This window comes from Hippopotamus amphibius, chromosome 8 (assembly GCF_030028045.1).
Source record: "Hippopotamus amphibius kiboko isolate mHipAmp2 chromosome 8, mHipAmp2.hap2, whole genome shotgun sequence".
NCBI classification, from domain to species: Eukaryota; Metazoa; Chordata; class Mammalia; order Artiodactyla; family Hippopotamidae; genus Hippopotamus; species Hippopotamus amphibius.
In genome coordinates, this window is record NC_080193.1 from 145,992,306 (window position 1) to 146,062,551 (window position 70,246).

General features: G+C 53.8%; 2 protein-coding genes and 1 pseudogene across 2 annotated transcripts; 1 reads left to right on the plus strand and 2 right to left on the minus strand.

Annotated features, from left to right (window-relative positions):
• Window positions 1-6,920: 6,920 nt before the first annotated feature.
• LOC130859105 (olfactory receptor 12-like) lies at window positions 6,921-7,873 on the plus strand (annotated as a pseudogene).
• A 16,902-nt stretch (window positions 7,874-24,775) lies between these two features.
• COPS9 (COP9 signalosome subunit 9) lies at window positions 24,776-29,369 on the minus strand. The gene is made up of 3 exons (XM_057746232.1): window positions 29,254-29,369; window positions 27,526-27,598; window positions 24,776-25,042 (listed from the first exon to the last, which is right to left on the minus strand). Exons 1-3 carry the CDS (start codon window positions 29,314-29,316, stop codon window positions 25,005-25,007), a joined length of 174 nt encoding a protein of 57 aa, XP_057602215.1. The 5' UTR covers window positions 29,317-29,369; the 3' UTR covers window positions 24,776-25,004.
• A 4,402-nt stretch (window positions 29,370-33,771) lies between these two features.
• OTOS (otospiralin) lies at window positions 33,772-34,669 on the minus strand. The gene is made up of 3 exons (XM_057744102.1): window positions 34,612-34,669; window positions 34,486-34,512; window positions 33,772-33,956 (listed from the first exon to the last, which is right to left on the minus strand). The coding sequence occupies exons 1-3, from the start codon at window positions 34,667-34,669 to the stop codon at window positions 33,772-33,774; spliced, it is 270 nt and encodes an 89-aa protein (XP_057600085.1).
• Between the last annotated feature and the right edge of the window lie 35,577 nt (window positions 34,670-70,246).

Genomic DNA, 70,246 nt, shown 5'->3' on the forward strand with positions numbered 1-70,246 from the left:
TTACCTCTAAGTTACCTGCATTTTAGATTGTAGTGAAGATCACAGTACAATGTTAGAAGTGATTCACTTTGCTTTGTCCATCCCATACAATGCTTTGTGTGCTACTTCCACCTAGTAGGTTTTCGGTCATACACACCTGCTGGATGACTGCAAGTTGAGCTCATTGTTAACTAGTCATTGAACTCCAAAGCATACCTGGCATAGCACTATAGTTAGGTTAACGAGATTATAACAAGTATAAACTCTAAAATTCATGGACGATACTGTTGTTTTGATTCTGAGTCTGTACTATCTTTTTAAAAATTAAAAAACAATAATTGTGGTAAAAATACAGGATGTAAAATTAACCATTATATATAATTTAAAGTGTACAGTTCAGTGGTATTTAGTATATTCACATTGCTGTGTAACAGATCTCCAGAGCTTTTCATCTTGCAAACCTGGAACTCCATACCCTTTAAAAAACAATTCACTCAAAGAAGACATCCAGATGGCCAACAAACACATGAAAAGATGCTCAACATCACTCATCATCAGAGAAATGCAAGTCAAAGCCACAATGAGGTATCACCTCACACCAATCAGAATGGCCATCATCCCAAAATCTGGAAACAACAAATGTTGGAGAGGGTGTGGAGAAAAGGGAACTCTCCTGCACTGTTGGTGGGACTGTAAGTTGGTACAGCCACTATGGGAAGCAATTTGGAGGTTCCTTAAAAAACTACAAATAGAACTACCATATGATCCAGTAATCCCACTCCTGGGCATATACCCAGAGAAAACCATAATCCCAAAAGAAACTTGTACCATAATGTTTATTGCAGCACTCTTTACAATAGCCAGGACATGGAAGCAACAGAAATGCCCATCAACAAATGAATGGATAAAGAAGATGTGGCATATATATACAATGGAATATTACTCAGCTATAAAAAGGGATGAGATGGAGCTATATGTAATGAGGTGGATAGAACTACAATCTGTCATACAGAGTGAAGTAAGTCAGAAAGAGAAAGACAAATATTGTATGCTAACTCACATATACAGAATCTAAAAATGGTACTGATGAACTCAGTGACAAGAACAAGGATGCGGGTGCAGAGAATGGACTGCAGAACTCAAGGTTTGGGAGGGGGCGGGGGGTGAAGGGGAAGCTGAGATGAAGCGAGAGAGTAGCACAGACATATATATACTACCAACTGTAAAATAGATAGTCAGTGGAAAGTTGTATAACAAAGGGAGTCCAACTCGAGGATGGAAGATGCCTTAGAGGACTGGGGCGGGGAGGGTGGGGGGGACTCGAGGGGGAGGGGAGTCAAGGAAGGGAGGGAATATGGGGATATGTGTATAAAAACAGATGATTGAACTTGGTGTACCCTCAAAAAAATTAAAAAAAAAAACAATTCACTCTTTCTCCCTTACCTCCACCACTGCCAACCACCATTCTACCTTCTGTCTCTATGAATGTGACTACTTTGCATACCTCATATTAGTGGAATCACAAGGCATTGGTCTTTTGGTATCTGGCTTATGTCACTAGCGTAATGTCCTAAACGTCACCTGTGTTGCATCTGTGGCAGCATTTCCACCCCTTTTAAAGCTGAACGCTATCCCAACGTGTGTAGGTCATCATTTTATTTCATCCACAGTGAACACTCGGGTTGCTTCCACCTGTTGGGCATCCTCAAGAATGCTGTTCTGTACTTGGGTGTGCAAATCTCTCTTAGAGATATGGCTTTCAATGATTTTGGGTACATACTCAAAAGTGGATCTCACGGCAATTCTTTTTCAATTTTTTGAGGAAACTCCATCCTGTTTCCCGTAATGGTTTCATCATTTTACTCTCTACAAACAGTGTATAAGGGTTTCAGTTAGCCACATCCTTTCCAACACTTGTTGTTTTCTGGGGGGTTTGTGGTGTATTTGGGTTTTGTTTCTAATACTAGCCATTCTAATGGATGTAAGTGTTATCTCCTTGTGATTTCAATTTGCATTTCCCCAGGGATCACTGGAGATGATGAGCATTTTCTCATATGTTTGTTGCCCATTCGTAGATCATCTTTGGAGAAATAAATATTCAAATCCTTTGCTCATTTTAATAGGATTATTTGTTTTGTGGGTTTTTTTCCTATTTTTTTATTTTTTACAATAAACTGCATATATTTAGAGTGTACAATTTGGTATCCCAATCTCCCAATTCATTCCCCCTTCAACCCTCCCCACTTTCCCCACTTGGTGTCCATACGTTTGTTCTCTACATCTGTGTCTCTATTTCTGCCTTGCAAACCGGTTGATTTGTACCTTTTTTCTATAGTCCACATATATGTGTTAATATACGATATTTGTTTTTCTGATTCACTTCACTCTGTATGACAGTCTCTAGGTCCATCCATGTCTCTAAAAATGTCCCAGTTTGATTGCTTTTTACAGCTGAGTAATATTCCATAGGATTTCTATATATATTCTGGATATTACTGATAGGAATATGATGGGAATATGATAAGCTTAAGCAGAAAAAACACCCAGTTAGGAAAATGTATGGGCCCAGTTGTATACATTTCATGTGTCTTGGAATTTACGACCCTTTCTTCTAATTACATAAACAGAACTAGAGTAATGGTCAACAGGTGCAGGGAGGTAGTCACTGAACTTTAAAGCTCTTTGATGATTATCAGAATGTTTGTGAACTTGCAAGGAGAAATTCTGAATCATGTGAGGTAATTAACTCCTAAAAGAAAGGTATATAATCATGGGACTTACTGCCTGTTTCGGGATCTCTCTCCACCCCCTTTCTGGTGTCTGTGCCAGAAGCTGTTTGTACCCTCTTCTTAATAAACTGTTATTCTGCTCCTTTAACCTGAGCGATGGCTTGTTATTGATCCCGAGGAGAAATTCTTTTCCTTTGGAGATCACGAATCTTCTCCATAGACGGATTTTACGGCAACATTTTGGTGGCTCATCTGGGATCTTCGACGAGGTAAGGTCGCTCAGGGTTTTCTGATTTTCTGCCTTTTCTGTTTCGACTAACCCACCCTCTGCAGCGTAAGTGATTGAGAGCGTGAATGATTGAGGGAGTGAGACATCCGATTAAGGACGAAGCGAGTGTGGAGTCCCACTCCCTGGTTCCGTGAGTGTCTCATAAAGCTAAGGGCAGCCCGTAAGGGAACCTGTCAGGGGCTGATACTGACCTGCCAATGCTAAGAGCACTCTACGTCCCCGAGAGGGGAGCAGCTGGAAACAGACAAAGCATTTGGGTCACCTTTCCCCCTCTACATCTCTTTCTTTCCTGGCCTTTTTGAGCACTTCTCTGTGACCTGGGGAAATTATGGGACTAACCTAACAACTAGACTGTGTAAGATGCAAGGTATCTGCTTTCCTTGTTGCTACCATGTTTTCCTGTTGGCCCTTACATCTACAATGGGCTACTTGAGCACTAAGCCCCATCCTCTTAGGGATTCCAAGTTGCATTTAGGATGTTTCTTAACTCATTGTTGGAAGGGCACTTTAAAGAGTTAGGTGGAGTCCTGGCCCCTGGAGCTTCTTTAAGATTAGAAATCACATTGCTGGTGGCCAGCATATGGGCTCTACCAAGGCAGAGGTGCCCCCACTCCAATGTTTAGCTTGGGAAGCATACAGGGAGACCACCTGTTACATCCAGGATGGCACATCAGGCAGAGAGGGAATCCAATAAAGGTACTGGTGGTGAGGAACTGGCAACAGATTTGGGATGATGCTGGAATCACCTCCAGCTCATCTCCGCCCCTACTTGATTGGTAAAAACAAGTGAGGATGAGAGACATGGGATGACACTGGACCTACCTCCAGCTCACCTCTGCCCCTACTTGTTGATGGAATAAATGGGGATGAGGGGCAGGTTTGTGATGAGAAAGCTAGCTTGATCTTCCATGTGCTCCAAGGGGGATTTTTACTCTGCAGTTGCTGAGTGTAGTGTTCTACCTATGTCAAGTAGGTCCATATGGTTGATATTTTAAATTAATTCTAACACACAACTATAACTTATACCTGCTTGTTTTATCAGTTACTGAGAGAGGTATATAAAATGTCAACTATGATTTGGATGTATGTATTTGTTTTTAATTCCATCAGTTTTTACTTTATATATTTAAAATTTCTATTAGTTGTATACATATTTAAAATTTTCACATTATCCAGTTGAATTCAATAGTTTCTTTATGAAATGCCACTCTATAAGTAAACGTTTTTCCCTGAACTCTACTTTGTCTAATAATTACTGAGCCACACCAGACTTCTTTTTCTTAGAATGCTTGTAATACAACCTTTTCAGGTTTTTATTTACATACTCTCTTTTTATATTAAACATATTTGTACTTTGGTTTTTTATTTCTATCCAAGATTAAAATATTTTTTAAACAGATATATTTACTCTATCTGGATTGAGTGTATGACCACTTGAAGCACAGAAAGAGCTCTGCTGCTGCCCCAGGGAAATGTTTCCTGCATGTCACTCTTTCTCCCATCAACCTGCAAGGATGGGGCAGAGGAGGAGGAAGGGCTGTGGGCCAGGAGGCCACACCTGCTGCCTGGGGAGACCTTTCCAAGAAGGGGCCCTGGGTTCCTCTAACTTGTCTGTATTTCTCTCCTGTTTGTCCTCTAGTGCTTCCTGATATACTTTAGGTTTCCTGCCTCCCCTGTTTTGGGTGGAGATGGGTCAGGGGAAGATTCGCCACAGGAATGCAGCTCCCTGGGGCCCAGGGAGTTGGGATTCCCAGTGCACTCAGAAGCCCAAGTCTCACCTAATTGGCCATTTGTGGCCTCAAGTCCCAGCTGGATCAGGCAGAGAGAACCCTCCCCAGCAGAGTGGCCCCAAGGTGCAGGCACCATGACATGCCTAACAGATGGTGGGACAAGATGTGGAGGGACAGGTGAGCTGAGTTCATCGTCTTCTCTGCTTGCACCAAGTCCCAGGAACCTCCTGCAGCCAGAACCTGGGACACCAAGCCAGCCTCTCAGTGAGACCCCAAGTGCTCTCTTTGGCCTCCTCCCATCCTTGCTTCACTGCATAGGAAGCCAGAGGTGGGAGAGGAAGGAGCCCTCAGTGTCCACTGATTTTCATCAGCACAGACCTGGATCAAGAGCTTAGGAGACCCTGGGAGAGCAGATCCTGGCTGCGTGGCTGTGGGTGAGTGATTGCCCTCACCTGGAAAAGGTAAGGTCAAGGCAGCCACCCATCAGGGCTGCACGAGTTGAAGGAGACCATGTGTGTAATGAAGACAGCAGGGCTGTGTATACAGAATACACTCACTGCTTGTTCTCAGTAGCTGGAGTGATATCCACTCTCCTGCCTCACCACCACTGACCTCAGCTTCAAGGCTGTTGAAAGCAATGCCTCTTAAATTTAGCGGGTGAATGAGTCCTCTGGGCAACTCATTTAATAGCAGGTTCTGATTTAGAAGGTGGGTTTGGCTGGAGTCTCTGCATGTCTAACCAGGTCCCAGGTGGCAGTGATGCTCCTGGTCCCTGGACCACACTTTCAGTAAGGAGGGTTAGCCTGAACGTTAGGACAGGCTGTGCTCCACTGCAGAGGAAGTGCCTCCATCCCCTTGAGCACCTTCCTTACATTAAAGGCCTGTACATTTCATTGATGCCCATGGATGACCCTGGGTAACCTCAGCGGGCTGGAGATTCCTGCTTGTTTGTTGTTCGAAAAGGAAACAAAGAACATGGGTTTGGAGGTGGACATTTCTATTTATTTTCAGCTTACCACAAGGAGAACATGTTAAGGGTTTGCCAAGAGAAATGGTCAAGTAATATTGAGCACAAAACCCTAAACTCAGAACCTTTGAGTTCACCATAGAAAAAGCTGCTTCTTGGAATGTGGTAGTGAACAGGTGGACCACACTAGCCACCTGCCGCCACTACCTGTGAATGAGCCCTGGGGGTGGGCAGCAGAGATCCCTCAAGCTACTACCATCAGGATACAGAGCAGATCCCTCCACCCATGCTCCTGTCAGCACAGCAGCTCCATGAATCAAGCTGGTTACCAGCTTATATCTGGTGCACAGCCCTGCTCTGACCGCCTGAATTGTCTGTGCTGTGACAAAGGCAGGGAGCAGAAAGACCTCAGAGAATTCCAGATGGAACAAGACAGAAGCCCAGCTGTCTCCAGTTTCAAATGGGAAAGGACTGTGCTGCCTAAAGGACTCAGCCCTGAAGGGATTTGCAGAGCATGGGGTGTGGGTCAGCAACGACAATGATGGGGAGGAAATGCCCATCTCCTGAAACAGTCACAGCCCCGTCCTACTGCTTCTTAGACCATGGAGCTGGGCTGTTCCCCTCCGATAATTTGGCAAACACCTTCACGTTGGCAGGAAGCCCCATGAAAACCTCAAGGTTACAGATAGAGCTCTGCTGATGGAATGCCACTTGGTCCAGGCTCAGAGACAGTGATGCTGAGATGGGGCTCAGGGTCTGCAGGGGAGACAGACAGAAAACACCCACATGGCTGGTCTTTGCTCTCATTTCAGCCTGGCCTGGAGATGGAACCACCACTGGGTCAAGTTCTGGTGAGCAGGAAGTCCTCAATAAAGATTTCTGAAATTGAGTTTATAAGGCACAGAAAGTGCAGGATTAGAGACCTGAGCAAAGAGTGGAAATAGCAAAATTCAGGTGCATCCTTGAGGGGAGGAGAGCATTTCTTTCAAAGGAGGAGACAGGGGCTGCAACACTATTCTTAGACTGGAGGTTCTCAGCTCTGCAACCCTCCTGGCACGCACCCCACCCCTGTAGTAACAACTCAGAGTCTTCCACAGTCTTCCATGCACATTTATGTGGATCACAGGCAATGTTGCCCTTTCAGATCAGTCTGAGCTCATCTGGAAGAACTGGACAGCTGGTGGTCTCTTGGTCAGTGGGCAGTGAGGCATCAAATGGTCAAGACCATGTCACCCCACAGAAATGGAAACTGCTCAGTGATGTCTTTGCAAGCGTTTGTGCTGGAGGGATTTGCTGGTGGTCTGGAGACCCAGGCCTGGCTCTTTGCTCTGTTCCTGGCCCTGTATGTGGTGGCCGTCCTGGGGAACCTCACCATGATCGTGGTCATCACCCTGGATGCCCGTCTGCACTCCCCAATGTACCTCTTCCTCAAGAACCTCTCCTTCCTGGACTTGTGCTACTCATCTGCCATCTACCCCAAGGCCCTGGCCAACTTCATATCCTCTTCCAAGATCATCACCTTTGCAGGATGTGCCACCCAGTTCTTCTTCTTCTCCATGCTGGCTACCACTGAAACTCTTCTCTTGGCCGTGATGGCCTATGACCACTTCAAGGCCATCTGCAGCCCCCTGCACTACCCCATCACAATGTGCCCCTTGGCCTGTGCCCACCTGGTGCTAGGCTCCTACTGTGCAGGCTGCTTCAACTCCATCGTGCAGACCAGCTTCACATTCAGCCTCCCGTTTTGCAGCTCCAACAACATCGACCACTTCTGTGATGTGCCCCCCCCCCCCCACTCCAGCTTGCCTGTGGTGACACAGACCTCAATGAGCTGCTCTTGTTTGGCATCTGTGGCCTCATCATTGTCACCACCACACTTGTGGTCCTCACCTCCTATGGCTACATCTCAGTGACCATCCTGAGGATGCGCTCAGGAGCAGGGAGACACAAGCTCTTCTCCACCTGTGGCTCCCACGTGACAGCCGTGTCCCTCTTTTATGGGACCCTTTTTGTCATGTATGCCCAGCCGGGAGCAGTGGAGTCCATGCAGCAGGGCAAGGTGGTCTCTGTCTTCTACACCCTGGTCATCCCAATGCTCAACCCCCTCATCTACAGTCTGAGAAACAAGGACGTGAAGGATGCCCTGTGGAGACTGGGCCAGAAGCACATAGCCACGTGAAGGAGGGAGGCCAGAGAGACAGAGTGTCCTGAGGGCTGGATGGAGAGCTCAGAGAGACAGTGGACCATGAGGAGCCCCCCAGCCCTCTTCCACTTCCCAGTGGACTGGGATGTGTTGAGGACTCACTCATCTATTTATTCAATCAACAATGCCTGAAGGCATTTCTGAACCAGACATTCACTAAGTGTGAAATGCAGAGATGAACAAGGATGTTCTGCACCTAGAACTCTGTGTTCAAAGAAGGAGCAGTGACTCAAGTCATGTGAAGACTGAGTGAACAGAGCAGGAGGCAGGGGTGGTTCTTGTAACTCTTATGTATCATGGTTCTCTGGGTCATTTCATGGGTTTTAGTAGCAAAGAAGTCGGGCATATGTGCATTGATCAAACTTGGAAGAGAAAAATGATTACATGCAATGTATCTCCATCCACTGACCCTACCCAGATGCAGGGCTTTGCCATCTCCTGTTGGCCGGACATGATCATCAACCAAGGGCCCCCTGCCTCCACTTTGCCTCTTTTCAGCCCACCTTCAACTCCATCACCAAAGAGATCTGTTTAAAGTGATGATGGCTAAGGCGTTCCCCACAGTGAGTTTGGCGTCAGTGGGAATAGATTTGGCTTGAGTGGCTCAGGCCTGACAAATAGTGCCTCTCAGGGGGGAGCCAGGTCAGTGGTCTGATGTGAATGTGGTGGTTCCACTTGGGACAGCTGTTTCCTTGGGCTCCTGCTGCATCACACCAAGGGCATGGATGACATCATCATTAGAGATGAGGACCCACACCCCCAGGCACAGCATCCACCTTTCTAGGCTCAGGATGGAAGACATGAAGTATAAACACACACACAATTTTTATATATCTACAGAAAAAAATACTCAAATCATATCCATTCAGGGAGCTTATGACCACCCAGGTCAAGAATGAGAAATTCACCCAATTCCCACAATATCTTCTCCCCTCATTCTAGACATTGCCTTAACTTGTATCTTAATTCTAACACACAGACTAGTTTTGTCTGCTGTGAATTTCCAGTGAGTAGACTCATACAGTTTATCTTCTTCTGTGACTTTTTTTTTTTTTTTTTTTTTTTTGGCTAACATTATCTTTGTGAGATTAACCCATGTGTTTGCATATAACAGCAGTTTTAAATTTTCATTACTACATAAGATTCCATTATATGAAGATATTATAATTCATCCATCCTACCATCGATGGATTTTTTCCAGTTATTAGCTTTTAAAATAATGCTCCTATGAAATTTTTTTACATATCTTTTACTGTGTATGAATTCCTGTTGGCATTCTTAGGAGCTGAATGTTTATCGTTTTTGGTTAATTCTAAACAGTTTTACCAAAATGGAATAACAATTTTTGTCCCCACAAACAGTGCATGAGATGTCCCATTGCCACGCACCATCATGGACAAGCCATATCGTCTGTTTTATCAACTGTAGCCATTCTTGTGTGTATGTAGTCATATATCATTCTGACTTCCATTTTTATTTCTTTTTTTTAAATAAATATTTTAGAACTTATTTACAAAACAGAAATAGACTTACAAATGTAGAAAATAAACTTTTGGTTACCAGGGAGGAAAGCAGGGAGGATTAAATTGGGAGCTTGGGATTAACATATACACACTACCATACATAAAATAGATAACTAATAAGGATCTACTGTAGAGCACAGAGAACTCTACTCCATACTCTGTTATGACCTATACAGGAAAAGAATCTAAAAAAGAGTGGCTATATGTATATGTATATGTATAACTGATTCACTGTGCTGTACACCTGAAACTAGCACAATATTGTAAATCAACTATACTCCAATAAAAATTATAAAAATAAAAAATAAAACAAAGATATAAGGCATTTGTGGCCTAAGTATATTTCACATTTACTTCTATATAACGAGAGAAAACAAATTTCCACAATTTTTTTTACAAAATTCAAAGTATAATAACAATTGAATAGTTTTTTGTAATACAAGCCTACCAATGAGAAAAGTTGCAATTCTTTTTAAGGAGTAACATTTCATTTAATTGAGGCACAAAGTTATTTTCCCCCTTCTCTAATGGCTAATGAGCTTAACCATATTTTCGTATATTTAGCAGCAAGTTGAATGTTCTTTTTTGGGGAAGTATATATGTTTTGCCAACTTTTTCTTTTTCACAGTGATCATAGAAATTCTTAATTGTTATTTTTGATATGAGCCCTTTGTCAGCTATATGATTTGCAAATATCTTCTCTCACTTTGTGGCTTCCATATTTACACTTGTACTTACCTTTAAAATTTCTTTCTATTGACAGACGTTCTTAAACTTAATAATGCTAGTTATCAGTAACTTCCTTCATGGCTACTTCATTCTGTGGCATGTTTAAAGAAACATCGCCTATGCTAGATCCAAAATATTTCATTTATGTTATCTTGTAGATTTTTCTGCTTTGTCTTTTATGTTAGAACCTATAGTTCACATGGAACTAATTTTCCATGGCTTTTTTGATGTAGGAATTGCTTCATTTTTCCATATGGGTATCCTACTGACCACTTTTTAAAATGTTTTTCCCCCCACTTCTGTGTAGTGTCTTTATCATAAACCAAGTGTCTCTGTATATGTGCATCTGTTTCTAGAGTCTTATTCTGCCCCATTGGGCTATTTGTCTATTCTTATGCTATTTTAGAATGTATTATTAAATGTTTAAAAAGTAAAATATAAACTCTTCAGTATATATGAATAAATATAATAAATAATGTACAATATTTTTAGAAATGAAGTTTTAAATGTTACTGAAAGACATAAAAGGAGAACTGAATAAATGCAGAGATATACCATGTTCATGGATGGGAAGTTTTAAAATTATAAAAATTCTTATTATGCAACACATCCAACACACTCAGTGCTATCTCAATTCTAACATTTTTTATAGTGCTGGACGAAAGATTCTAAAATTCCTATGTAGAAACCAGTTGTACAAATAACCACAGCAACATGAGAAATTAGAACAAAGAGAAGGAATGTGCCCTTCTTAACTGGAACACTCGGGCACTCAAGAGCACACCAGTATGGGTGATGAATGGACACCAGGCAGAAGCCCTGACATTTCTGGCCTTTGACATCCACTTGGTCTGTTCTGAGCCCCCACTGCCCACAAGGCTTCTCTGCAACTCACCACTGCCCAGCCTCTGACCAAGGAGTTTATCAAAGCCCCTAAAGAAGACTTCTAACTGTGCCTCTGCTTAGGCTCAGGGAGGATAACCCTTATGGTGAGGCTTATAAGATCAAACCAAGAGAAGCCTGGCAATGTTGGCACTCTCTCTGGTCAATCCTGGTCCCTGCCTTGTCCAAGAAAGCCAGTGTTTCTCTTGTAACAAGTCTACAATCCTGCCCAGAGTGAGCCTCCTTCATAGCTTGCCAGCTGCGCCTCCATCATGTTCCCTTCTGCTCTCCTCCAGCACAGACCAGGTGTGAACTCCAGGACAGATCCATGTACTCTTCTTGAATGCCCTTCCTCCACTGTGGATACTTTTATCAATGCATTACCATGTTACAATAATGGCAACTGTGTGTCGTGTGCACAAACGCACGCACCTCAAGGACAGAGATCACATCTCAATTGTCTCTGTAGCCCCGGCTAACGGCATCTAGTGGCTGCTGACTATATATTGATCTTAACAGAGTCACCCAAACTGCCTCAACATCAGCGGGCTAGCTCATCATGAACTTCAGTAAAAAACGGGGCAATCAGGCAGAAATATCTTCCTGTCTCTGTGGCACTCCCATCTTTACCTACTTCCTTCCAGCTTCACAAGATGAACTGTCTCCATCACACTTAAGGCTGAACACGACACTGAGTTTGGAAGCCCACCATGTCCCTTCCTCCAGGCTCCCCCAGAGCTCTCCACAAACAAGCATCCTCTCTGTCATTTAACTTGACCTTTCTCCTTCCTAATTCATTTTCTTTAGCCTTCAAACATATGCAAATATCCCTCATCCTTCCCCTTAGCTCAGACATCTCTTAACCTGTTTATCTCTCACTCATGCCTCATGAAAGTTTATGAAAATCATATTCCACCCTCACTGTCTCTACTTGTGCTTACTTCAGCCCTTTGCAATCAGGTCTCTGCAACTATCACTACAACTAACTGCTCACACTAATGCCACCAAGTCCAGTGGACACTTTCTAGTCCTTGTCAGTGAATTTCAATACTGTTAGCCCTTTCTTGTTTGACAATTCCTCCTCCTCTAATGTCTGGGACTTTCGGCAATCCTTGTTCTTTCCAAACAACTCTGACCATCCTACCCAGACACTTTCAGTGGGCCTCTCCCATTCAGGCTGGTGCCCTCTGGGGGGCTGTTCTTGTCCCTCATCTCTTGTAGTCTATTTGCCTTCCCTTGGTGACCTCCAAGGTCATTATCTCCATATGAGGTCCTCCAATCTCATCCATCCCTATCCATAACACACAAATACGAAGTGTGCAGCTCAATGACTCTCATGAAAATCCCTATGAAACTACCATCCATGTCAAGATTGAAAACATTTTCAGAACCAAAGAAGGCCTGCTTGTGTTCCATTCCAATTAATACCCTGCTCCCAGGGTGACAACTATTCTGATCTCTATAACATACACGGCTTTTGTCTGCTTTTGAACATTATAAAAATGGGATTACATAATGTATACTCTTTTGTCTGGCTTGTCTCAGCACAGCACCCATGAAAGTCATCCATGTTGCATATAGCAGTAGTTCATTCTTTTCCACTGCTGTCTAGTATTCTATTACATAGATACACAAAACTTATTTTTCCTCTCCACTGTTGATAGCCATTTGAGTTGTTTCACTTTGGGGGCTATTATAACTCAAGCTGCTATGAGCAACCTTTTGTATATCTTTTGATGGCTGTAAGTACTGACTTACATTGCAAATGTACCAAGTAAACTAAAATTGCTGAGTCACATGTTTAATTTTAATACATAATGCCAGTTGAGAAGACTTCATGATTGTTTATACAGAAAATTTCAAAGAATCTATAAAAGATCTCTTAAAACAATAAATAAGCTTTGCAAAATTTCAGGATATGAAGTAGGCATACAAAATATTTATATACTAGCAGTAATATTTATACATACTAGCAATAAACAATTGGAATTGAAATTTTAAAAGTACCATTTACAATAGCACCAAAGAAATGAAATGCTTCAGTATGTATCTAACAAAATAAGCACAAGATATATTTGCGCAAAATTATAAACACTAATTTTAAAATTAAAGAAAGCCTAAATAAATGGAGAGATAACTTTTGGTCATGAATTGGAATATTCTATACTGTTAAGATATAAGATATCAATTCACCCAAATTTGAGAGTAGCACATATATATATATATATACTACCAACTGTAAAATAGATAGCCAGTGGGAAGTTGTTGTATAATAAAGGGTGTTCAACTCGAGGATGGAAGATGCCTTAGAGGACTGGGAGGGGGAGGAGGGGGGGGACTCGAGGGAGGGTGGGGGGGGGAGTTGAGGGAGGGAGGGAATACGGGGATATGTGTATAAAAACAGATGATTGAACTTGGTGTACCCCCCCCAAAAAATAATATATTTAAAAAAAAAAGATATAAGATATCAATTCACCCAAATTTGATCTATAGATTCAATCAATGCAAAACCAATCAAAATCCCCACAGGTTTTTTTTGGGTACATATTTATGAGCTAATTCTAAAATTTAAATGGAAAGGCAAAGGAAGTAGAATAGCTCTATTAGTTATCTATTACTGATTAATAAATTACCCAAAAGTTAGAGGCTAAAAAATCTAAAACAAACAAAACAGCAAAACATTTATCATCTTACAGTTTCTGTGGGTAGGAATGTGAAGGTAGCTTATTAGCAGGGTGGCTTTCTCTTGAGGCAGAAATCAAATGTCATTCTGGGCCATGGTCGTCTAAAGGCTCAACTGAGGGAGTATCCACTCCTACGAGCACTCCTGTGTCCAAAGACAGGACTCAAAAGTTCTACTTCCGAGCTCATTTATGCATCTTTTCCACACCACTGACCAATGACATTGCAGTCGACTTCCTCCAGAATAAGCAACAAGAGACAGAGACACAGAGAGACACAGAGAGAAAGACAGAGAGGGGGAGAGAGAGAGAGATGGCGAGAAGAAAACACCAAGATGGAAGCCAGTTGTTTATACTCTAATTTCAGAAATACATCCCATATTTTTTGTATTCTTTTCATTTGATTCATTTCTATCCCACATGAATAATATACTCCTCATTCCATCCCAGGGTTCCCACGAATCTCATCCCATTACTGCATCAGCTCAAAGTCTAGAATCTTATCATCTATATCAGGCCCAAGTGTGGATGAGGCTCCTCAGGGGTAGCTGTTTCATTATGGCTCATTGGGTAGTTTTCCTCCATTTGCAGACTTGCAGAACTAAAGAGACAAGTTACGTGCATCCCCACACACCAAGCATGCAATGGCGGGACAGGTGTGAGATAACGTCTATAGACATTTCTGTTCAGAAAGGAAGGAAATGGGAAGCACAAAGGTGTCCCTGGACCACAGCAAGTTTGAAATCCAGCTGGGAAATTCTGGAAGTTCCTTAACTATGTCTGGATGGCCTGGAATAATTCTCTGTGGCTCCTTGCTCTGCCCTCTGGACTCTTGGTTCTGCTATTTGAGCCATCTCTCCTGTTACATGAAAGGTGTAAAATGTTTTTAGTTAAATAGCTTTCTCACCCTGACTTCTGCCAATATATGTAATTCTGGGGACCAGAAGGCCTCGCCTGACTCTGATTTATCACTGTCCTCCCCACAGCTAGCTGGTGGTGCTTCTGCACATTTAACTCTTTTAAGAACCTGGAAGGTCCCCTGCAAATCTTGGGGCTCCTTGAGGCAATTCCTTCTACACTTTGGCATCCTGCTGAGAGACTATGTCCTTATGCTACACTGAGGTGCTACTGTGTGAGTAAGAGGATCCTCAAGACATAGCCTTATTCTCTTTTGAAACAGTTTTTTGACTGAGGCACCACGTTAGTCTTTCTAAGGTCTTAACAGAGGACTTCAAGGTCACACCCTTGGCTTGATTTCTGTACCCCATTTTCCTAGCAGTGCCTTGGATTTGAGCTTTTCTTAGAGGTCATCTCTTAATTCAAGCCCCACTTGTCATCTGGAGAAGCTGAGAATTTTCAAAACTACAAATTCCTGGCTCCTTTTTGTTTAATAGTATTTAGTTTATCTACATCCTCTTGCATTTTACTATAAGGAGCACAAAGAAAACAGGTGGCATCTCCAACACTTTGCTTGGAAATCTCCTTAGCTAGACTTCTCAATTCATTAATCGTAACTCCTACTTTCCTCATTAATGCAGGCAGTAGCATCAACAGACTTTCTGCCACTACAAAACGAGTGTCCCCTGCTACCCAGTTTCCAATAAAATTCACCTCACTTTCCTGTAAGCCCTTATCAAAGACCATGGGGCTTCTATAAACAGCTTCCTTGAGGTACTCTAGACTTTCACAAATACCTCATGAAGCTCAGTGTCTGGTTCTAAAGCCACTCCCACATTTTAGTGTTTTGTTATGGAAGCAGCCACTTCCAGGTACCAAAATCTGTTCTAGTTATCTATCAATGCATAACAAATTATCCCCAAGTTTAGTAGCTTAAAACAAACACATATGTTATCTCACAAAGTTACTGAGGGTCTGCCATCTGGGAACAGCTTAGCTGCAACACTCTGAATTCAGTCAAAGTGTTTCTGCAGCTGCCATCAGCTGAAAGATCCACGTCCAGGCTCACTCACTGCTTGTGACCACGTCAGCTCCTCAGTGGATAATGCACTTCCTTGCCAAGTGGATCTCTCTGTATGGTGCCTGAGTGTCCTGACAATATGAAAGCTGTCTTACTTCATAGAAGATGATGAGATAGACAGAAGGAAAAAGAGATATAAAGAAAGAGTCCAAATGAGAAACCAGTCTCTACATAACTAACCTGTTCTTGGAGTAATCACATCATCACTTCTGCCATGTTCTACTCATTAGAGTAACAAAGTCCTCAAGGGAAGGGAACTGAAAAACAGCATGAAACCAGGAGGCAGAGACCTCTGGAGGCCATCTTGGAAGTTGCCTACCTACCACACAAACCACAGACTGGAAAAAAAGAAAATTATATTTACATATGTGTATATGTAAATATATATATATACACATAAAGTATATATTGCATATATATTTGCTACCAGTAATTATTTAAAATTGTATGCACAAACATATTAAATATATAAATATATATATATATAAATAGAGAGAGAGAGGCATTACATAATGATAAAGAGGTCAGTTCTCTAAGAAGACACAACAACCTTTCATGTGTATGCACCAAACAACAGAGCACCAAATGCGTGAGCAAATACCGGTAGAGCTGCCTGGAGAAACAGATGAATCCATTATTACAGCTGGAGATGTCAACACTCCCCTTTCAGACATGGATGGATCTAACCAGCAGAAAATTAGTAAGAACATAGCTGAAGACAACGCGGTCGATCAGCAGAATGGACATCTACAGATTACTTCATCCAACAACAGTAGAAGATACTTTATTCTCAAACTTGCTTGGAACGTTCACCAAGACAGATCACCCGCTGGTCTAAGAAACACCTTAGCAAATTGAAAATAAAAGAAATCTTACACTTTCTACCCTCAGCCCACAATGGAATAAACTAGAAATCAGTAACAGAAAGATAGCTGGAAAATCCCAAAATACATGGATATTAAACAACCCACTTCTAAATAACACATGGGTCAAAGAAGAAATCTCAAGGGAAACAAATATATTTTGAACTAAATGAAAATGAAAACACAACTCATCAGAATTTGTGGAGTACAGTGAAAGCATATTTTAGAATACAAGGAAGATCCACCATCAACCAACTGAGGCTCCACCACAGGAAAACAGAAAAAGAAGAGAAAACTAAATACAAAGTAAGCAAGAGGATAGAAATAAATAAAAATTAGAGCATAAATTAATGAATTTAAAAGCAGAGAAATGAGAGAAAAATAATGAAACCAAAAGTTGGCACTTTGGGAGTTCCCTGGTGGCGCAGTGGTTGAGAATCCGTCGGCCAATGCAGGGGACGTGGGTTTGAACCCTGGTCCAGAAGGATCCCATATGCCTTGGAGCAACTAAGCCTGTGTGCCACACTACTGAGCCTGCTCTCTAGAGCCCACGAGCCACAACTACCGAGCCTGCGTGCTACAACTACTGAAGCCCATGCACCTGAAGCCCATTCTCCAAGAGAAGCCATGGCAAAGAGAAGCCCATGCACCACAACAAAGAGCAGCCCCCGCTCTCTGCAACTAGAGAAAGCCGGTGCAGCAACAAACACCCAACACAGCCAATAAATAAATTAATAAAAAAAAAAGTTGGCACTTTGAAAAGATCAATAAAGTTGATAAGCCTCTATCCAAGCTAACTAAGAAAAACAGAAAGAGGACAAAAATTACTAAGATCAGAAATGACAAAGAGAACTTAATTACAGATACCACGGACATTAAAAGGATGATAAAAGACTAATAAAACAACTCTATGCCAAATAAGTTGATAACCCAGATGAAATGAAATGGACTAATTCCTTGAGAGACTCAATATGCCAAAATTCACACAAGAAGAAACTGACAATCTCGTTACGGCTATATCTTTCAAAGACACTGAAAACGATAACTGATAACCTTCCAAAACAGAAAGCACCAAACCCAGATGGGTTCCTGGTGAATTCTACCAAACATCTAAGAAAGAAGTGGTGCCAATTCTCTGTCATTTCTCTCAGAGGGCAGAAGCAGAGGGAACAACTCCCAACTCATCCTATGAGGCCAGTGTTACCTTAATACCAAAACCAGACGCAGACATTACACATGCATGGGGGGCGAGAGGGGGGCAAACTTCAGTGCATAACACAAAGAGGCTTAAAGAAGAAAAAATATTACCAACAATACTGACCGTGTAGAGGGGCTGTAAGGATTAGTGTTAAAATGGGGTGCAGTTCTGAGCAGGAAGCCCCACCCACACTTAGGAAGAGCCAGCCAGGGTCCTCGCGCAGTTTGCTCTCCAAGGCCCTGCTGTTTTGACTACACTCTTTGGGACTGTTAACCAGTAACACACTGGTCACAGCTCACACTGAACTGCAGTCACCAGGGCAGGGATGGGGGGGCGGGGGACACGACTGTACTGATTTACGCACCAGCGTTTACTCTGGATGTTGGCCCTTCAGGTCAGTGTGCAAGGACGTCGCTGTCACTCCCCTGTCGAGCACCTTCTCAGATGCTCAGTGGCCATGTGCACATTTCCACATGTAAAGCCTCCATTCCTGCCTTTTGCCCACATTTGCATCAGGTGGTCTGGGTTTTGTCGCTGGCTTGTAGGGGTTCTTTGTACGTTCTGAGTGCATGCTCTGTCAGCCGCCTGCACTGTAACACGCCCGTCTGCAGCCCAGCTACTCCTCAATGGCATCTTCTGCTGAGCAGAAATTCTTCATTTTTTCTTTATAACCTTCATCTGTGTAGATGGGAGAGGCGGAGGAAGGGAAGTGAATGCGCTTCCTCCAGCTCACGTGTCTTAGAGAGCAGAACCACGACCCGGGCAGAGAGTGCGAAGCAGGGACGCTCCGGGCCACTGCCCCCTCAGAGGCCCAGTCCCGGCAGGTCCCGTCTCCTCCGCGAGCGTTGGCTCATTCACCTGCAAACTGAGCACACGACCCTCCCCTCCGGAACATTCTGAGGACTGGATGGAATACAAACGCTGTGCTCAAAGCTGGCCTTCAATGAAAGGCGTCTTTGGGGCATTGCTGGAATCAATAGCAAGAGGCTAAGGAAAGAACACACAGCTGACAGTTCCAAATGTCCTCTTCACATCAGCTTTGGTGGCTTTCCTGTCTCAGCACAAGTTCCAGCAGGTTCCTCCAACATTTATTTAACTGCTCTGGGCACAGCTGGGGATGGAACCGAGCATTCCACGTGACAGGATAAATTAAGTCAGCAAAATACATGTTAAAGTTGAACAAGTCAAAGGAAAAAAATTAAAAAACAAATCAACAGCACCGGCCAAGCACTGCCTGCTGGAGCGGCACCCGGGTCCCCACGCAGGCCCCGTCCTACAGGAAGCCTCCATCTGCCGACCCCAAGTGCCCTTCAGGGGCACAGAGTCATCTCTGAGCTGCCAGGACTCAGGCCATTTCTCAGCGGAGCAGAAAACACTGCCGTGCGGGGCAGACTCCAGCTGAAAAGACAGCCCAGCGCCCTCCTCCAGGCAAACCCCACCCAACCTGCAGGTCTCAGCCAGGCCAAGACGCTGACAGTCTCTCCAAGCTCAGGGATTCAGCCATGAAATCAGCCCGTCCTCTAGAGTTCATGGTCCTTGACCTCCAAGGCCAGGCCTTCCTCCTCTGCTTCAGCTGCACACCAGGAACCAATGAAAAGAGAATGGGACCCCGGCTTGGGGTAGACCCGGGAGACAGGAAAAGCCGTCTGAGCACGGCCCTCCGCCCCAGCACCCCTCACTGCTCTGGGGACCCCCTCACCCACCCTGCTGGCCGCCCATCCTCCCACCCCTGGGCCCTGCACACACCTGGGCCACTCTCCACGTCTCCTGGGGCTCCCTCTCCCATTCACCGCAAGGTCTGGGCTCACCTCCAGGGCTTCCTCCAGAGTGGGGCCCCTGACGGCCCGCCGTCACACCTGCCCTCACACCTGTCCCCACCCCCCGCCCCTGCCCGCACACCTTCACACTGTTTTCACAGGCTCTTCATTGACTGTCCTTCCGCACAGGGCTGCGGGCTCCATCTTCTGTGAAACATTCACACACACATATGATCAGAGACATACACACATGTATCATCACAGCCCGTGGACTAGGGTGGGTGCATAGGAGGGGTACATGCACACACACACACACTCACCCCCAAAACATACCACTTTACACACCCAACAGAAGGCAGGTTCAATGTATCAGATGAACAGGTATAAATGTGCCAGGTAACAGCCCCCCTCCTGCATCCCAGCTTCCCCACCCACAGGGCCCTGTGGCAACCCAGCCAGGTCAAAGGTCACTCTGTGCAGGGGGTGCAGGGTTCCCCACGGTGTGCACGCACCATCACTTCCTCCACTAACGATCATTCATTCTGTTTCCGCGATCTGTTGCCAGGAGGGAAAATGCTGGAACCAGCATCGGGTCCTGGTTCCGCCGGGTTTCCAGTCTTCGTCAGGTCACCCCACCTCTTTCAGAAAAGACCGTGACACCCCACAGCCACCCCACCCCACCGGTGTGAGCAGTCTTTCATCACTCAAAGCCCTTGCCCTCCAGTGAGTCAAGTGGTGTCTTGCCACCTTAGCGGACATTTTACCAGCTTCTTGTGATTCTGAGCACCTCTAGGTACTTATTGGCCCTGTGAATTGGTTCTTCTGTAAACTGACTTTTCAGTGTCCTGCGCCCATCATTTTCCAGTGCGTCGCCTCCTTCACGCCGCTTTGTAAAACTTCTCTACGTCTGCAAACATTAACCGTTCAGCCCTTTGCCTGTGACCCAGGCTTCCTGTATTCCTTCCGAATCTGCTGGCTGTGTTTATGGTCTCTGCGGAGAGAGAACGCAGCCCTGGATGAGGCCCACGGTCGGGCATTCCCCGCCTCCCAAATGCTGAGCGGCCTGGAGCAAAGAACTTGTGAGAGGAGATGACGGCCCTTCTACAAGGACAGGAACTGAAGGAAGGGGGGAAGCCAGGTACAGAGCACACAGGTCCCTGTGCCTCCTGAACGTGCACACAGCGCTGCAGCTCTGTTCACAGAGCACCTGCGACGCCACGTGGGCGTAACTCGGATTCACTTGGTGACGCCTCTCGCTGCAGCTCTGTTCACAGAGCACCTGCGATGCCACGTGGGTGTAACTCGGATTCATTTGGTGACTCCTCTCACGCCCGCTCGGGGAAGGTGTTCATGGCGCAGAGACTGCAGGTCTCCCAAGACCACCCGGGGAGTCGAGCTCCAGGGACCCTGTTCATCACAGCCTTGGCTTGAGACCTCCCCCCCCCCCATCCCCCTCCCCACTTCTGGAGGCAAAGGAGGGGGCGGTCTTCTTTGGTGGGGCCTGTTTGACCCAGGTGAGGTCTGGCCTGTCGCACCTCTGGGGTCCCTGAATTGAGGGTCTCACAGGGCAGCATCCCTCTGGCCAAGTCGCAGCACCAAGTCCCAGCCTCTCCCTGCAACGCTGCCCTGGGGTCGCGCTCCAGGCAGGTGCTCTGCACCCCTCTGGGCCCGGCTTCTCTCCCCCCACCCCCAGCAGCACCAGGACTCAGTTATGACACCATCCTCTGTTTACACGGATCAGACATGCACCGAGCAGCTGCCGTGTGGGGGACACTGCTCAACTGCGGGGACACAGGGACCAGCTGACCCTCTAGCACAGCCACCCTGCAGGTCAGCTCCCCGTCCTGGACATCACTCCACTGTCCCCTCCCCTGGACAACCTCTCTGACTGCAGAGCACTCACTGTTTCCACGGAATCACACTCCCTCGAAAATCAGTCGTGATGAAAGCCATTAAAGCCACTTACGAGCAGTTTACTCTGTGACTTATCAGATAACAATTATTCACACACAACACAGGCACCTAAAAGACCCCTCAGCGCGGCTGTGACCACTCAGTACTGACCCTGGCTTGACGCTGGGGGTGGACAAGTGATCTCGAGGCCTCAGGACACTCGTGGAGAAGCTGTTAGTCCCGTGAGCCTGCCGGGGAGGAGGGCGGGCAGAGCTGTGCAGGGCACGCGGGGCCTCGCTCTCTGCCCTCTGCCGAGGCCCAAATTCTGTGAGACTTGGGTCCCAACAGCCAGCGGAAAGGCCCAGCCCCCGAAGGCCACCTCTGGCCTCTTTGAGGGACAAAGGGGCTTTTTATTTTAGCACCCTTTTCTCAGCACTTTCTCATCTTGGCTCCAAGCAGAATTCACAGCAGTAAATTTTCTAAAGTCAATAACACAGCTTCTTAAAAATGTGACTTGTTTTGGAAGTGGCCCTAACCCAGCTGCTCAGTGTTTGTCCAAGAACTCAGAGGCCTGCTGCCTCTCCCTGCAGCTTCCTGAGCCCTGATAAAGGCCGCAAGCATCTTTCTACTCAAACAAGTGACCGGTGCAAAGCCTGACGGTGAGAGGAATACTCTCCCTCTACCCAGGAAGAAGAGCGCTCTCAGGGCAGGGGACATAGATGGTTCATTCAAAGGCCACCAGGACTGAAGTCCCCAAACAGCTCAAAGCATCAAAACAGTCTATTCTCCAATTACCTCCCCAAACCTGAATTCTCAAGAACCAAACCCCATCATCACTCATGTGCCTGATCATGTGATTTAGGAAGGGCTCCTTCATTAGGAATTCTCACTTCCAAGAACCCGCAGATTAACCAGGATCCAAAACACTCCATGTTAGCAGAGAACACTCTCCAGGTCCCCACCACAGCCACCGAGCGGTGGTCCTCCACTCTGCACACTCCCCTTGTAGGAAAGGTCCTTCCCAATCCTGCAAGCTGTGAACGGGCGCTGCCCTCTTGGCTACAGCCAGAAGCGTGGACACTGCTGACTGGTGGGGCGGGGGTACAGAGGGTGGGTGTTTGCTGCGGGACCCTCAGCCCCCGACGGGGTGACACCAGGAGCAGAACAGCACTGTGGGAACTACGCCTCCCATGTGGACAAGACCTCCTGGGCCAAAGGAGCCAACAGGCAGGGTAAGACCGCAGGCGGTCCTCTGCTCACCTGCCTTTCCACAGCCTGCCAACAAATTCTTACTCTTTCACTTCCAAGGATGTCAGTGCATACGGCTTCCTTCTTTCCTCTCCTCCTGCCCCGAGGAGTCTCCCTCGCCTTCAGCCACCTCTTCTCCAAGTGGCCGGTGGGCACTCTGGCCAGGGACCCACTTTGCTTCATGTTCTACGACCTGCTGGCAGCCGAGCCTGCAGTCAAAGGTGGCACAGCTTCCTTCTGCGCAAGCTTCTAGACGTGGCAGAGACTGGCACACAGGCCAATCTCTGTGATCCAGGCAATTAGGAGTAGAAAGTGAAAACGTGTGCTTTGTCACTGTAAGTGAAAACTCGGAAACTCAGACAACGGCTCGAGTTTTTTCGTCAAAGGTATGGAAACCTCCTGAGGTAGTCACCGCTCCCTAAGGGCGCCGACCAAGTCACAGGGAGAGGAGGAGGAAGATAAGTGACTCTGAATCTTGGCCTCACGGTAATGAGGAAGCTGCAAGGATTCTGTGAAGGCAAAGGAGGCCTCGAGCTTAATGCTTAAGCAGGTGTCAGTATGTGCAGAAGACGTGCACGTACATACACACACACACAGCTGATGTTCACTGAGCACCAGACTGGTCTGAAATTCTAAGGCCAACACAGACCCCGTGGGGTCCCACAGCCTCAGTTTGGAGACAGGCCAACCCCCTACCCGGGCCCACCATGGCCCTTTCTCGGCCTTAGCTCTTTGCTTGCTGCCCAAGACCAGAGACCAGAGAACCAGAAGGCACCTCAGGGACCAAGAGCCTTGCTTCCCAACGACGAACAGAGCCCCGAGGCAGGGGCGCTGATGGGGCTGGACCACGGCTCCGCGGTGACAGGCTGCATGCAGGGACAACGCAGGGCGGTCACCAGTCTGAGCGGTCGCCACAGGGATGCCTCCGAGGGCGGTGTGCACCGGAAACCTCAACTGAGCTGGCTGCAGGGTGACCTCCTGAGGGCTAGGAACTCACCCAAACGCGTAGCTGTTCTCCAAAGAACCTTCGGGACCTGCTCTGAGGAAACTTAACTGCCTGTGACTTGACCTCAAGAACAAGCACCGACGCCTCTCCCTGCAGTCAGACCGTGCAGCTCGCCTGGAGGCCGTCGCTCCGGCTGCAGATCTGGGCTGTGAGCCTGACAGGCGCAGCCTCAATTCCCGACCCAGGGCAGGGCTTCACCTGACGCGTGTTCCCAGGTTCTCCTAACCTGGCCTTCCCAGGGACGCCGCCCTCGTGTCAGCCTCCCAAGCCACGCTGGACGACCGGTCCCCGCTCCCGGGGGCCGAGCTGCAGCAGGACGGGCACCCTAAGTGGCAGAAGCCCGCTCGGCACCCACGAGAAAACAGGCAGAGGGAACATTTCGTTCTGTTTAAAATCTCACCTGGTCTTCGGTGAAAATTTCTTTCCCAACCAGGCCGTCGCGGTGCTCCGTTCGGCAGTTCCCGCGGGGAGGGTCAGCATACCCCGACGCACCTGCCAGGTGGTTCTGCTCGGCTCGGAGCCGTGGGGACCGAGGAAGTCATGTGCCCGGGCCTTTCCTCACTGAGGAAACATTCTTCACTTTGAGACGGATGCAAAAGAGTCATCGCGGCATTTACAGCCATTACCAATTGTGGAGCTGGAGCAGTCAGAAACGTCCCCCGTAGGTGTCACGCTCTCCTTTGAAGTGGACCAATGCACACGTTTCTCAAGCAGAAGGCGTCTCTTCCAGAGTCCTTATCCAGTTGCCCTGCTTCTTTCAGCCTCGGGTTTGGGGACAGCAGATGCTCTGACATTCAGGCAGGAGAACACGAGGCCCCACCGCGGAGGGGCAACGTGCAGTTACGCGTGCCCGCAGGGGAGGGACGGGACCCGAGTGAGGTCTCACAGGTGCTACCAAGAACTGACCTGCACTGCTTACTGGTCTAACACAAACACCGCCTTAGCAACCGTGAGCCGTCAGTATTACTCAAGGCCACAAAGCAGAACGTACACCGTGTATTTCTGCGCTGAGACCTGCTTCTCTGAGCACGGAACACACGCGTGCATGCACACACAGGCACGAGGAGACATCTAGGGAGGGTAACATCCACCCAAAAATGCAAGCGTCAAGATCACCCTGCAAGGAATAACATCACTTCTTTTAATTGAAGTTAAGGACAAAAGCTGGTCACATTCAGAGATCAACTGGCTCATCCAGATGGTTAAAACCATCTTCTCCGTCTCGGTTAACCATCATCTCCTAATTTCAAGTGACATCCACAAGTTCTCTGGAGCCACCTGAACTGTCCTGAGGAGAGCCGCCACCCCACCACGTGCAGAGCTGGACCAGATGCGCCGCCAGACACGCCTCACTGGACGTCATCATCGTCAAAGAGATCTTCAAAATCTACAAAAAGGAACAAAACCACACGTTGATGGGGTGCCCACGAGCTACGACAGAGGAGACTATAAAATCCGTCACCCGGTCGCTCAGGCAGTGAACGACCTGATGGAGGACGTCCCAGCACAGGCTCTGAGTTTCACGCAGCAGGGGCTCAGCAGTCCAGGGGGGCAGCAGTCCAGAGCGTGCCTTTGGTCTCGTTTCTATTTAGATGACAATCTTCAGAAAATGCCTGCGGGCGTGGTCGGACCACGCGGGTGACCCCTCACAGCCGTGACGGTGCACCAGGTGACACGGCAGCACCGGCCTCTGTGAGCGTGGCCTGGGCTCTGCTCTCGCCAGCTCTGCGTGGAGGTGGGCTGAAGCTGCCTGAGGCTCGCAGCTGTGAGGGTGAAAATGCAAAGGGTGGGGGGAGGAAGGTGGTGCAGGGACGGAGCCCGGTGAGAGCTCAGAGCCCCGTGAGAACGACTGCCTTTAAGAGAGTCTGACCTATAGTTAGGCTTGAGAAACATCCTGAGCCCCACTCCCACTGGAAGAAACGCCACAAACACACAGCGCACCGCATCCGGTGAGGGGGTCAAAGCCAAACTCATGGTTATTTCATCCTGCTGTTCACTTCTTTGTATATTTTCCAAACTCCCACCATGGGTGTGCGTTACTTTCACAATGAGAAAAGAAAAACTAAAAACTCATTCACGTGTGCTGTGCACTGACAACGTACAGAGTAAACGATGAACCAGAAAGAGGACAGATCCGCCCCATTCATGTCCCCACACCCCTGCTTCCCTGGGGAAGGCAGCGCCCAGGCACCTCCTGCCCTGCAGACCCCTCCCGCACCCCCCCACCACCCTGACAGTCCCCCCAGCGCCCGCCTTCTCTCACTGCCTGGCCTGGCCTGTGGTCCCGCAGCTCCGCCACTCTCCCCCTAGGCCAGCCCCGCAGGAGCTGCCTCCTGAGAACTGCCCTCAGATGTGCCCCTGGCAGCCCCGCGCCCACCTGCCAGGGCTCTCTCGTCCCCGAGCTGTCCCTGCCCAGCCCCTGTCTAATGCTCCCCTGTCCTGTAAAACTGAGTGACGAGAGCAGACCTCGTTCAGGGTTTGAACCCCACTGTCTAGGGAACAAGAGGCCATCAAAACCTATCTGTTCAATGAGTGAAAAGGACACAGGACAAGCCCTTCCAAAGGCCACTGGGCTGTCTCACAGGGAATGGCTTCCCGCACACCTGGGCTGACGCAACCTGCCGGGGCGGCGAACACTCATCCCTGCTCCTTCCCTCTCCTTCCCTGCTGGACTCAAGGGAGAGAGGCCCTCATCCGCTCTTGTTGCCACCTGGCAGGGCAGCCTGGGTCCCTCTCACAGGTGCTTCTGTCAGAATTAAAGCGCTGTTGGTGGAAATCACATGAACTTGAACTCTAGAACCCAGCCACTGCCTCTAAGCCCCGGGCTGGCAGAGAAGGAGGGGGACTTGGAAGGAGGTCATCAAAAGTGAGTGGACCGTGCAGTGTCAGGGACCACACAGCCCTGCCCAGGTGAGGCCCGCAGGGCGGCTCTGGCAGTGCTCGCACCTCTGCACCCTGTGCTCCCCACACCGGCTCCCTGGAGTCCTGTCACCTCCCTCAGTCCTGGCACACAGCCTCGGGAGAGCGGCTGGCTCCCTGGGAAGACTGCTTCTCGTGAAGCAACCCGGCTTCTCTTTTTAGGCAACAACTGCCTAGAAAGAAGCCAGATAAACAAAACGCGCTTGGGCGTCACGGGGGTCTGGGGCCATTAAAAACCAACATGGCAAGATGACTCCCAGCTCCTGCTAACCAGTGACAAAAGTTCTTTGTAGTGGCAGGCACCCTGGATGAAAGAAGGATGATAAGAGAGAAAACACCCCGTCAGTCTCCTAAAAAGTGACCTTGTGTTTCTACTTATGATTTAACCCTTGGTAAGGATTAATATAACCTGTAGGAACAAGGCCTTAAGAAATCAGGAAGGAACAAGAGAAATACCCCCTCAAACGTCTATGAAGCTTTCCTATGAAGTTAGTTTTTCACCGTTTATTTGGTAAAACTCCACCTATTTTCCTGAAACTAGCATTAAACTCCTAAATATGAATCGCTCCTGGTTTCCGAGAAAAGGGCGGGTAGGAGCAGGAGTGTGGCTGTCACTCTGCACAGGCAGCCCAGGGGACAAGCACCCAGCGGCAAACAGGGAGAGGAAAGCACACCAGCCACCAGGAGAGAGTGGAGACGAGAAAGCCAGACGGACCAGACGCTGCTACAGTCTCAGGTGTCCAAGCGCACGTTCATGGCTCAAGCTCAACAGGTGGAACATAAGACTGGATGCTTTTTTCCCTCCTGGAAATCAGGGCTGCCCATTTTCTACAAATTGCACCACCTTTACTAGTCTACGATCCAAGTCACTCGTGTCACAAAGTTGCTGCACCACATAACTTGCAGAAGAAACACAGATTAAAACTGGCAAGCCAATTCCAGCATCCTTACCGTTAAAAAAGTCTGCATGAACTGCCTTTTCATTGGCTGCCAAGTCCATCAGGAGACCGGTGCTGCCTCCTGCCTGGGGAGGGAAAGGAAAAGTTACGTCAGCCGTGTTTTCCGAGAAAATGAGTGGTAAGTGCCTCACAGGCTCCACAGCCCCCAGCAGAAAGTGTCCAGGTCAGAGACAAAACTTAGCCCAGGAGAAGGAAGCGGGTGGGAGCAGGCGTGGGGAGGGCAGCGTTCCTAGGAATCACGGGGAACGTCTCCTCAGGTCTTACGTCCCTGGGCTCCTCTTTCCTTTTACACAGACTCCCGCCACTGCCCCAAACAGCAGCACTTCTGCGCACACCTCGAGGGGAGGTTCCAGGCCCCCACTGGGAACCGCCACAGAGGCCCCAACCCAGCAGCAACCTGAGCCTCACGACTCCTCTGGACTGCTCCCTGCCTCTTCCGAGACTCACACCATCTCCCGCGAGGCCCGGGCCTGCTGGGCTGGGGTTCTGGTGAGGACAACGCCACCACCAACGCTGCGCAGCGCGATGAGAGACACACGGTGACGGCAGGGCAGAGGCCTCTGCCGGCAGCACCCTGGACTGGACAGCTGGCCCACAGGTCCCGGCTGCCACCCTGACTCTCAACAGCCCCCAGGCTGTTTGCTCTGCCTCTTCCAGGCTCGAATAGCTGAGCACCTCCTGTCTTCCCTTTAAGGCTGCTCTCCGCACCCAGGACTCTCAGAGGCCTCCCTGCTCTCCTCAGGCCCCCTCCCCCACCCCGTCCCCCCAGGAAGCCCCGCAGACCCTACCAGTGACATGTCCCTACTTCCATCTGGAGGCGTTGCCTTCATTCAGACCCCCGTCGAGTCTCCCGTTCCCGTGTGCACTGCCCCACTCTCTCACCCCCAAACCCAATCCCCAAACTCTCCAGTGCGATGAACCAATCGGAGCCCATTGCTCCCCACCTTACAGCCCTCTGGTGACTCCACACTTGTCTAAGGCTGTGACTGGAGCACAGAGCTGAGAAGCAAGGGGTTAGCGGAGGTGCCTCGGGACTGGGTGCAGACAGCCCACCTGTCCCAGGAGGGGTACTGGCGACTCACCGTTCCCCACCCCCACCCCCACCCCCTCCCCACCTGTCCCAGCTCCATCCCCTCTCTCTCAGGCACCCGTAAGGCCCGCGTGTTGAACCACCCGACCCGACCTTCCCTAGACCCTGCAGGCCTCGCTCCTGCCCGGCCTCGCCGCCACCCCCAGCACGGCCTCCAGCCTCTGGCTGCCCCCAGCTGCTCTCCTAAGCCTTTGCCAGGCCACCCCGAGGCCCGGAGGGCAACCTTGTAGCACGCTTAGCAGGGGCGATCAGCCTCTCCCGGTGCCTCCGCGACCTCCAGGGGCACGCAGACTGGGTCCGTCCGCCCCTGAGCCTCGAGAAAGAGAGGTCGAGGCCCTGACCGCGGGGAGCTGGCCTGACGCCCCGAGCTCCCGACACCACCACCGCCAGACGGGAACGCCCTGCGCCCACAGGACGGGGTGAGACAGAGACGCGGGCGCACCGCCCACAACACGGCACGCCTGCGGGAGAACCGGGCCCCGCTCCCCGCGTCCGGGCTCGCGGCCGCTGCCCTCCCAGGCGCCGCGCGGCAGCCCGGCACCCAGAGCCGTCCCCTCCCTCCCCCGGCGCCCCCGGCACGGCCTCCACCCCATCCCAGGGTGGAGCCCGGCCCAGCGCCGCTCGCCTCACCTCGTCCAGGTCCACGTAGGGCCCGGCGCCCTCGGGAAACATCTCGTCCACCGCCGGCTTCATCTCCGCCCGGCGTCCCGGCGGCCCCGGCCCACTTCCGGCCCGCTCACCGCCTCTTCCGGCGCACGCTCCGCCGCGGCAGGTCTAGACGCGGGAGGAGGCCGACTCTACGGTTTCCTCCCCACTGTCTGTCAGGTCTAGACGCCGGAGGACCTTCACCTCTATGGCCCCCCTTCCCTTACTCCGCGCGGGCGGGACGCGCCTGGTCCAGCCTTGGGTGGACAGGGTCTCTGTGCCTGTCGGCACTCAAGGGACGCTGCTCAGTGACCTCTCGGTGGCCCGCGGGCACAGACTGGTCTTCAGGGCCTGGCACAGGCAGGTTCCCAAGAAATACCCATTGAAGAAAGCAAGTGGTCAACAGAGTGAAAAGTCAGCCCTCAGAATGGGAGAAAATAGTTGCAAACCGTATATCTGACAAGGGTGTCATAGCCAGAACTTATAGACAACGCCTAAAGTTCAACAGCAAAAAACAAGGAGTCATGTAAAAAAATCAGCCAAGGACCCAAGTAGACGTTTCCCAAAACAGAAATACCAACGGCCAAAAGACCCAGGAAAAGATGCTCCACATCCCTGATGGTTAGAGGCATGCCAGCCAAACCACCGCGAGATAGCGCCCCAGCCCTGTCAGGGTGCCTACTGCCAAAACCAAGGAAATAGCAAATTCACTATCAAAACCGCAGAAAACAGCCAATTTACTATCAAGACCCCAGGAAATAGCAAATTCACTATCAAAACCCCAGAAAACAGCCAATTTACTATCAAAACCCCAGGAAATAGCAAATTTACACCATGGAGGTTCCTCAAAAATGAAACATGGGTTTATCGTGTGGCCCAGAAATTCCCATTCTGGGTGTATATCCAGAAGAATTGAAAGCAGGGATTCGAAGAGAGATCTGTATACCCAAATTCACAGCAACATTCTTCACAACGGCTAAAATGTGGACGCAACTCGCGTCGGTGTCCGTCAGCATCTGAATGGTCGCGCAAAATGTGGTCCATCCGTACCATGGAATAGAATTCAGCCTTTAAAGGAGTGGGGGGAATCCTGACAGCTGCTACCGCATGCGTGAACCTTGAGGACGCTGTGCTTAGTGGAATCAGCAAAAGACAAACGTTGTGTGGTTCCGCTTACATGAGGTACGCAGAGTAACCAAGTTCATGGAGACAGAAAGTAGAATGGGGCTGGGGGGGAGCAAGGGAGTTAGTGTTTAATGGGCCTGGAGTTTCAGTTGAGGAAAACGAACAAGTCTGGAGTTGGATGGTGAGGATGGCTGCACGACAATGTGAATGCACTTCATGCCTCTCAAAAATAGCTGATAGTGAGTTTTACCTTATATGTATTTTATCATAAGTTTTTTTAAGAGAATGTGAATGAGAGAGAAGCGAGGGCGGGGGGCGGGAAGGGAGGGTGGGGAGGGACAGCGTGAGATACTTGAGCTAGGCTTTTAGAGGTGGGGGGCTTGGGGGCTGGGCTGCCGGAGAAGTGGGGGAGGGGAGCTCCAGGGAGACAGGAATTGAGCTGACTGAGCGGGGATTGTGGTCTGGGTTGGCTGTGGGTGGGCAGTGCAGGGCCCCTCAGGGAGAAGGGAGAAGTGACTGGACGTGTGGGTGAGCCTCCAATGTCACTGTGACAGGAGTCACCCCAAGGGCCCAAGGGAAAGTCAAACCAAGGAAGCCGAGGTCCTTGGCACCAGTAGGCTCCCCTTCTGAGTGGTTTCAAAGCACAAGGGCCCCCATTCTCCTGGAGGGGTGAGGTCTCCAGGAGAGCGGGGCACAGGGTCCGCCCCAGGAGACACTGATGTTTATGGAGGAGCAGAACCAGGACAGTGATGTCACAGAGATGAAAGGACCGGGTCGGATTGGCGGGCCCCCAGGAGCACCAGGGGACGGGGGTTGTCCCTGGGTGGTCACATCCAGACCACATCCTTTGAGCGTGAAAGGAGCCCTATTGGTGACTGCTCCGGGACAACAGATGTGGACAAAGAATGCCATATCTGTAAACAAAGGATGTTGAGGCCATCAGGCCATCAGCCTCTTCAGCTGCCCCCAACTGTGCACCCAGAGGGGATTCAGGATGGAGAAAAGTAGGATACTGGCCCTAGATAGTTAAGGTGCAGATTAAAGGAATAATTTCAGTGAGCCCAGACCCTTGCATCTTCCCATACCTAGAAAAGCACTAAATTCATGAACTTGAAATGTCTGGTTTTCTTTAATTAGCAGTAATCTTTTGCTGTTCCAAATGCCTAGTCTTTTTTGGCAAAAACGCCCATGTATCCCGGCTTCTCCCTTACCTTTTCAGGACAGTCTGCCAGAGCCATCTGAAAGGCTGTCTCCCGAGCTTAAGTCCCCAGTATGTCTGCCAAATAAAACACAAATCTCAGCTTTTAGGTTGTGCATTCTTTTTTCAGTTTCCACAGGCAGTGACTGCTGGGCACAGGGGACATGCGGCCCCCCAGGCCATCAGCCACCGAGGCAAGGGATGAGCAGACGCTGGCCGTGGTGGTGCTTGGTGGTGGTGAGGGTTGAGGGGTGAAGCGGGCTGAGGACGTGGGGCAGGAAGCGGAGGGATCCTCCCCCCACCAGATCTGACTACGAGGGGAAACCAGAGGGGTGCGCCGACGGGAAATGAGGCTGTGTGTGCTCAGGTGAACAGGGGGGTCACCGCCAAATCTGAGTGCGAAACGGGGAGTGAGGTGCCCCCAGGGCCACGGGGCAGGCAGGTAGGGTGTCTGCTGAGGGTTGCCCGGGGTGGGGGGGGGGGGTTTCTTCCTCTGAGAACAGGAGGAGAACAGCTAGGCCTTTAAAGACAGATAACGCAGCCCTGTATCCCAGGCGGTCGTGGGTGTGTCCCAGAGGGGACACAGCTCTGGCCGGGGCACCCCGGGGGCTTCCCCAGGAGGTACACAGGACGCCGTCCTCTGTGCGGCCCACCAGGGGCGTCTGGGGCTGTCATTCTGCAATGCTGGACTTACCTGGGTGCATGAAAATCCAAGTCCCATGTACATGCCCCCCCCCCCACACACACACATGCACACGCATGAATTAACACAGAGGTCAATGCCATAGGAAGCCCCCTGTCCAAGGGGGTGAGGGTGGTTTTGTCCGGCACATTTGGTGGAGGCCCAGCTGCCACAGGCGGGTTATCGTAGCAGTCAGGATGGTGTGTGTGTGCGTGCAGCTAATTCACAGAAACCAAACTCAGACTAGCTCAAGGGGGCGAAGAAGCAAAGGACGGATTCGTCTTTCCCAAAGCGACCGGCTAGGCCAACAGGTTCTTCCTCTTGAGAATTTAAGCCGGGACACAGGGAGGAAAGCTGCCCGTCGGCCACAGGAGGTGAAGGTGGAGGTAAGGGCGGGAGGGCTTGCTGGATGGCTGGAGCCGGCAGGCAGCCACCAAGACCCACTCCCTGGGCACTGCAGTCGCCTCCTGCCTTCCCGCTTCCCAGGTCCCTCCCAGCCCAGCTGGTGTCTGTGCCAGGATCCCGGGAGAGACCTCTCAGAATAGCCCCCTACTGCTCACTCACCTAAAGGACAGCCTGCAGACCCCCGAGACTGCACGTAGGACGAAACTCATTCCCATCACGTATTTCCACCAAACGTGATGTGCAACACATGTTTCACAAAACCTTACACAATTCTTATCATGCGTGACAGTTTCTTGTTTAGATGCTAGTACAAATACTAATGTCTAAAGTTAAATAGGAAGTATTTTCCATTATTTTATTTTAAAAGAAAAGCCAGTTGCAGCCCATTAAACTGATTTCTTCACCATCTGATGGGGTGTGAGCTGCAGCTCGCCCACCCTGGCTGTGGGGGTCCCCACTGCCCAGCGGCCATCCCAGGATGGGAGGACGGTCCCTGAGACCCCATCCATGCTGCGTGCCCATCCTTCCTCTCCCATATGCCCAGGGGGGCAGCTCCACTCCCCCCAAGTCCCCGAGCCTGCAGCACTGGCAGTCATGTTTCAGAGGCAGACTTGCAGACCTAGCATCCAGGCCCGCCACAGACCGGCTGCCCTGGTGAGAGCTGAGCATGATGGGTGGCACCCGGGCAGGGCCTCCAGCCCAGGGCAGCCGCTGTGGGTCTGTCTGCCGCCCAGCTCGGTGGCCAGGGTGGGGACCCTGGGGCCTGGCTGCTTGGACGGGAGCCGGGTTTCGTCAACAAGCCAGGCAGTGCCTGGTGCTGGTTTGCCTCAGTTTCCCCACCTACACTCCAGGGACTCTCCTAGGGTCAGTGTGAGGAGGAGGCATAGCCGCAGCTGGTGGTCTGCGGACAGAAATTGTGCTCAGGCCTTTTTAAGACGTGTTCCCCGACGGTCAGGTGAGAGAGTGTGAAGAGCTGAGCAGAGCTGCTTCTCAAAAGAAAACCACCGTGTGTGTCGTGCTTTTAAGCCAGGAGTTTATTGAGTGTGAGGCCAGCCCGACTTCCAAGGAGCGGGGGCCCGCCCACCCTGGATGCTCACTCCTCCCAGTAGGGGACGTGGAAGCCCAGGGTGGTTCCCAGGGGGACGTGGGCGAAGAAGGTGCGGGCCATGTCCTCCAGCTGGGGGTAGGCCCCCAGGGCCTGCAGCTGCTGCACGTAGTTCCAGAAGTCGGACGTGGAGAAAGGCCAGTAGGGCACGGCCGGCAGCTCCGCGTAGGGGTCTGGAGGGAGGACAGCGCGACTCAGGGCCCGGGCCCTCCCGTCCTGCCCGGAGGCGCTGAGCCTGGCCATCTGAGGAGCAGTGTGGGGTGACCCAGCCCTGCCACTCAGGACTCCCGGCCTGGGGGACAGGAGGGGGAGGGCGGGGGGGCGGGGGCGGTCCGGGCCCGTCCTGGAGACACTGCGCAGGGCGGAAACACCGTGCTGGGAAGTGGGAGGATTCGGGCGGGATTCGGACCAGACCACAGCCCCCAGGCCTGGAGTCTGGATGCTCCGCACCGAGGTGGGACTAGGGGTCTGAGATGAGAAGGCTGGGGTCCTCGTGGGCTCAGGGGCTCTCTCCAGCCTGCTGTGTCCCCAGGGGCTGGAGACCAGGGCGCGGGGAAGAGGCTCCCGTCCCTCAGCCTCAACCTGAGCCAGGGCTCCGATTTCACCCACTCCAGACCACGGGCTAGCTCCCACTAGGCCCCCTCTTCTTCCCCCACCCCCACCCAGACACACAAGACCAGAAATGGGGGTGCAATACAGTACCTCCTTCCTCCTGCACCGGCTTGGCCCCTGTGAGGGAAGGGAGAGCAGTCACCCTGGAGGCCCCCTTGCAAGACCCCACCGCCCACGGGAGACCCAGTGCCCGGGGGACGACAGGCAGCCCCTCACCGGCCAGAGGTCCCAGCAGGAGGCACAGGGCCAGCCAGGGCACCAGGCAGGCCTTCATCTTCCCCAGGCCTGTCCCCCAGTGACCGATGGCACTCAGGTCCACCTACAGCAGGAGGAACCCAGACAGCTGAGACCACCCACCCCTAAGACCCCACTTCTCCTCACCACCCCCAAATGAGCACCTCCTGGGGGGAAAACAGCTCTGGTAAAAAGACAGGTTAGTGTTTTCACGGCAGTTTCAATTTCAGTGCCTTCGTCCTTCTGAGGCTGAATCCACCGTTCAGAATGAGCTGGCTTCGTTTGAGTTAACTCTTTAAGGAATGCCCCCCGCCCCCGCATCTGCCCTCCCTGGAGGTTACCTCGCAGCTGCTGTGCCGCCGTGGTGCAGCCTGACGGGTGTCTGTCTGCTGCCAGCGCACAGGCCCCTCTTTATAAAAGGCCCGGGGCACTGGGGGAGACGTCACCTCCGTGAACCGTCAAACTGAATATTTCATCCCTGCCCAGAGGACTGAGGGTTTCTGTGCCCCTGCTGGCAGCCGACTCCCAGGAGTCCACTTTTGGAAATCTGATCCAGAGATCAAAATGGGAGAAAAACATCTTTGCACAGGCCCAAGAATTTAGGACTGAATTCAACACTGGTACTCAAACCCAATTTCCTTTCTCCCAGGAGAGAAAGACATTCTAAGTGTGATGCTGGGGCTGAGATGGCCGCCTGACAGGAACAGGGTACTCGCAGAGCTGCCCTGGGGACAGGCAGGCAGGACAGGACGCTCGGGGAGCCAGTAGCAGCCCTAGGTCAGTGGCCCCCGCCGACAGGTCACCGTTGAGCAGAGTGACAGGCGGGAAGCGAGGGTGTCCAGCCCGATGTCTCGTCTCCAGACTGGCGCCTTCCAGCTTATGTGCAGTGATTATGTCTCCATGCAAGACAACTTCTTAGAGGGTGACCATTACAGGCTACTCAGGTGTGAGGGGACCGAACCCAGACGGGCAGGAAAGATGTCTTCTGGCAAAGAAGCCCCAGCAGAATTTAGGGGTTCAAGTCCCCCGCTTCACCATGTCCCCATCCAAATGAGGAGGGGCTATTCTTCCCCAAACAATGCCTGAGCTTTCAGAGAGGGGCCCGAGAGTCTGTTCAACCCGCCTGCGATGCAGCCACACACTAGGCTGAAACTTGGGTTTTATTTTCAGACATCCAGACCCTGTGCCTACAAGAGAGAAATTCTTTTAGGGAAGCTGTGCTGGGGTCCTCAGGTGGCCACTTGGTAACTGTGCCCCCGGGGTCCCCAAGACCACCCCCACGTTGGCTCGGGGGCCCCCAGGACTCAGCAGAGGCCACGCTCACAGCAGGATTCAGGACAGAGAAAGGATACAAAGCAACACCAGTAAAAGGAGGAGGCGCGGGGACAATTCGGGGACCAGGTGTGAGCTTCCAGAGCCCCTCCCCGCACAGGACACGCGTAGCTCCCCGGGGAGCCCCCTGGAGACGCAGAGCCCAGGGCTCTTCCTGGGGGTGGGCACGGGCTCCTGTGCCTGGTGAAGGTTCCAGGCTCCCAGGAGGACGCGGCTCGGCACGAGCCTCACTGGGCACACGTTCAGAGGCAGCGAGGCCCTCTCCTCCACGAGGGGCCTGGGGACCCTCCCGGGAGCTCCCAGCCCGGGGCCAGCCTCCTGGGCAGGCGGGTGGCCCTTCCCGAGGGGGCAGGCAGGCCTGCCTATTAACCCTTCACTGCACGTCGTGGACACTTTCTGGTTCTTTATCTGCCCCTCGCCCCGGGCTGGGAATTTTAAGCTCTGAGCTCACCATTTTCTTTTCCCCAAATTCTCCGGCACCCCGAGAAGCTGCCAGCCAACCCCACAGGCCCTACTCCACATCCCCACGAAGGGGCCGAGGCAGCAGCTGCCAGGTCACCTGTAGGCACTCGGCTCTGGGACTCGATTTTGCGTGCGGTGCCGTGGAGGACGGAGGCCCTTGACTACAGAGAACAACACCGTTGATGTCAGGCCAGAGAACCAAGTCCCGAGGCCCTCCTGATCCCTCTCACCCTCTGGGCCCCTCTCCCAGCTCCAACACTCTATCCCACAGGGACACGGGGTTTATGGAGGAGCAGGCCTTATGCGGGGCAGGGGGAGCTGAGGAGGGGAAGTCTGGAAGGGAGAGTGGGAACCGGCCTTTGCGTGGTCTTGCGTCTGTGCATTCACAGCCCAGCGTCGCGGTGGGCCTGGGACCACCCGCGTTCTGCAGGGGGAGGTGCCGAGCTGGCTGGGGGCGCAGCAGGTCACGGGAACCAGCCAGTCCCGCCACGGTCATCACCCCACATTGTCCGTCCCTAACGATTTCACGTCTGAAGATGTGAGGAAAAATGAAATGCCCCTATGATGCTGGGAAAAATGAAATAAAATGACAACAACTTATTTTATAACTGTTTACTTAACAAAATAAACGATACGTAGAAAAAGTCTACAAGTAATGAGCAGTGATGGTGTTGGGAGCTACAGGTATATGTGTTTTTTCTTCTTTCTGGGTATATATTTTTTCCTTAATTTATTACTTTTATTTTTTCATTTAATTTTTATTTTATACTGGGGTATAGTTGATTTACAGTGTTGTGTTCGTTCAGGTGTACAGCAAAGTGATTCCGTGATACGTATGCATGCATCTGCTCTTTCTCAGGTTCCTTTCCTGGAGAGGTTACTAGAGTACTGAGCAGAGATCCCTTCGCTATACAGTAGGTCCTTGTGGATTACTTATTTTTATATATAGTTCTGTGTATATGTTAATCCCAATCTCTCAGTTTATACCCCCCCCCCCACGTTTCCCCTTTGGTAACCATAAGTTTGTTTACTTTTATAAATGGGGGGAAAAATCTTAAAAAAAAAAAACCACCACCAAGAGCTCCCTTACTTAGCTTTCTACGTCGGCCTCCTAGGTCTTCCATAACCACCCCCATGTCCACCGCCAACCTCTTCTCACCTCCTGAGTTCTTCAAGCTGCTCTCCCTTGCTGGCCTGTACACGGACCCTCCTGGGCCCCACCTGGAGGGCTCTACCTGCAGGGGCTGCACCTGAAGCATCCCATCTGGAGAGTCCCACCTGGAGAGCCTCACCTGGAGAGTCCACCTGGAGAACCCCAGCTGGGGCCCACTCCCCTGCTGTCTGGAGGATGGCCGCTTTGCCCCCCACCCGGCAGCGTTCCCGCAGTGACCCTTGCCGGGGCTCTGCACCTCTCGGCCGCGTACAGCTTTTGCTCACAGGGCGCCAGAGCAATGGCTCTCACACTGCACACAGATCACCCAGGGGTCCTGTTAGAATGCAGTTCTGATTCAGCAGGTGGGGGGGGAGCCTGGGCCTCTGCATTCCTCAAGGCTCCCAGGAGACGTCTATGCTGCCGGCCCCAGAGCACATTTAGGGTAGAGAGGCACGAGCGCGGGGCAGTGACCCCACCTGGGCAGTGTCAGAATCGCCGAGGGGACATGGTAGCATGCAGGTCCCTGGGCCCCTACTTTTCAGAGGGCTGATTCACGAGCTCGGGGTGGGCCCAGGATTCTGCATTTCTATCACATCACCAGGGTGCTGAGCAGATCCAGGGCCAGGCTTTGAAAGCTGCTGTCAAAGAAGTTCTTAACCTGGCTGCACGTGGGGACCACCTGGGGAGCTTCTGACTAGCCCCCAGTCTCCTGATGCAGGATGCGAAGATAACGGGTCAAGGTGGGGCCCAGGTTGTTGGTGGTGAAATTCCGGAAGCCTGGTTGACTCCCCCCCGCCCCCGCCCCCGCCTGCACAGGACCCTGCCTGTGGACACTTCGGAGGCCTCTGAAGGTCCCACCTGCCTGCGGTGAGAAGCGGCTCTGGGTGCACGAGAGCCTTGGTGGACGGAGTGGCCAGAAGCCCCCCTTCCCGCCCGCCCCCCGCCACCATCTGCCTCTTGTGCCGCCCGGCAGGGAGGAGGGGCGGGGTGCGGCTCCGCCCCCCGCACGGGAAGGAGGCGCCTCCCTCTGCGGCCGCACCTGCACCTGCACCTGCACCTGCGCCAGGTGAGGCGGGGCCGGCCCTCCGCGCCCGCGCCGCCCTGCTCCCGTTAGGCGGTCTCGGCGCGCCCCCTGCCGCCGGGCTCGGGAACTGCTAGCCGGGGCCCCGAGGACCAGCGCGCGGCCCGCGCGGCGGGAGGGGGGCGGGAGGACCCTGGGGTCGCAGTCCTCGCAGCCGTCCCAGCGCAAGCCAGGCGCCTGTTCCTGATGAAGCCCCCACACCACGGCTCCTCCGGGCCGCGGCTCCCTGCACGGTGCTTCCCGGAGGGGCCCCCCTCCCTGCGCCCCCCCACCCCCGGGGCCACCCGCAGCCCGGACCCCCAGCCGCGGTGTTGATCCGCTTCGGGGAGCTGCGTCCTGGCTGCTTGGTGCCCCCCAGGGCCGCTGTGGCCAGCCCGCCTCCGGGGTCCCTGGAAGGTGCGCGCTGCCTCGGCGCTGGGGGCCCTCGCCGACTGCCCCGCATCCCAGCCCGGGAGCCCCGCCTCCTCCGGAGCATCCCCGCCCCCCGCCCACGTCCCTCTGCCCCGCGTCGCGGCCCCCGCAGGTGCCCCTGCCCGCCTCCGTGGTGTGGCACGGTCGCCGCGGGGGGACGCTGTTCCTCGCCTTTCCTCTCGCAGCCCGCGGCTCCCGCGGGGACCCGGGTCCGCTCTCAGCCGGGTTCGCGCGGTCAGCGTGAGCGCCGGGTCCTGCCGGCCGCTGTCTCCGCCGTCCCCGCCGTGCGGCCCTCGCCGCCTCCGAGACCTGGTCCCCTCGAGCAGCGCCCGCCCCGCTGAGCCTGCGAGGGGACGGTGCCTCTCGCGGTCGCCTGTCTGTTCCCAAACCCACCGGCTCCGCTTGTATTTGGCGTTTTAGGAAAAGGGTTTCAGGATCGTGGAATCCAGTGAACGGGAACAGAGTTTTGTGGGTGAAAACAGCTGCCTTCGAAGGTCCCCTCCGTGTGGACGTTGCCGGAAGCTAGGTCCAGCTGGACGTGGGCTGGAGCGCTGCAGGTCTGGAGCCGGACCGGGCCGCGCGCACCGCAACGCGAGCAGCCGCTCCACGCCCGCCGCGCCGCTGGGACGCGCGAGGTGCCCGTAAATAAATGCCCGCGGCCCGCGTGATTCTTCATGAAACTCATTCCTTCCTTTAATTGACCTGTGAGAACGTCTGACCAGGCCCCGGTTCAGTCCCGGAGTCCTTCTCCTGAGCCGGGGGGACCCTGGCCTGGGGTGGAGGAGACCGGGCCCTGGGCGCCCATCGGGGGCTGGGCTGCACAGCTAAAGTGCAGGACGCCAGATGCTGGAATGTGTTCATTCATTATCTGAGATTCTAATCTAACTGGGCCTATATTTGTGTTTGTGAATCTGGCGATGCTGCCCTGCCTGGCCCTGCCCGGCCCTGCCTGGCCCGTGATGCCGAGCCCAGGCTCTGGCCCGGAGCCAAGGCTTCAGGCTCCCGCAGGCAGTGGGAAGGGGCTCCAGCCCTGGAGGTGGAGCAGGCGCGGGAGGGTCTTTTCCGAGACGCTTCCTCCTGGAGCATCACAGGGTCATGGTCATTACATGGGACCGGCAGCTGGGCTGCGACCCTGAGCTCCCGCAGTCAGCAAGGCTGCTGGCCAGGGACACCCGGAGTCCACAGCTGTCTAGGGCTGGCCCAGCGGAGCTCGCCACACAGAGAACCTGATGGAGCTGGAGAGGTGGGGCGGACCCTGCTGGCAGAGCCCCCTTCCCTCAGGCTTGGAGCCTAGGGACCTCAGGCCCAGGATGGGGACATGGGGACAGTGCCCCGAAGCCCCAGGACTCGGGCCAGGAGAAGCATCGGCATAAGATGTGAGCTGTGATAGATGCCAGGAGTCCGCGACACACCCGCGCTGGACAGACTGGGTCCCCAGGCCCCCAAGGCTCCTGTGCACCAGAGTCATCGTCCTGGAAATACTCCCCGAGATGGCAACCCCGAGAAGGCACCGTGGAGGTGCAGGAATGATGTCCAGGCAGTAGGTGTGGCCCCAATTGTGAGGGGGGAAAGGGTCCTGGGGGGAGAGGCCCGTGGTCCCCACTAGTGAGGGTGGAGGGAGATGCAGGACAGGGGGCTGCCTGCTCATCCTCCTCGCAGGGTGCCAGGTCCTGAGAGCTTCGGAGGGTCACGCCCCAGCACCGCAGGGCTCCGTCAGGGCCATCCTGGTGTGGGCGTGGCCAGCACACGCTGTCCGGGACGTGGTCCCAGGGAGCAGGGGAGCGAGTCTGGGTGTGAACCGAAGGGGTGAAGCTGGAACAGGGGCCTGCCACTGCCCACCCACTGATCTGGGGTCTTCTGTCTCGTTTTTTGGGGTCGCCCTTGGGGGCTAACTCCCCAAACTCCAGCTGTGGGATGCCCACTGGGCTCCTGCAGGCGTCTGGTGCTGGGGTCTCAGAGAAGCATGGAGGAGGGGCTGCAGCTGGGGGGGTGCAGGGCAGGGGAGGCCTGGGCGGAGCTGGGCTCTGTGACTGAGGCTGAGGTGGGGGATGGGGAGAGGTGGGCTGGGGGCCGCCCCGGACCCAGGGATCCCTCTCTCCTTCCGGCACACACGCCCCCAGAGGACACAGTGCAGCTCTCCGAGGCCAGACCAGAGCCAAACCCGGGTCTACGCTCCCCGCGTGGCAAAGTCAGATGCAGCAATCTGTGTGCCAGAGGGTGCTGTGAGCCTTGAGGGCACCCAGGTCACCTTGTCATATGACAAAGCACCTGACACTTACTCAGGGGACCCCACCCGGGGACCCATGTCATCTGCTAAGGGCCTGGCGTTGTTTGGCGTTCTCGGTGCCAGGCCCTGCGTGGACCATCCACTGAAATCCCCGCCTCCCAGTGCCGTGGGAGCTGTTGCTTTTGTCCCCACTTACTGGGGAGAAAACGGAGGCTCTCAGAGTTAGGGGCCTGCTGGGGCCGACAGTAAACAGTGGAGGCCGGGGGTGGCCCCGCCTGCAGGGTCAGCCCACCCTCCTTCCTGGGCCGCCCCACACCCCGGCCGGGGGCACACCATGCCCCTCGCAGAGTCTCCTTCAGAGGCCTGGCCGCCCGAGCCTTGGCATGTCGAACTGCTCTCAGGCGTCGCGATGCCGCTGGTCTTCCGAGGGCCTGTGGGCTTCAAGGAGCTGATGCATCCATCCGGCTGCCCCAACAGAACCGTCCAGCCCGTCCTGGGAGGCACGTGCTCCTGGGTGCTGCTGCACACTCCCTGCAGTGGCTCGGGGCCACCCCGGCCAGAGGTCTGTCCACAAGAATCCCGGAGGGTCCTTTAACCTGTGGCTTTTGGACGACAGCCGAAGGGTTCCTGAGGTTGCCTGGAGCAGGACGGCAGCTTCCTGCACAGTTCCTACGTTTAACTGTGTCCAGCACTGTGGGGGCTGGGCCGCAGGGCTAGGATGCCCGCCTCAGGCCTGCCTCACCGAGGGGCCGGGAGGCCAGCGAGGTCCTCGGTCAGAGGGGAAGCCCCCTCCTCTGGCCTGGCTCGGACGCCCCCGCCCACTCCCAGCTCCTCTTCTCCCAGGCTCTCCGCCCCTCACAGTTAGCAAAGCCTCAGGCAGAGGGCCGCTGGCAGTCCTCAGGGTGGATCCAGCCCAGGCGTTTATCCCTCAAAGGCGCGAGTTTTCCTTCCCTGGATTTGGACGTCCTGGCAGGAGGGGGCTGGGGGTGCAGGGCAGGCACACGCCAGTCCTCCGCAGGCCACGTGTGCCCAGTCACCTCCTGCCCTCCCGGGTCCCTGGTTTGTATGGCCTGTCTGGTCGGGAAATGGAGGGTCCTGGCCTCCCAAAGGCTGGAGGAGAGAAGGATTTTCCCGGGAACCAGGTAAGGGCCGGGCAGGAGAATGTGGCTGGGCAGGGCGGGCGGAGAGGAGGATGGTCCGAGGCGGGCTGGGGGTCTGTGTGCAAAGCTGGGGAAAGTGGGGGTGGAGGCAGGGCAAGACGACCCCGGGGTTCCTTACACACCCGGACAGACCCTGAGGTTTGGGGCGTGGGGAGCGTCAGGGTCCGTGGACAGGGAGCAGGGTCTGCCAGGTCGCTTGGTGCCACTTGGGCTGGGGTCACTTCCACGGTGTGCCCTGGATCTCTGCTCTCCAGGCCGCCTGCCCCCCGACAGGGATACACGTCCGGCAGGGGACGGTGAGACCAGGCAGGCACACAGGGCTATCGTCCAGGCGTGTGCAGGGGCGGGGACGGTCCAGTTAACTTATCCCAGTCTTTCACCCACCCCCGTGAACCCCAAACCCCCTGACACGTTCCCAGAAATACAGTGGGGAAGGGCAGGTGTGAGGTGGAAACTGGCCTAGCTCTTTGCCAGGCGTGGGGGTGTCTGACCCTCCTCCAGGGCTGCCAGGCTGTGAGGGGATGTGGGCGAGGATGTGGGGGGCTGAGGGGGAGGATGTGAGGGGATGTGAGGGAGGATGTGGGGGAGGGTGTGGGTGAGGATGTGGGGGCTGTGAGGGGATGTGGGGGAGGGTGTGGGGGAGGATGTAAGGGGATGTGGGGGAGGGTGTGGGGGGCTGTGGGGGAGGATGTGTGGGGATGTGAGGGGTTGTGGGGGAGGATGTGAGGGGATGTGGGGGAGGGTGTGGGGAGGATGTGTGGGCTGTGAGGGGATGTGGGGGGCTGTGGGGGAGGCACAGAGGTATGATCAAGTGGCGAAGCACACCAGTGTCGGGGGCACAGCTCACTGACCTCACACGTGCACACACCTGGTCACCACCTACGTGGCAGGTAGGTGGGCAGAACCCAGCACCAAGGTCCCCCCGCAGCAGCCCCTCCGCTTTTCATGAAAACACGCCGGGGCAGCACCTCCCTTTAGCTGGGTGAGTCTGTGTCCAGAGAGGGCTAGAGTCCTCAGTCACTGGACCCTCCGCCCTCCCCCTCATCACCTGCAGGCCAGCAGGTGAGGTCCGGGAGGTGGGGTGCGAGGTGTGGGAGGCGGGGCACAGGCTCCAAGGCGCGTGCGCAGGGCACTCCTTCCCCACTTCCCAGGCTCCAGGCCCTCAGATGCAGGTCCTGCACCGCCCAGGCCCGTTGTGCAGCCCCAGGGGCCCCCACTGACTGCCTCTGTTTTGAAATGGGACATGGAGGCTCAGAGGGGTGAGAAGCCCCTCAGGGTGAGACCCCTGTCCCCAGCCTCACTGTCCCTTGCTTGCGGGGAGGTGCACTGACCTGCTCTGACCACAGACATCAAACCCAGCCCTCCTGAGGCCCCTCTTTCATGAGGTAACTCGTCCAGCCCCCAAGGAGTCACTTGCCTGCTTCTTTCCAGAACTTTTCCAGTTCAGTGTCTTGGGGTGAGCCTGGTTCCTTGGAGGATCTGAGGCCAGCTCTTGGGGTCACCCCTGCCCAGGTCGCATGGCCCCAGCTACCCAGGGCTGCATCTTGGACAGCAGCACCTCCCTCCGAGACCCAGGAAGGGTGGAGGGTCCATGCGTTGAGGCCCTGGCCGGAGGCACAGCCATGCACCCCCTCCCACCCTAGCCAGTCCCGGCTCAGGGGTTGGGACACCAGCAGCTGGTCTCAGATCCCAGGTGTCTCGTTGAGATGAGAGCGTCTTGGCTTCGAACCCTGCCCCTTATTAGCCGTGGGACCTGAGCAAGTTGCTCAGCACCCCTGTGTGCCTCAGTTTCCTCGTCTGTAACATGGCGACTCGGGCGCTGATGTCATCGGTTGTGAGGGGACCAGAGGGGAAGGGTCCCTGGCACATAGGAAGCCCTCAGCCAACACTAGCTTCCCTCTTGTTCGAGCCTCACGGCCGGGCTCCCCATCCCTCCCTGACAGTGGCTGACAGCTGTGCACGGGCAGACGGGGCAGTGGGACGCAGCTGGTCCTTCCCAGCTCTGCGATGACCCCCCGACGGCGGTGGGTGCTACCTTCCGGAGCCCACTTCCGTAGAGGCCCACGTCTCAGCCCCTGCTCCTCTCCAGGCTGGTTGGAAGGACTTGCGCTCTGGAGAGGTGGGGAGTGGGCCTCAGGCAGAGATGGGCTCAGGATGGACCCTGAAGGGCCATCCGTCCTGCCAACCAGACACGCGGGAGTGAGGGGCTCCATCTCCCTGGCTGGCCCCGGCCTGAAGCAGGATGCTGCAGTGGTCAGAGCCCAGGTTCAGAAGGAATCCTACTGCCTGAGTCTGGCCTGACCTCTGACGGCTATGAGACTGGGCAGGACACACCCTCTCGGGGCCTCAGATTCTCACCTGAGAAAGGGGCAAAACCATGGGATAACACCCAGGACACTCTCGGCATTTGGTGATAGCTATTACAGTACCGATACGAACAAGATTAAAGGTGTGAGCCCAAATTTAGGGGCTCAGGAAAGAAAAAGGCTTAAAGCACTAATAGTATCAGTGTTGGATGCGATAGTGTGTCCACAAAACAAAGTGGGATGTCACAACGAACACAGCATTCTGAAAACAAGAAACGTTATCAGCAATTCAAAATATAATGATTTAAAATTTTAAAAATCAACAGAAAGATAGGAGAGTAGAGTAATGAAAATCTCTCATAAAATAGATCAAAAAGACAAAAACAGAAAATAGCAGAGGAGAGGCGGGAACAGTAGAGGATGAATTCAGGAGATCTGACATAAATGACAACAGTGGTCATACAAGGACGTGTCCTCGTGGGGAAGGACTGAGCCTCCAGGACGACAGGCCTCCACCCCACCCGGTGGAGGAAAAGACCCACAGAGGCACAACTTTGGAAGTTTCAGGACACTGGACACAAAGAGGAAAGCCTACAAGTTTCCAAGCTGCAAGGACGAATCACATAAAAAGAATGGGAATTCCAGTGGTATCAGATCTCTCTGGCCACCCTGGAAGCTGGGAGACACAGGAAGATGCCCCCAGCCTTTGTACAGGGGCTGGGACACAGTGCCTGAAAGATGGGTCAGCCACCATTGGGAGAGAGTTCAGGCATCTTGGGACCAGCACCAACTCAACAGTTTATCTCCCAGGCTCCCTTGCCCATGTTCTGGTGACACAGTGTGCTGAGAAGCTGCGGGACATGGAAAATGGGTCACAAACCTCCAGAGAGAGGTGAAGGGAAGCCCCCAAGTGACAGGTGTCCTGCAGGCCCAGGGAACCAGGACTCCAGGGACAGGGGAGAATTGTCAGCAGAAAAGGAAAATGGAAACTAGATTATCTGAGCATTTGAGCACTTGGCAGGTATTGATGGCATTTGAAAATTCTGTGACAGCATTGGAATTATAAACGGGTACATGGAAAACTATACCCACCCTTTCTTTTAATAAAAGCAAGGCAATAACTAACTTGTACAGAGAAGGAAATACCATCAGAATTGCCGACTTAGTTCAGTAGGTCATTTTCTTTACCTGGTCCTAATCCTTAAGGCCAGAATATTGATCTTACCCAAACTTTGAGATGTGTCAGGAGGCTGGGGAAGGGAGAGTCAGAGTGAGAGAGGAAGCTTCCAACAGGTAAGGCTTAAGATGGTGAAGAAGGAGGCATGTGTTAATTACCTGCTCCAGTGTAACCAATCACCCCAAACCATCAGACCCCAACCAACAGACTCAGTCTGAGAGGGTTAGGAATCCAGGCACTAGGCAGTGGGGTCTTCTGACTCGAGGTCTCCCACAAGGTAGCACCAGGGGCTACATAACCTGAAGGCCCTGAAACTCAGCAGGACCCTGTGGGTCTCCTGGGCATGAACGCCTTTCTGTCTCCCACTTCTAGTCACAGGGAACAGACTCCAGGCTCCCTGACCTGCCCTGGGCTCCACAGGGTGGATGTAAACAGCTGCTACTCAAGAGAGGAGCAGCCAGGACACCACCTGAGAGGTGCGATCAAAGGGACCAGAGGAGCTCCTCAAGATCAGGAGACCCACCACCTGAGACCCTGCGCCACGCCCTGATCCTGTCAGAGACCCCAGCGTTTAACCATTACTATAAAACTCCTCATCAAACCCTCTGGGGTGAGGACACGTAGTTTTCGAGGGCAGTAGCCCACTGTGTCGCCCTTTGCCTGGCAAAGCAATAAGGCTACTCTTTTCTGCAATACGTCACCAGAAACTCTGTCTCTGAGATTCGATTTGGCACCGCCGCACAGAGGCTGCGTTTTTAGCCTCAGTCTGGCCGGGGAAGGAGCCACGTTGCTCGCAGGGCTGTTGCCAGGATTCAAAGCCCTAGTGGCTGTAGCTTCCCCGTCACATGGGCCTCTCTATGGGGTGGTCCATCGTGGGGCCACTGGGTTCCCTCAGAGAGGAGGTTCCGACCCCAGAGAGAAAGAAAGAGGGGGTGAGCATGGTGGGTGTCTTTCTGAACCCCAATCCCAGAGGCGGTTTGCCCATCACAGTGTCAACTGCAAGTTGGCACTTGCCGTGGGCACTTGGCATCTACCTCTACAAGGATTAAATCACAGGTGCTGCTGCAGCGGCTGACCTTCCACACCCCCTGAAGGGAGTTCAGGGTGGAGACCAGGAATGAGATGCTCTGTGCTTTGGAAAATGGGCAGAACAGGTCTTCAGATAGATGTTTTCAGGAGTGGATGTTATGAGCCCAACCCTTGCGTCTCCTCATCTAGAAAAGCACTAAATCCCTACGTGGTGACGTCTGCTCCTCGTGACGAGCAGAAACCCCCTACAAAAATATGTGTTTTGTTGCATGTACTCCTCCTTTACCAAGAATACATGTATACTAATCTTCCCCCTGCCTCTGTGGAGCAGTTTCTCAGAGCTGTCTGGGATGCTGTCTCCTGGGCTGAAGACCTGATTTTGCCTGAAATAAACTCAACTCACAACTGTCACGTTGTGCATCTTTTTAGTCAACAACAGTTTCCAGGCTCTCTGTATTAGGGTTCATCACCAGGCCCCACCCACACTCACGGGAGGGCATGGACACCAGCAGGCAGGGACCATTGGGGACCATCTCGGAGACTGCCCACCTCCAGGCGTGGACTAGTCAAGGCCTCCAGAGGAACAGAACCGGCAGGATGTGCCTGTACAGACAGAGGGAGAGAGGCATATTTTGAGGACTTGGTTCGTGCGAGTGTGGGGCTGACACGTCCAAGAGCTGCAGAGCAAGTTGGCAGGCAGGACGCCCTGGGGAGAGTGGACACTGCAATCCTGGGTCCACAGATAGCCTGGAGGCGGGATTCCTTCCTCTTTGGAGACCCCAGTCTTTTCCCTTAAAGCATTTGACTTACTGGGTGAGGCCCACCTGCATTATGGAGGCTCATCTGCTTTCATTTAAAAAACACTTTCACAGTGATCCCTAGACTGGGGGTTGAGCAAATACCTGGGTTCCGTGGCCTGGCCAAGGTGGCACACAGAATTAACTGTCACAGGCGTAACCCTGTTCTTCGGACAGAAGTAGGTGAAGACAAGTAGAGGTGGACGTGCTTGCTTCCGGGAGGGACAGGCCGGCAGCATTTCTCCCCGTGGGCGGGGAGTGTGGCCCGGTGCGAGGAGCCAGTAGGCCTGGACCTGGGCGAGGGCAGTGTCGTGCTAAGGTCCCTCTGCCCTACCTGTCCCCTCGGCCGGCCGGCCTTACCTCAGGGAGCACTGGGGCAGGGTGATAAGGGTCTGGAGAACGTGTGCTTTACAGGGACACTTGCCTGGAGGAGGAAGGTCTGGGGTGGGGGGTACTGTGTGGCCCTGGGCCGCGGTGGGGGCAGGGAGGGAGGGCTGTTGTGCAGCCGTGGCCGACTCGCCCCCCAGGCTGCACCCGGCACACGCAGTGTCCACCTCCTGGGTGGGCTGAGTGTCCATAGGCAGCGAGGCGCCTGGAGGAGGCCAATGGCACTTCTGAGACGTCTTCGGGGCGGGCCTGCTCCAGCAGGAGTGGGGAGGTCTAGCAGAGGCTGGCCACCATGTGGGAGGGGGCCGTGGAGGGGGTTCCGTTCTGGAGGCAGCTGGGGGACACACCCGAGGCCGAGGGCCAGCCCTGTGCTCACGGAGATGGGGCGGTCACCACCAGCTGGGCCCTGCTGGCAGCTGCCAGCAGCAGTTCCTCCCGTGCTGGGACAGGGGCCCTGCCAGCAGCAGACCCCAGGGGAGGGCGAATCTCCTCCCCCAGACCCAGGCGGCGGGTCTTTGTGAGGCCTCCAGGCCGGCCAGGATTCCAGGCCCCGCCATGTTGAGGCTCCTAATTGCAGGAGGGAAAGCCAGGCTGGGCCAGTTTCTCTGCGGCCTAAAATAGAGTCATTGTTTACCCCCATTCATCGCCGCACAAAAGCCGGATTTATGGGAACCGGGGCTCGGCGTGTTTCTCAGCCCAAGTGAGGCATCCCGGCAGCCGGGCCCCGTCCCACCGCCGTCGGGGTCTCCCGGCTCCCCTGCCTTTGAGGGTCTCTGCTGGGAGCTGGGCACCAGCCACCCTGGCGGCCGCCCGCTGGCCTCCTCCTCTGACTCTTTGGCTCTTCCCTCCCCGGTGTTGGTGGAAGCAGGTCGATGTCAGAGCAGGTTGCCTGGCGCACTTCTGGCTGGTTGTCCTAGATTCGTTGATCCATCAGAGAAGCAGGTATTGTGAGCCTGCGACGCGGGGAGCCAGAGGCCCGAGCTGGGCCAGAGCAGCGTCTCGGAATTAAAGGGCTGCAAATGCCTTTTGAAGCCCCGCTAAATCCGGCTCCTTGGATGGCCGGGAGGCAGCCCACGAGCCTTGAAAGCAGAACCTCGGCTCCTGCTTTGCTCCCAGGGAGATGTCAGCCGCTGGCCCCCTAAGCCGGCCAAACAATGGGAACAGGCTACACACAGAGAAATAACTTTAAAGCGAAAAAGAGAGACAAGGTGGTTAACACCCCCTCTCCACTTCCCTTCTCTGAGCGGAGCCCGGCACGGACAGACCCTCTCCCCGTTCCCTCCACGCCCAGCCGAGCGCGGTGTGCGCCCAGGGCGCCCTGGTGTTTGTCCTGCTCTGTAAACACGCTCTCCCACAGCTGCATTTTCTCTTTGGATGATACATTTGGGACCCCTGCCAGGTCTCTGTGTATTAGATTCACCCATCCTCTGCAACAGCTGCCGGCGCTCTAGCACGAAGCACTGCAGCCTTGCCCCACGGACGCTGGGGTGGAGTAACGCTCTGGGCTGAGGCCGCCCTGTGCATCGCGGGATGTCTGGCAGGATCCCTGGCTTCACCACCTGATGCCAGCAGCATCCCCAGTCAAGACAATCCAAAATGTCTGGATATTGTCACACGTCCCTGGGGGGCAAGCTCTCAGGAGTCTAGATCCTTGCTCTATCTCCAGCCCAAGGCCATGCCTATTCAGGAGTTCTCCTGTGAGTCCCAGGACTTGGCGGTTCCACCAACCGTTCAGCTACCTTGAGCTGAATTCACAGTTTTTCTTTATACGATTGATTCCCCCAATGGGACTCCCCGCAGAGGCAAACCTGCTTGAATTCAAGCAGCTTAAGCCTCAGGGCTTGTGTGAACCTGTTCCAAAGCTCTGGGAGCCCCTGCACTGATTCAGATAGTCACATGGTTTTGTAAATTTTGCAAAGAACGAAAACCAAACCAAACCCTGATATTTTACCGGCAACCAGTTAAGGTCGTTGTTTTTGCTCTGCTTCCAGGGTCCCAGGTGGTGGGTTGGCCGTGGGCACTCAGGGACCATGGAGGACATCTCCAGCCCCAGTCTTAGGGGACCCATTCAGGGGGTCTGAAGTCCTTCTGGGCAGAGGTGTGCCATCATTAGCCATCCTGGAACGGAGTGAGCTTGAAGGAGTGGTCCTGTCCCCACTGTGCTGGTTCACCTGGAATCGTGGCAGAGAGGGGCAGAGCCAGAGGTTCCATCCTACAGCGCCCGGTACAGAAGCACACGGGGTGGAGGAGGAGAGGCCGGGCGAGGCGTGCGGAAAGCCAGAAACTGCTGGGGGAAATCGTTAGAAGCAGAGGATGCGGTTCTCAGGGATGCTCGGGCAGGACGAAGTCCTTTCCTGCCTCAGGCTGGGAGTCACCTTGCCTGGGCCAAGGGATGCCCAGAGACTGGTACACATGCTTTCTGGGTGCGTCTGTGAGGGTGTCTCAGAAGACACCAGCATTTGAATCGATGGACTGAATGAAGGTCTCCCTCACCAATGTGGGCAGGCATCCTGCGATCCGCTGAGACCCAATAAGACAAAACAGCAGAGGAAGGGCGACCTTGCTCTCTGCTTGAGCTGGGGCTCCAGAGGACATCCCCACTCCTGGTTCTCAGGCTGCGGACTCAGACAGAATTGACTAACACAACAGGTGCACAGTTAGAAAGTCACCACACACCTTTTCTTTACTGAGAAACATGCAAAATAGAATCTCAGCATCCCCGTATTTATGGCAAGGTTGCAGGGGCTCCGAAGGCAAAGCCACTTGTGTATGAGGGTGTGCATGGCTTTTTGTGGGTACAAAGCGCGCCTACGGCACCGTGTCTCAGCCTGCCTGACACATCTTCGCCTGAGTAAGCCTGGTGATTCCAGACGCAGACGAGAGGCTGTGAGGTCCAGGAAGTGACATGGTGGGATCGCTGGTCAGGCCACCGTGGAAAGACCAGTGAAGGTCTTGGAGAGAGGCACTCAGGCCCGGTCCAGAAGGCTCCCAACACCGTCAGCTCCTGCCCCTCCACCCCACGGTGCCCCTGCACATAGCCCCCCCTTCACCTGCACTCGGGAGAGCTCCCATCAAGGCGACAAACACTCCTGCCCCCCTCCGAGCCCCTCCACCTCTGCCGTGCCCCCCCCAGTCTCCCAGACTCACTAGATTCCAGACCCCGCCCTCCCTCAGTCCCTCAAAGGAAGGAATTACCAACTTGGGCAGGCGCTCGAGGGTCAGAGGACCACACCCTAATTACCAACCAACTGTTCTTCAAGGACAGACTCCTCCAGAGTGGGCCTTGCCGGCAGGAAAAGCACGGGTCCTCACTGGCCCTCCCGCGACATCTCTGCTGCAGGAAATCAGCCTGCCCTCCAGTGGCCTCGCCTGGGGGGGCCTGCACATGTGCACCCTCACACGCGTGTACATGCACACACACATACACACAGCTTCGTCCCGTGTGTCCCCTCAAAGCGAGCAGGACATGCTCCTGTGACACAGACGTGTTTCACCCACAGGGTGCTGGCCTGTTTTTAGGGGCAGAACAAATCAGGGGCTCTGCTCTCGGGCACGCAGGGACCCAGGCTGGGTCTGGCTGCAGCCCCCAGTGTGGGCACGGTGCCCCGGCCCCCAGCTGGGGTAACAGAGCCACCAGCACACAGGACCAACATGTGCTGGCTGAGGTCCAGGTGGGAGGACCGAGCCCAGCCCTGGTCTGAGGGACGGGCGTGGGAAGGGGCCTGAGGCTGGCAGGGCTGAAGCAGGGACCCGGGGGTCCTGACTGGGGCTCAGAGCTCCTGTCCCTCGAGGCCGCTGCCCCCACCAACAGACCCAGACTGCCCCTGGCTGGCAGCTGGGGCTCTGGGGGTGCCTGTCCTAGGATCACAGAGGCCTCTGCATCCCCCAAAACGGTGCTCAGGGCCCCATGGGCAGCCTTTTGCGTCCTCGGGCAGCTTTTCCAGAAAACTGTCTCCCAGGCAGCTGAGACCCACAGCTTCCTCCCTGGAGTGGACGCTACGCCCAGGGTGGCTCAGGGTCGGGGCACGGAGGCCTCTGCGTGCCCTCTCTGCCTAATGCCTGCAGGCGTGCCAGCCTGGGTCTCTAGCCCTCACGGCAGATAGGTGGACGGACAGACAGCTGGAGGCAGTGCGGGATGGGAGGAGGAGCGGCCAGCCACCCTAAGGTCTTCGCGAGGGGCCTGCATCTCTGGACGAGGTTTCCAGGAGGAGAGCAGGGGTGGTTGACCAGGGTGTTCAGGAGGGAGACAGCCTTCCCAGGGTGGGAGGCTTTCAGGGGGCCCAGGAGGGAGGTCAACGTGGAGGGGAGGACAGGAGCTGGGGGTGGACACCGTGCACAGACCACCTGGCGACAGTGGGGTTTGGGGTCGATGGGCTCAGGAGGGAACTAGTGTGTGTTGCTTCGGGGTGGGAGTCCACCAGGGACCGCACGGGGAAGGGCTGGGACGCGGGCTCTGGGGGAGGTGCAGGCTGGGGTGAGCCTCCTGCAGAGAGACGGGAGAGGCAGGCGCAGGTGGGTCGGGGCAGCACCATCCCGGGGGCTGGGGGCGTGACGGATGCCAGGCACCTCCCCCTGGGAGCTGAGCGCTGCTTGGCTGAGGGCCTGTGCTCTCTGAGCACCCCTGCCCATCACCAGCCCACCCAGGGCACGCGAAGCGCGAGCCTTCCCGTGTGTGCGGCGGCCGGCAGCGGCTCTCTCTGCAGGTGCTCTCTCTGCCGCATGCCCCCCCTTCCGTGGGTGGGCTCGGTGGCTCTCAGTGATCCATTGCTCACTTGGCCATCCGCAAATTGCCTTTCAGGAAATTGATTTTTGGTGAATTGCCCTAACGTGGCCGGGTGGCATGGTGACGGATGGCCTCATTTCCTGCTGAAGCGTCAGCCCTGCCTCTCCTCCGAGCGTGACTGGGTGGGGGTGGAGGAAGGGTCTGGTGTGCGGGTGTGGCGTGGAGGTTCCCTGCCCAGCCGCCGTGAGGACCCTGTGCCCAGGCCCCTCCCAGGGGTTCTGTGCCCCTGTCCTGGGTGGGTCACAGATGGTCAACCCCGGAATCCAGCCCGGGGGACGGAGCCAGAGGGGCCTGCCGAGGGCCGAGGCTGGGCCCCAGAGGAGCTACACAGAGGAGGGAGGACACTGGAGACAGCAGAGGGTTTGCAGAGGTGGCCACTGGAGTTTAAGGCCAAATCGTCTGGGCTTGGCCTTGCGAGGAGCAGCAGAGAGAAGGGCCTGCAGTTGGGAGACCTGGATGTATAAGGCAGGTGGCCAGGCTCGGAGGGTGAGGGGCCAGCAGACCCCGGTGCAAGCCAGGGGCGCAGAGGGACGGGGCGCTGGGCCTCCCTCTGATGTCAGGGCCAAGCGCCGGCCTGACCCTGCGGAGGAACCTCAGGCGGGGACAGTGCTTCCCTGTCGGGGGCTGCGTTGTGTCCCCTAGACAGAGAGGTTGACGTCCCAGCCCCCAGTACCCAGCATGGGGCCTCACTCGGGAACAGGGTCGTCACAGATGTGATCCGTGAAGGTGAGATGAGGTCACCCTGGAGGAGGCTGGCCCACAGCGAATGTGACTGGTGTCCTTATAAGAAGAGGGACATTTGGACTCAGACACACAGAAGAGAGGCCATGTGAAGACTGAGGCAGGGATGGGATGGGAGGGCTGGGGCCCCCAGAAGTTGGAAGAGGCAGGAAGGATCCCCCCCCCGGAGCCCTTGCAGGAAACCCGGTCTTGCCGATGCCTTAATTCCATACTTCTGGCCTCAGAACTGCGAGCGAATATCTTTCTGTTCTTTTAAGCCCGGGGTCTGTGGTGCTTTGTTATCGTGGCCCCAGGAGACGAACGTACCCGCTTCCCCCAGGTGTGTCCTGCATTTAGGGGAGTTCCATGTCCTCCTGGGGGGCTCTCAAGGTGACTAAATGCTTTATTGGGATGGGCCACGTTCTCCAAGATACCTGATGGGGCTTGGTGCTGGGCCGTCTCCATAGTAACGGAGCACATCCAATAGGCAGGGGTGGAGGAGGCTATACCCAGACGATGCTGCTTCTCCCACCCTGAGGGGAGGGGGACAAGGTTCCCGCAGCAGCCTTCCCCCAGGACCCTTCTCAGCCCTCCTGACCCTCAGGAACGCTGGCCCAGACACGAGCCCTGCGAGCCCCTCCCTCTTGCCTCTTCCCTCCTGAATTCCAGCCTCTTTGGGCCACTGCGGTGCCCAGGTTGGCCATGGTCTTCTGAGGAGCCCCTCCCTCTGCGCCTGGTGCTGTCCCCACACCGAACCGTCCGCCTGGAAGACTGCTCCTCCCTCGAGAGTCACTCAAGCTTCCTCCTCCGGGAAGCTTCCCTGGCTGCTCCGGCCAAATCCGAAAGCACTAAGCGTGAAAATGGCCAGCAGAGGACCAGAGCTCATCGAGAGACAGGAAACCCCGGGTCCATCCCAACACACATAAATGAGTTCCTGGCAAGTCTGATGAGAAGAGAGACATTAACACAATTTCAAAGAGTCTCCTGCAAAACATGTACTAATTACACAGGAAAATGTACCGTTACATAGTAACATAGCAGCTTGCCGGCTAGGAAGCCCCGAGGACACCGACTCAGCCAGCAAAGGGCACACCACCCATGATGGGCAAACCAAACCCCTGCGCCGCTGACGGGATGCGGCCGAGGACCGGCCCGTCTGTGGACCCTGCCCCGGTGCAGTGCCTGGACCTGACGGGAGGAGACAGTGGACAAGCCCACGTGGGGGGCGGCTACACCATGACCCCTGCGCCGGGGAAGTGGCAAGATTGCCCAAGTCCAGACGAGACTGAGCCGCTCGGGCAGAGGAAAGGAGGCTCAGGGGATGTGACAGCTGGTGTGGTCATGTCCGAGTCTGGGCGGCAGCAATGCACCAAGGTAGCCGCCCCGGCTGGGTGGCTCCTGTGGGGGTGTCCCCTCCACTGTCCTGTGGGGCTCCGTGCAGGACCAGTGGGGGCTCGGGCATCGGGCACGCAAGGGCAGGGTGGTGACCCCCAGGGAGCTGTGTGAGGGTGGTAGGCAAACAGACAGACAGACACGAAGAAGGGCAGGAAGCGCAGGCTGAGGGAAGAGGCGGCATTTCCTCTTGAGCCACAGACAGAATGAGCCAAAGGAGCCGGGACCGTGAGGCAGGAGGCAGGCTTCCCGGACAGCTGTGCCCACACTGGGTGGCCCCCCGGGGCCTCGGTCACCCCAGCCTGACCCCACCCCTGAGGAGCCCCTGTGGCAGCCTCTGTGCCGCGCCAGCTCAGACGCTCACCCCCTGCATCTCTGGGGCAGCAGCGGGTCAGTGAAACTGTCCCCTGCCGCCCTGAGCCTTGACCAAGGCTGCCCAGGGAAGCTGCCCTCACTGTCCTCGTCTGGCGGGAGGTGAGCCACCAACCCATGGCGGGGGGGGGGGGGATCTGTGGAAGGAGGGACGGCTCTCTGGCACCGCCAGGATTCAGGGGCCGAGGGACACGGGATCCATGATGCCCTGAGCTGACACTTCTAAAACCAGTGCCACCAAGTTAAGTAGCATAGTTCCCTGCTTTTCTTTCTTTCTTTTTTCATAAATTTATTTATTTATCTATCTATTTATTTATTTATTTATTTATTTATTGGCTGTGTTGGGTCTTCATTGCTGCACACGGGCTTTCTCTAGTTGATGCAAGAGGGGGCTACTCTTCATTGTGGTGCGCGGGCTCCTCATTGTAGTGGCTTCTCATGTTGCAGAGTATGGGTTCTAGACTTGTGGGCTTCAGTAGTTGTGGCACATGGGCTCAATAGTTGTGGCTCACGGGCTCTAGAGCACAGGCTCAATAGTTGCGGCACACAGGCTTAGTTGCTCCGCGGCATGTGAAATCTTCCCAGAGCAGGGCTTGAACCTGTGACCCCTGCATTGGCAGGCAGATTGTTAACCATTGTGCCACCTAGGAAATCCACTTCCCTGCTTTTCTTAATTTGTGACTTTGAGACTCAAAAGTGCACCACCAGAAATAGACCCATAGCATGGAAGCAACCCAAATGTCCATCAACAGATGAATGGATAAAGAAGATGTGGTACCTGTATACAGTGGAATATTACTCAGCTGTGAAAAGGAACAAAATTGGGACATTTGTGGAGACATGGATGGAGCTAGAGACTGTCATGCAGAGTGAAGTGAGTCAGGAAAAGAAAAACAAACGTCGTATAGTAACGCATATATGGGAATCTAGAAAAATGGTGCAGATCAACCGGTTTGCAAGGCAGAAATAGAGACACAGATGTAGAGGAGAAACACATGGACACCAAAGGGGGAAAGGAGGACGGGGCCTGGTGTTGGGGTGGGAGGAATTAGGAGATTGGGATTGCCATATATACATTACTAACAAGAAAAAAATATCAAATTGTACACTTTAAACATATGCAGTTTATTGTATGTCAATTATATCTCAATAAACATTCTTAAAAAAGAAAAGAAAAAGAAATAGACCCGCAGACATAGAAAACAAACTTAAGGTTACCAGAAGGGAAGGGGTAAGGGAGGAATTAGGAGTTTGGGATTGACAGATCCACACACTACTATGTATAAAATGAATACCAAAAAGAACCAGCTGTACAGCACCGGAAACTCTACTCAATACTTCGTAATAACCTGTAAGGGAAAAGAATCTGAAAGAGAATAGATAGATATGTATGTATAATTGAATCACTTTGCTGTACATCTAAAACCAACACAGCATTATAAATCAACTATACTCTGATAAAGAATAATCTTTTAAAAGCTAAGCATATACCAAAATATAATAAAATAAAATAAAATAAAAAGTAGCTATAAGCTCAAAAAAAAAAGAAAGAAAGAAAAAGTGTGCCACGGGGCAAGGAGGGCCAACACGGCCTCCCACTTGGGCAGCTGCCCGTGTGGGCTCTCAAGCGTGGTCCAGAGAGCTTCTCTGATGGGGTCCAAGGTGGGCACATGGCTGGTGGGGCCCTAAGGCTCCCTGACCCAGCCGGGGCACAGGGGAAGCGGACCCTGATTTGGCCAAGGGCAGGCAGGCAAGCCAGAGTCGTGCAGGGCAGCTCGTGGGCCAGGGTGTGGGCTCCCCGGCAGGTGGACGGACCGCATCAGAGTCCCCCCTCCTCCAGGGCTCCCGGCCCCCTCCTTCTCTCTGTGTCTGCTCTCCCTCCACTCTGATGCCCACAGCCCCCCCCCCCCAAGTTTTGACTCTGTCCTCTGGCCACTGGGTCTGGACACGGCTGTGACCGGCCCTCGTGGTGGGGACTCTATGTGGCCTCCGGCTCCAGGCTCAGACCGCGGACCACCCTGCGTGACTCCATGTCCTGGGGAGACTCCAGTGCCCCCGCACCCTAGTCACGAGCCTGCCCAGCGTCAGGGCTGGGAGCGGGCTGTCTGGTCCCTGTCCTGTACCTTGATGTGGGTCACCTGTGCTCTCCCAGGCCTTGGGCACACCCATCGCCTGTCTGCCCTGGGATTCACACGGATAAACAAAGGCGCTATGACCTGGAAATACAAAGCTCTGTCCTGCTGTCAAGGAAGCAACCTTGCTGGGCCTCTGCCAGGAGAGTCCTCCCAACACCACCAGGGCGGGCTGTTGGGGAGGCTCCTCCCACCCTCTGTTCCTAGTCCCTGCCAGGTGCTGACCTGTCACGAGACTGGGACAGGGACGGAGCCAGGAAGGACCCACGGATGTGAGTCCCTGGGTTGGCGTGGGAAAGGGGAGGGTACAGGCCGGCCTCCAGGGGGGCAGCCTGTGGTCGTCTGCTCTCCTGACGCGATGGCAAAACTGCGCTGGTCGGTGGTGAAGTGTGTGCCAGCCTGGGCAGCTGGGACGTGGAATCTGAACCTCGTGGCCCGTGAGAACCCGTTGAGAGGCCAGAGACGACCAGGCTGCCACCCCCATTCCTGCACACCCCTCGCCGCCCTGCGCAGGATTGGAAACGCCACTTCCTCCAAACCGAGCTCTGGTTTCTCAGAGAAGCCCGATGGCTCCACGCAGGCAGCAGAGGGTCTGGCCGTCTGGTGGCCACACTCTTGTCTGGAGAGGGTCCACCGTGGCCGCGTGCCTCCTGCTCCGAGAAGAAAAGGTGAGACATTACAGAGATTGTCCGAAGACGCAGAATGCTTAGTTTTCTTTAGTCTCAAGTGGCAGGTGGTTAAAAATATGATGACGGACGGGGTTGTTTTTTATTAAATTGAGATTTATTTTGCTGCTTTGTTAAGTCAACACTATCGAGTCAACTGAGAATTTGATTTTCAGAGCGGATGGAGAAGCTCATTTATACAATAATCATGACAAAGGTGAATCGGTTATTCACATATTTTCATTCACTTAGTTTTAGTTAATAGATTAAAGATTCAACTGGGAGGCAATTACATTTTGGTTGCTGGGTTGGTTTCTGGTCGTCGTTCCTTTAATGATGCCACGATAAATCAAATCCCAGGGCTTCGTTTGGGTTATTGAGAGAAAAGTATGCTATTAATTGTGCATGAAGTAGTAAGTCCTTTTTTATTCGGCAAAGGGTGACTGGGGCAGGTGTCTGTCCTGTGCAAAGCACACGCGTGGCCACCTGACGTGATGCCTGACCCCAGTTGCCATAGCAATGGCTGCATGCAGGTCACGGTCTGGCCACACTCAAGGGGAGGGGGTTGTGCCAGGCTGTGACTCGCGGGGGCGCGCCAGGCTGTGTGATGTGTGGGAAGGGAGGGCCAGGAACTTGAGAGGAGGGGTCTGGAGGGCAGCAGAAGGTAAGGCTGAAAACACGAGCTTGCCAGGGGAGGAACCCTGGCATCATTTGATAAACTGCGGTAGCCAACCATTGTTTTTGAACGTTAGTATGAAGAGAGGTAGACAATGGGATTGCAACAGGGAAGAACCTTTGTTCTAGTACAAAGTCATCACTAAAGGGATGTTGCCTGGAAGCTTAAATTCTACATAATGGCCCATCTCTGGGAACCCTGCCTCCCAGGTAACGAGCATTCAGCTAAAATACCTTTGTTCAGCTCACAGGAAACATCCTGACCAGGCCCACCTCTGGGCAACTGCCAGAAGGAAGAAATGAACACATCCCCTCGGGAGGCGGAGGGGAACCAGGACGTGTTTGACTTTACTCCCCGCCCCCCTTTTAGTATAAAAGAAGCTTGACTCCTAACGCGGGCAGATGGTTCTTTGGGACAGGAGTCCACCATCCTCTCGGCCTGCTGGCTTTCTGGATAAAGTCGCCATTCCTGCCCCAGCAACGCGCCTCTCGATTTATGGGCCTGTCCTGTGGCAAGCAGGACGGGCTTGGACTCAGTAACAGGACTGGGCCAGAAACCTGACTCCCCAGGTTATGGAACCTGCCAAGGGCCCGCCCGCCCCCACCCGCAGAGCCCAGCTGGCCCACGCGGCCTGAGCAGCCCCCACGGCTGTCCTGACCTGGCCACGTTCCCGCAGGCGCCGTGTGGGGCAGCATTCGTGGCTTCAAATGACGTCCCCAGGCCACCTGAGCCCTAGGAAGATGAGCTAGTCAGACTCCATCAGCTGGACGTTCTGCACCCCCCCACCCCCACCCCCACCCCCCGGGTGGGGGCCTGAGTGAGGCGTCCTTCGCAGCATGGACGTGTTGTGTTTGGGTTCACGGCGCGTCCGGGAATTGCGATCACACCTCGGTCTGCTGCCTGCTGCTCTCCGCTCCCCCCACAGGGCTCGTCTACAAGGACGCCTTCCATCAGCTAAACATTCCTCCCCCAGAGAGAGGCCCGTGGAAGAGGCGCTGGCATGTTCGCGTCTTCCCCCTGGGCCCCCGGTGGAAAGAGCACGGGCTTTCTTCCTGATCCCAAGCTTATCCTCCACACACCTGTTTTTCCACAGGCGAGCCAAATGCAAACTGGCCTTAGCCAAGAGGGGAAGAATGCATAGCAAATGGGAGAGGCTGGGAAATCAAGATCGTCTCCGCGCTGATTTTCCAAGCCTCCTTAAAAGAACAAAGAGGTTTGAGGAACAAAAACAAGAATCTCATAGTTCTTTGTTTACGCGTATCAGCTGCCTACTTGGAATATTTAGAAAGTCCAGGATAACTGCAAATGCTTCCTTCCTCCACGTCGTTCGTGCCCCCCCCAACCCCGCCAAAAGCAATGGAGATACTGTTATTATTCGATGGTGATAAATACAATATGTTTGCCAAGAAATGGTCGAGCTTTACACATGCATATCGCGCAAGCCCTCCACAATCCCACCATTAGGTTCAATTAACCACGGTCGATGTGTTCTTTTGTGTAAGTGAAGTTCATTTTATATAACAGAAATCTGCTCCCTATTTGCTCTGCAAGCTGCTTCATTTACTTACTGTATCTTGGACATCTTCCTATAGCATTTTAACATTCTATTTTGGCATTAACTAAACGTAGCACTGAAATAAAACCTAGGGAGGTAGACTTTTACCTGACTGTGGGAATTTTTTCTTTAGATTTTATTTCCTCTTGCCAATGTTCAGAGTTCAGAGAAAGAATATTTGCATTTGACTCAAAATGCATCACAAATAAGCCAGAAGAGTTTTCTGATTTGTATATACTTTTCTGCCTAATTCTTTAAAACTCGGGGGCTGGAAATGATGATAAACTGACCCACTCCCCTCCCTCATTTCTGATCTGACGGCCTCTGGAGAGTGGGAGGGAGGATGGGGTGACGGGTGGGGTCTGCTCCCAGGTCGTGCACTGAAGGGGCAGCACGAGGCCTCGGGGCCCGGCACAGCTGGGGCTGCTGCAGGTGGAGACGCACCTGAGCTGATGGCAGGATGTCCTGAGGCCTCCTTGGGGTGGGGCCCTGGGAACCCAGGCAGAAGAGTCTAGGAGAAGCTGTTTAAGTAGAGGCTTCCTTGAGCCCCGCCCATGCTGAGGGGAAGCCGGTTTGAAAAAGTCCATTCCACCCCGTTTTAACAGTTGTGTGATATCCCACCATGTAACCGTTTCTTTAGGGAACCTGACTGAGGGGCGTTTAGTTGGTTATTTTGTTCATTCATGCAACGTATGTACTGAGTGTCTCAAAAGTGACCACTGGGGAACAAGAGGGACAAAGGTGCTTGTCCTTCTGGAAGGTGTACGTAACGGTGTGTGGAGGGTGACTGGAAAAGAATGAATAGAACGTGCAGAGTGTTAGCAGATGCCGTGGGTAAGAATAAAGCAGCAGCGTGGCTCAGGACCCTGTGTGTGTGTGTGTGTGTGTGTGTGTGTATACGCGCCCACGCATGTGCACGTGTGTTGGGGGAGGTGGAGGGTGTTGATTTTAAGTAGGACGGCCAGGGAAAGCCTCTGAGTGGTCACAGTTGAGCCAAGACCTAAGGAGGCTGTGGTGGTGAGAGGGTGAGGCAGCAGATTCTAGGAGACAAGCATCCCAGACAAAGGGAAGAGCATGTGCAAAGGCCCTGAGGTGAGGGCGTGGCTGAAAACAGCCAAGAGTCCTCTGTGGTTGGGGTGACTGAGTGACGGGACAGAGCTGCAGGAGTTGTGGTCAGAGGGTAAATGGAGGACAGACCCACAGAGGGTCCTCAAGGCAATTTTTGACATACAGTAAACACATTTTAAAATACAACTAGATAATTTTCACATGTGTAACCCATAAAAGCATTGCCACACGCAAGACACAGACAACCATCACCACTAAAATTTCCTTCTGCCCCTAGTGAGCCTGCAACCCTCCCTCCCACTTCTCCCTGCCTGGTATAGATTTTCTTTTTCAAATGGGTACCCAATTGTTCCAGGATCATTTGTGAAAGCTTTCACCACGGAATTATCTCTGCACTTTTATCACAGGCCAGTTGTCCATATACATGTGGGTCTATTTCCAGACACTGTCCTGTGGCGTTGATCTGTCTTTGTGCCGATTTCGCAGCATCCTGGTTATGGTAGCTTTGTAAGTCTCCAAGCCAGATAGTGTTAGTTCTCTGAATTTGTTCTTTTTAAAGTTGTTTTGGCTCTTCTGATTCCTTTACATTTCCATGTGAATTTTAGAATCGGCTCGTCATTTTCTTCGAAAGGTCCTGCCAAGATTTCTGATTGGGATTTCATTGATAATATAGATCAAAATGAGAACTGATACCGGGACCACACTGAGTCCTCTGGCCCAGGAACTGGGATGTTACTCCGTTTCTCAGTTCTTTAATTTCTCTCAGCAGTGTTTTGTGGCTTTCAGAGCCCAGGTTTTGCACACTGTCAGGTCTCTGCCTAAATATTTAATATTTTTTGACGCTACTGCAAATGTTTTTCTTTAAATTTCAACTTCCAACTGGTAGTTTCTAGGATATAGGAAGACAGTTAATTTTGCTATGTTGATTTGGTACCTCCTGGGAGAAGGGCTGGATCTGGGTAGGGCTGAAGCCCAGTGGGTTCTGGTCACGGCCTCACCTGAGTGACACTCCCACAGCAGGTGCTATACTCCATGAAGCCGAGACTTTGTTTTTTCCAGCCGGGGGCCTTAATAGAAACAGTGCATGTTTCTCTTGGTGTAGTATTTCAAGTGGGTTCACAGTGTGGTGCAGACAAGAAGTCAGGCCCACACTTGGGACCTCTGGTCTGTGCTGACCCTGGGGGGTTGGTCGGGGTCCCCGAGGAGGAGGTTTAGGGACGCAGCTGCTCAGGGGGCCCTGGGCGGCGGGGAGCGAGAGCACAGCCTGGGCTCCTGCTCTCCCCTCCTGGAAGGTAATCGTGACCGGCCTGTGTGTCCTACACCGGCCACGTCACAGGGGAGCCCCGAGCTCTTTAACCACGGAGACAGTAGCACCTTCAGCTTCCGCAGGCCGGTGGCAGTGGGGGGAGGCTCTCAGAAAATGCTGGAAAATGTGATTTTTCTCTCTTCCTCAGTCCTCAGGCATACAGTTCCCCTGAGGGCCACTCAGAGGTCTTTGCTGGTGACTAAAGAGTCCTGATGTAGTGGCTGCAATCTGGGTCTGATGGGCCACGGAAAATGGCATCAGGTGCACCCAGCAGTCACCCCTTCCTGCCCAGCCCGCTCTGCCCGGGCTGCCCGGCCGTCACCCAGCCCCTGCCCCCAACCCAGTCCTCACCTGCATCCTCCAGCCAGCCAACGTTTTCTCCTACCTTTTCTTTTTTTTTCCCCTGGGCTAAATTGTTTTTCTTTCTTTCTTTCTTTCTTTTTTGGCCATGCCTCACAGCGTGCGGGATCTTAATTCCCTGACCAGATTGAGTCCCAGCCCCTCACCGTGCACGCTCGGAGTCCTAACCACTGGACCGCCAGGGGATTCCTTTTTTTTTTTTTTTTTACTGGAATATAGTTGATTTACAATGTTGTGTTAGTTTCAGGTGTACAGCAAAGTGAATCAGTTATGCATATACATGTATCCACTCTTTTTTAGCTTCTCTTCCCATATAGGTCAATACAGAGTATCGAATAGAGTTCCCTGTGCTACACAGTAGGTCCTTATTAGGTATCTCTTCCATACATAGTAGTGTGAATGTGTCAGTCCTTTTCAACCTGCTGCCCTGCCACTTCCTCCACCAGCCAGGCACCTGGGCGCCTCACTGCCACCCACGTCTCTACTCACCTCTGCTCCCTCGGCTGCCTCTGCCCTGGACAAGCCGACACAACACCAACGCTCTGTGTCACCCGCCCTCTGCATCCTGCTACACCTTAAATCTAAACTCTGCCTCAGCCTGCGAGTGGCAGCCCCCTGAGTGCTGCCCTGGGGCTTCAGAGGAGACCCAAGTGGGCAGTTTGCACACCAAGACACTGTTTCCGGAAAGGTGGCCGCCCAGCCTGGAGGAGGTGGGGTGGGGCTCAAAGGGAGGGTCATGAGATCACCTGGGGCAGTGGGGAGGGCAAGGGGAGGGTGTGAAGAGGGAAAGGCGGGGGCAGGACTGGCAGGTGTCGTGTGCGGGGGGCCAAGACGGGCGTGTTGAATCACGTCTGCATCGGAGCGGCTGGCAGCCCCTGGGCCCGGTTCCCTGTCGCTGGTGTGGTCCCTGCCGTGTTTTCACAGGTTTAATTAAGTCTCCCCAGGACCTTGGACTTGTCAAGAGCGCTTCAGAATGACCTGGCAGGTTTTCCCCGGTGGATGCCACCCTGATCAAAAGGAAAATTGAAAATCTTCACACCTTCTGCTTCGCTGTCATGAGGACGGTGAGCCCTGGAAACCTTTCAGCCTCACGTCAAACAGCCTTTCACAGGATGGGAACCGCGGCAGGCTTGAGGGTGGGGAAGGTGAGGATCTCGGTGCCAATCAGATGAGGGGCCTTGAGCCCCTGTGTCTGTTTCCCTCAAGCAGAACCCCCTCAGAGGCATCCCTGGGACACGGGGTTTCAGGGCTGGGGAGCCCCAGCCCCACTGAGGCTGACTTTCACTGCTACAGAGGCAGTTTGAGGGTGTCCTCTGAGGACCTCCCCACTTTGGCCCCGTGCAATTCCTGCCCTTGAGGGATGCAGGCCATGAGTTGCTTCTAAGCAAGAGAGGACGGTACAAGCCATGGGACACCCCTTCCGAGACGAAGCCTGAAGGATGCCAGCTTCTGTACTGCGTGCCTTCTTGAGCGCTGATGCTTGATTTTCTAAGGAAGCCGCCTGCCCTGCTGTGAGCTGTCCAGCAGAGGGAACGAAGGGGCAGACTCTGGCCCACAGCCCAAAGGAACTGAGTCTGGACAGCGACCACGTGAGTAAGCATGAACGTGGACTGTCTCCCGGCTGAGCCTTCGGGGGAGACCGCGGCCACGGCCGCCAACAACTCAACTGCAGCCTCACGAGACCCGGAGCCAGCGGTGCCCCTCGAGCTGCGTCCAGAGTCATGGCCACAGACACAGGGCTGGTAGTGCTTATGGCTTCAGGCAGCTGGGCTGTGGGGCCACGCATACTGCAGTAGATAAGTAGAGTCTGTGACCTGAGGATGGAGACGGGGTTCAGGGAGCCCCTCCCCCAGCTTCTGGATGCTTCTGCCTCTAACAGCCGAGGCTGGGCTGTGTCTGCCACAGGGTCAGCCCTGGGGCTGTGAGAGCATCTAGGAAGCCAGAGTGCAGAGTCCATACCCTGGGGCCGCCCTCTGTCCAGGGAGAACTGCCTGGGGCAGGGATTCAGGTGTGACACACTGGGGAGTGTAACCTGGACACCAGGCAGGGATGGCGGTTTCACAGGAGATGGTGGCCTTGCTTAGGTTCCCCCCACCCCTGCCCCCGTGACGGGGGCCCTGGATTGATGGCGGTCTTGCGCAGAATCTTCCTCTGGGTCTGGGGTCTGCTTCTGGGAGGACGGGCACTGAGGGAGAGTGTGGGGAGGCAGAGGAGGCTGCCCCGAGGGCACACTGGCAGGAAGGAGCACCTGCACTGTAACCAAAGCGGTGCCCTCAGGTCTTGGGACCGAGACAAAGGTGCAGGGCGCCTCCCATGCTTGGCCCCAGGACACAAGGAAACCCTCTGGCTGCAGGTGGGGAGATGCCAGCTTCAAAGGGGTCACAGCAAGGACTCCAAGACCTGGACCTGGGCGGCGGGGCTCCTGCACTGCTCCCCTGCCTTAGAGTTGGTGGGTGCAGACACGGCCAGGCCAGAAGGCACCCGGCACCCTGCTCACTGCTCAGACGACCCGCCGGACATGGTCAGTTCTACCGCGGTGGGTCAGCGAGACCGGCAGCCGTGCACCTGTCCCCCCCTGCAGCCTTCTCCCTGGGCAGCTTTGCCCTGCGATCAGCAGCGTCGGGCGTGAACCCAGGTAAAACCCACTCTGAGCCCAGCCCAGCGTGTCCTTCCTGCCCTCCCTCAAGCCCAGGGAGGCCGTGGGTTGGAGCTGCGAGCCCTGGGAGGGGGATGGGCAAGTAGAAACATCAGCGCCATGCGGCTAGGGGGGCGGCCACTCGCAGGCTGCAACCTGAAGGAAGCTGGGGAGGGCGCCGGCCTTTTCTTCTCCTCCTGGTCTGGGGCACAGAGGGGCTCCTGGCGGGTGTCCTGTACCAGCCTCCTGGTGCAGCGCGCAGGGCTGGGAACAGGCAGAGGGCTTTCACAACGGGTGGGCAAGGCAGGGGGCAGGGCCCCTAGCATCAGCCGGCCACCCAGTCTGGCCGCCACGCGGCCCCTGCCCCAGAGTGATCCGGAACCCAAGTCGCATCACACCCCTGCCCTGCTGCTCACAGCCTGGCAAGGCCGCCCGCTGCCCACAGCGGAGTGTCCACCTGACTGCAGCGGTTCAGGTGCCACACGCACCTGATTGTGCGAGGCAAGCCCAGTGACTCCTCGGGATAACTGTGGGGAGGAATCCCAGACCTACCTGGAAAAGTACGGGATGATTTAGAGATAGTGAGGAAGCCTTCGGCAGAGACACACTCTGCTCAAGGCTGGAATAGCAAAACGAATACAAATATGAACTCTTTCCTCAGTTAATGCATAGCTTTTTGACAAAATTCTACAATAATCCCAGCGAACTTCCAGATGGACTTCAGAGCAATGCTGTGAAGTATAAACAAGCTAACGTATAATTATGGTTATAAAACAATTAATTACATTTTCGAAAAGAGCTGTGAGGCATGGCTGGTCCCAGCAGATACTGAAGCATTGTACGAGGGTGAGTCAAAAATTATCCACACTCTGCTTATATTAACACGTCTGTTGGCCGCACTGTCTCATCGGCGCTTTCCGTTCAAGGCTACTGTCTCCCCAGTCGCTGCTGTGCAGGTGTGAACGTGATACATCAGTTCATCTGTAACTGCGGTGCGAGCAAGAATGGATGCCCACTTGTGATCTGCACGAAAGAAGAGCAGCGTGCAGGGACCCTTTTTTGGGGGGTCTGAGGGTGTCCCTGGTGCCGTTATTTATCGAAGACTTTGTGTGCAGCATGAAGAAAGTGTTTTCGCGAAGAAGTGGGTATGAATGGATAGGGAAGTTCAAGGAAGGTCGCACAAGTGTTAGCTCTCAAGAAGGAGCCGGATTCACTTCTGATGAGGTGCATTCGTGGCTCGCAGCTCAGCCTAAAACATTTTTTAATGAGGGAATAGAAAGCTTGTTGACAGATGGACAACGTGTATTGAAAAGCAAGGTGATTACGTCGAAAAATGATGTACTTATCTTTTCTAAAAGTTAATGAAAATAAACTCTACAGCCAGAGCGCGGATAATTTTTGACTCACCCTCGTCACAACGCAGTAATGAGGCTTGTGCAGTACGGGCATGAAAGTACACCTCTAGGGCAGTGGGACAGAACAGGGGATGCAGAACCTGAACCTGGTACACCAGCAAACTCAGTCTCTGATGTGGAAGCTGCCCCACACGAGCACACAATGCTGAGATAACCAGTTAGTTACTTGGAAGAATATTTGAAATTTTATTTTCCACCTCACAGGGTTTTGCAGGGGGGGAAAGTAGAAGGAAGAAATGCAGAAATGCAGTGAATGTAACCACTGAGGGAGGCAGGAAGGAGGTTTAGTCAGGGCTGCGGCCTCTGAATCTGGCCCAGCCTGGGGCGAGGTGGGGGTGGGAGGGTGGAGAGAAGGGAGAAAGACAGACCTTCCACAGGCCTCCCAAAGGCTGTGGTAATTCACCAGCGTGAATACAAATATATTTCTAACCTACCCACATTAAATGAAGACTTGGAGGCAATACTTGGAGAAAATATGATACTGAAAAGGGACACTTCTTTTAACACATAAAACTGCTCAAATCAGTGTGTAAAGAAAAAAGTTTGGGAAGAAGCTGTATGTCCGGTACGTTTATATTTTTCACGTGAGGCAGGTGGCTCGTGACTCTTCTGTAAGGCGTCACCCCTACTTTATCCAGATGAATTACTCGCCGGCTACGCTGCTGATTTCTCCAGGCGGGTATCTGCCATTAGCATCTTGGTTTGTGTGAGTGCGTTTCTGAGGTGTGGACTCCCAGGCGTGGATTCGCGGGCCCTAGGGAACACATTCGTCAGTTTCCCCAGTCGTCCCACCAACTGACCTCCCCTCCTCCGCATCCTCCTGGGGTGGGGGGTGGGGGGGCTTGGTGGGCTGCAGGGTAACACAGGCATTTTATCTGGTTGTGCTCTGGGTCCTGGTGAGGCTGGGCGCTGCTCTCACATTCTGACTGGCCAGTGGGGTCCCTGGTCTTTCATTTAAACTCATCACGTACACTCACTCAGGACTGGTCTTGGCCTCTCATCCACATCTTCTTTGCCTGATTTCCACGTAGGCTGGGCCAGCATCCTAACATGACCCTGGAGGTCGCCCTCCTTCTGAGTGTGCGGAGATGACCATGTGCTCCGGAGAGCAGCTGGCGTTCTATCCCTCCGGCCTCCCCACACAGGTGACAGTCCAGCACACACTTGGTGTCAGTCCAGGGACAGTCTCTCCACTGACATTCTGAGAATCACCACCAAACCCTCCACAAGGGAACCCTCCCTGCCTTCCCTGCTCCGAGTTTAAATGTCCTGCTGACTCACTTCAGCAGGGCTCATCCACTAAATGTACCGGTTCATAAAGACCTTCCAGAATTAGTAAAACTGCAAGACCTGTATCTATGTTTCAGTTAGACCCTCACTCATGCTCACAGTAGGAAAATTAGAACACCCCCTACAAAAGAGAATAAAATGATAATATAAACACCTGCCACCCATCCCAGATTATCGCCAGCAATTTTTGGTGTGTATTTACCCAGGCTTCTATTTATACTCTTTTTATAGACCAGATGCTCCACATTTTGTAACTGCATGCTCAATATTTTGTTTTGTACCAGGTGTTTTTCCTCTTAGGGTATATTCTGAGCAACTTCGCAAGTCATTCAGCTGCGTTTACATCACGACTTTTAGGGCATCCGGTACCCTTTGTGCAGATGTACCACGATCTACATCACCCTGATCTACATCACCCTCACTTAGGCTGTTTCCAAGCCTTTATCACTGTAAACAATGTTACAGATCTTTGAGCACTTGTCTGCTCGGGTCCTTTTCGTGGTTTTCTAAAGACAAGCGGCTGCGTAAAGCCCTTTCCCCGCGTATCACCACGTGGTCCTGAGCGTGTGCCACTCCTGTGAGCAGCGTGCACAGACATCACACCTTCCTGCCAGTGTGGCAGATGGAAAGCTACACCATCGTTGTCTTAAAAATGGGGTTTCATATGTTCATTAGTCTTGTTGTGTTTACACTATCCCATCACTTCTCAGAGTTCTTTCAGGAGAGTTCATGTTTTCTGATGGATTTTAAAGAATTCTCTTTCCACCATGGCGCCCGGGGAGGCCTGTAGTGTCTGATGCCCCAGTGTGACGCGTGACCCCTGCTGCAGGCGACGTCTCGCAGGAGGTGAGGATGCAGGAGGCTGGGGCTCTGACTGTTGCCTAGAAACTGTGTCCCGGACACCTGCATATGGTTCCACGACACCCCAGGGGCAACCTCAAATCTTTAAAACACGCATCTTTTGATATTCTTTCTGTTACTAGTGAAAACAGCAAGATCTACGAATATTTTCTGAAAAACATTGACCAGATATATTGGGTGAGTCTTTGAAATGGGACTAGAGAACTTCTGATCTGTGGATATAATGTCAAATCAGTCACCCCACCCCCTACCCCCCTAAAACCCCTCTACCAACCCCGAAATCGGGGTGCCTGTGTGGTGGGCTGTACAGGGTGTCTCAGGACCACCCCTTCCCTATGCGGGGTCACCAAGAGGTTCCAGATTGACGGCGTCCCAGGTGGACACTCACTCACTCATCAGACAACAACCACAGACCACCGACTGTTAGGACAGAGGCACAGAGCCGGGGGCAAGGCCGGGGTGGTGGTCAGGGGTTCCCCAGCAATTTCAGGGGAAAGATGGACATCAGAGCTCCGTTCAGGTGACCAGGGAGGGCTTTCCGAGGAGGTGACCTCCATGCTGAGAGCTGGAGTGCAGTCAGGTGGGGGGGGGCATGGAGGAGCCGGGGAAGGGGCTTCCTGAGGAGGAGGCCCCACACCCGCCTGCCCGGCCACCCTCGCTGGGACCCAGGGTCGGGGGTCCTGACCCTCAGGGACAGCAGCCTCCTCAGCGCCTCCCCACCTCTTGTCCACCTGGTGTCCTGCCTCTTCCTGTTTTCCTCCTTCCTCGGTCTTGTCCTGCACGAGGAGTCAGGCTGTGAGCAGCCCCTGTCGGGGTCAGGAGGGCCGCGCGTGAGGTGAGGGGAGGTGAGCGCAGGCCCTGGAAG

Coding starts and splice junctions, on each gene's coding strand:
- OTOS (XM_057744102.1), bottom strand. CDS start 34,669: ATGAAGGCCTGCCTGGTGCCCTGGCTGGCCCTGTGCCTCCTGCTGGGA. Junction 34,513..34,611: donor CCTGCTGGGACCTCTGGCCG/GTGAGGGGCTGC, acceptor CTTCCCTCACAG/GGGCCAAGCCGGTGCAGGAG. Junction 33,957..34,485: donor GCCGGTGCAGGAGGAAGGAG/GTACTGTATTGC, acceptor TCCTCCCTCCAG/ACCCCTACGCGGAGCTGCCG.
- COPS9 (XM_057746232.1), bottom strand. CDS start 29,316: ATGAAGCCGGCGGTGGACGAGATGTTTCCCGAGGGCGCCGGGCCCTAC. Junction 27,599..29,253: donor CCTACGTGGACCTGGACGAG/GTGAGGCGAGCG, acceptor TTCCCTCCCCAG/GCAGGAGGCAGCACCGGTCT. Junction 25,043..27,525: donor TCATGCAGACTTTTTTAACG/GTAAGGATGCTG, acceptor TCCTTTTTGTAG/ATTTTGAAGATCTCTTTGAC.